General features: G+C 45.9%; 1 protein-coding gene and 1 pseudogene across 1 annotated transcript; both read right to left on the reverse strand.

The window, feature by feature from the left end:
• Positions 1 to 7614: 7614 nt before the first annotated feature.
• LOC139279753 (glutathione hydrolase 1 proenzyme-like) lies at positions 7615 to 57087 on the reverse strand. The gene is made up of 13 exons (XM_070898949.1): positions 56438 to 57087; positions 49750 to 49899; positions 45838 to 45968; positions 43648 to 43716; positions 42711 to 42903; positions 33550 to 33713; positions 29934 to 30080; positions 26091 to 26227; positions 23487 to 23668; positions 18376 to 18497; positions 15581 to 15693; positions 12206 to 12334; positions 7615 to 11043 (listed from the first exon to the last, which is right to left on the reverse strand). Exons 1-13 carry the CDS (start codon positions 56569 to 56571, stop codon positions 10879 to 10881), a joined length of 1836 nt encoding a protein of 611 aa, XP_070755050.1. The 5' UTR covers positions 56572 to 57087; the 3' UTR covers positions 7615 to 10878.
• LOC139280467 (U2 spliceosomal RNA) lies at positions 16822 to 17000 on the reverse strand (annotated as a pseudogene).
• Positions 57088 to 72089: the final 15002 nt, after the last annotated feature.

Below are 72089 nucleotides of genomic sequence, written 5' to 3' on the forward strand. Positions count from 1 at the left end.
TAGGGTGGACCACCCGTTTTCCCAGGCGGTCACTGCGGGGGGCACTGTGGGGTGTACGGGTCGGGCAGAAGTCAAAAAGCGCACCGGTCTCGCAACCAGGGGCATTGCACACCGGCACAGTTCTTCTGGGCGGTGCTGCTCTGTGCCGCTGCATAACTAGCCCCGAAACCCCTCGCGGGGCACTGGAGGCAGACCGCCTGCCCAGAAGATCTCACCGCCACATTGCCGCCGCTCCAGGGCAAAAAACGGAGCGCTAAAGACTGGAAAATCCGCCCCATAATTTGAAATTCTGTAACTATCCCCCACTCACTGCATTTTGCTAGAGAAATCACCTTCCTTTTATCAGGAGATGTTGCTGCAGTTCAGGTTAAGCATTCTGTTTGCTACAGTTCGTGGAGACATTTTAAAAATAGATTCTGTAGACTGTTTGCTGTAGTGCGCTGTATAAACAGACTCTGTTGGCTGGAACATAGACTGTTTGGTGTGAGTCCAGCTGCAAGTCCTGTCCCGCCTCCAACTCATTGGCTGACACAGTGGTGTCAATAGAGACCCTGAACTTAGAACAGGCCAGGAAACGCAGATGGCACTTCCTGCTCTAAATGGTTCAGCACATTTACTCAGTGGGCCATAGGAAGAGCCATTCTACATTTCTTTTTATTTCCTATCCTTGTGTCACTTTCTCCTTTCTTTAAGTCTCTCTTGCAAATGACTTAAAGAAAGGAGAAAGTGACACAAGGATAGGAAATAAAAATAAATGTGGAATGGCTCCTCCTATGGCAAATGGGTAGGCATTTGACCTTTTTGTAAAATAAATTGTTTGGTCATGGGTGTTGCTAGCAAGGCCAGTATTTGTTGCCCATCCCTAATTGCCCTTGAGAAGTTGGTGGTGAGCCGCCGCCTTGAACCGCTACAGTTCATGTGGTGTAGATACTGTTATGTATGTATGTAAACCTCACCAAAAATGTCAGATTTGCCACTAGGGGGCCTAAAGGTCACCTGTACACCCTGGGGCAAGCAGGTATAAAAGGTGATGCAGCTTCTCCACTTTGGAGTCTGAATAAAGGGATCAAGGTCACAACAGTTTGAGCTTGCAATGCAGTCCTGTGGATTTATTCTGAACTTAACGGGTACTCCCACAGTGCTGTTAGGGAGGGAGAGCCAGGATTATGACCCAGTGACGATGAAGGAACGGTGATATATTTCCAAGTCAGGATGGTGTGTGACTTGGAGGAGGACTTGGAGGGGAACTTGGAGCTGGTGGCGTTCCGATGCGCCCGGCAGTTATTGCTCTCCAATGGACAATGTTTAAGGATGGACCAGGATAATGCTCCTGTTGTTTTTTTCCTCTTTGCTCGTCGGGAAAGGCCTCGCAGCTGTTCAGCTCCTCAACAGCGATAACCTACCCGAGAACAGCACTTAGAAAAAACAAGTTGCATTTATACAGCGCCTCTCACAACCCAAGGACATTCCAAATGGCTTTACAGCCAATGAAGTAACTTCCTTTGAAGCCGATTTGCGCACAGCAAGCTCCCACAAACAGCAATGTGGGGAACCGCAAGGCAAGTAAATGTGTGCTACCCTGTGCTGACAGACCATTGAGTTACCAATACATCTGATAAATGAGTGCTCATTTTCTTTTGAATTTTGATTCCTCACTTGATATGTTAGTGTCTGCCATAAGAGCATATTTTATATTTTATTTTATATTTTATGCTCTTATAGTTTCCTTGATGAACTATCACTGCCGAATATATTAAAACTGCTTTAATAGAAAACAGCTTCTCATTTATTGAGGTGGCTATAATCACAATAAATATTAATATAAACTCCACTGTCCGTGGGATTTATCCCATTCGTTTTTCACGAATATAGCAATATAATTGAAACTATTAATTAATATTCTGCACATTTGGCCACTAGAGGGTGCAGTAACACATGGGTGTTTCAAACAGGAATGATCTCATTCGAAGCAGTTTCACACTACAATAGATGGTGTTTTACACTACAGTAGTCTGTGTACTCCTCAATGCAGAATTATAGCAGGCTTCACAATCATAACCTGAGCAATTTAGTTGGGCAATCACTTCAGTGTAATTTATAAAGCAGCTTTAAGCGCTTTCAGTAACAGCACATTTACTAACCCCAAAGCAATCTGTAGTAAAACAAGAAGGATAGCAAGATTTCTTTTTAAGTTTATTCCCAGAGTGCTATAAATTAAATGGCCCGTGCCAATGGAGTTGTACAGGGATTGGACTAACGTCTCTTGCTTAAGAGATTTAGCCCTGAATCCAGGTAGTGAAGTTAGGTTGACAACTTATTCACATTTATTTGTTTTTATACGACTTCTCGGGGAAATACAATTGGTCAATTTGAATCCACTTTCATTAGAATGTCAGCCATGGCTCAGTGGGCCGCACTTCTTGCCTCTGAGTCGGCAGTGTTGGAGGTTCAAGTCCCACCTCCAGGGACTTCAGCACAGACATCCAGGCTGACACTCCAATGTCATGCTGAGGGAGTGCCGCACTGTCAGAGGTGCCGTCTTTCCTGTTTGCGCTCTCAGGTGGACGTAAAAGATCCCATGGCACTATCTCGAAGCAGAGCTGTGGGGTTACCCCCAGTGTCCTGGCTAATATTTATCCCTCAATCAACATTACTAAAAAAAACTGATTATCTGGTCACTGTTACATTGCTGCTTGTGGGAGCCTGCTGTGTGCAAATTGGCTACCGTGTTTCCTACATCACAACAGTGACTACACTTCTAAAATGCTTTATTGTAAAGAACTTAGGGATGTCTTGAGGTTGTGAAAGGCGCTACATAAGTCCACAGCAAGCTACCTAAGGACTCATTTTAAGAGTGGAAGCAAGTCTTCCTCGATTCCGAGGGACTGCCTATGATGATGATGACTGCCCTCGAACTTGACTGTCAATCTATATTTTGGTTTATAATATTGAACTTCAAAAATTAGAGCTCATTTTTGTTTGCCAGAAAATATATTTGAAAATCTGCAGATTTCTAAGATTTAACTAGAAATGGTTTCTCAACTTGTTTATGGTTATGCAGTTTGAATGATAATGTGCTCATTGTAATGCCGTTCATATCACTGAGGACCACAAAATCACTTTTGTTTCTGAAGTAAGCACTTGAGGAGATAGCGCCATCAATCTTTGTTCATGGTTATTCGAAACCCTCCCAGGATTTTAACTGCAATCAAACTCTTTCCACAAGACTGCAATCTGTAAAGATGAATAATGTGGCAAAACTGAGGACATCTCTTCAATGTAAGGTGACAACAGAATCTGAGTGAGTTGTCTGAGCACTGAGTGTGAGCTGCACCAGATAGTGAAAGGGGACATTTCCAGCTATTGTTTTAAGGTGTTCTTTGTAATATAGCTCCACCTACTGGACTACGGTCCACCTAGTGGGCTACTGTGGTAATGCAACTGCTGCTGTAAATACTATAAAAGTCACATGATGTATTGGAGCACCTTTGTGTGTTTGTGATGTCATAGAGAAGATATCACACTCTTGAGGTATTTTTATCTAAACTGATATCAGTGCAATACAGAAGGAATACTGCACTGTCGAAGGTGCCAGATTTCATATGTCATATTAAAGTAAGACATCTGTCTGCCAATTCATGTGGTAGTAAAAAAGCTCATAGCCTTTTTCAAGAAAGGGAAGGTGTGTTCTTCAGTTGTCCTGATCTAACGCTCAACCAACACTAGCAGAACAGATTTAACTGGTTTGTTATTGCTGTTTGTAGGATTTTGCTGTGCACAAATTGGCTGCTGCGTTTGCCTATATAATAACAGTGGTTACACTTCAGTAGTAAATTGATATCTTTGGGACATCCAGGAGAAATGAAAGGTGCTATATAATTTATGTTTCTTCCTTTCTGTTGCAGGAGTGTAGTCAGTGGGAGATGTGAGGATCACCAACTCAATGGTATAAATGCTCCGAGGTTAAGGGAATCGACAGCATTGAGAGCCATGCTAAAGTTGGGTCTACCAATGTGTCATCAAGTTAAGGGATGCCGTTTCAATAAAGTGAATTTGGGTCAACTATATTTACTCTTTGTTTTCAAATCCATTAATGGCCATGCCCCTCCCTCTCTCTCTGTATCCTCCTCCAGTCCAAAACCCTCCGAGATCTCTGCGCTCCTCCAATTCTAACCACTTGCCCATCCTCGATTTTAATCGCTCCACCTTCGTTGGCCGTGCCTTCAGTTGCCTGGGCCCTAAGCTCTGGAATTTCCTCCATAAACCTCTCTACCTTGCTCTCCTCCTTTTAAGACGCTCCTTAAAACCTATCTCTTTGGCCAAGCTTTTGGTCACTAGTCCTAATATTCTCTTAGGTGGCTTGGTGTCAAAATATGTTTGGTTCCGCTTCTATGACGTGCCTTGGGATGTTTTACTACGTTAAGGTGCAAATTGTTGTTGATTTATTGTGTGAGATCCAGGCTAATGGAATCTGGAACCTTCTCAAATGCGGTTCTCATAAACCCAACTGCAGTGTGAAAGTAAAGTACCTGAGGTCGGTCAGTGCAGCTCGGAAAACCAAACACTGCGCATGCTGGAAATCTGAAATAAAAACAGACAATGCTGAAAACACTCAGTCAGTCAGGCAGCATCTGTCGATCACCCTTTGTCAGAACTGAAAGATGTTCAGAGATGGAACAGCTTTTAAGCAAGTACAGAGCCAGGGGAAAAGGGGCAGGAAAAGAACAAAATGGAGAACTCTGTGATAAGGTGAAGAGCAGGAATGATTAAATAGTGAGGAGGATAGTGACAGACTTCAAGAGGACATGGACAGGCTGGTGGAATGGGCGAACATGTGGCAGATGAAATTTAATGCAGAAAAGTGCGAAGTGATACATTTTGGTCGGAAGAATGAGGAGAGGCAGAATAAATGAAGGGTACAATCCTAAAGTGGGCGGAAGAGCAGAGAGATGTATATGTGCATAAATCATTGAAGTTGGCAGGGGAGGTTGAGAAAGCAGTTAATAAAGCTGACAGGATCCTAGGCTTCATGAATACAGGTATAGGGGTCACACCTACCGCTTTTGATGTGTTTTCCCCACCACTGTGGTGGCCTCTTGCGCGAAATTCCGCTCTTTGTCATTTTTCTTCGACAGAGTTGGTCATAAAGGGGGTGGTAGTGGGGCGGTGAACACTCCAGTGAGGTGGAAGTGGAGGCGGGACAGAGTCTCCGCCGCTGTCAGTCATCAGCATAGCGCTGATGATGTCATGACGCTTGTGTGTCACCACGTCTCTCCCCTTCGCTTAAAGGGGAGGGCTGCTGCGAACTCTGTGATTTCTTTTAGTTCGGTCCACTGAGCCACCAGGGGAGGGTTTCAGCCGGGCCAGCGGCCTGGCACCCAAGAGGGGACGCCAAGCTGCCTGTTGGCGGCCCCGGCCGAACCCGGGGGCATAATTGGCGGGCCGACCTGGCAGTCGGCCGTAAAAAAAAACTAAAATGGCGGCCGCGGCAGTGCGCCCTCCCCTTGAATGGCCGCCGTGCTGCCATTTTACATACAGTGCAAACACAGTGCATCGACTGAAAAAACTGTCGGGGGCGCACTGCTCGGCGGCCCGAAGATTTTTCCGCCTGAACTTAGGTTGAGGTGCGGGGGATCGGCGGTGTGCGCTTTGATGACGCACTTCAGAGGGGTCGGCAACAGTGGGGCGGAAGTGGAGGCCGCCGGAACAAGCACCGAGGAGAATTTCGCGAGTGGCGACTATTTGACTCCAAATCGTTGGCCATTCGACTCCGCTGCGTGGCCGCCATTTTCCGGCAGTAAGAGGCATTTTCGGGAGGCCGAATTTTGGCCCCTATAAGAGTACAAAAGTGTGGAAATGATGATGAGCCTGTATAAAATACTGGTTCGGCTCAGCTGGAGTATTGTATCCAATTGTGGGCACCGCACTTTAGAAAGGACGTGAAGGCCTTGGAGAGGGTGCAGATAAGATTTACAAGAATGGTTCCAGGGATGAGGGACTTCAGTTACCTGGATAGACTGGAGAAGCTGGGGTTGTTCTCTTTAGAGCAGAGAAGATTGAGAGGAGATTTGATAGAGGTGTTCAAAATCATGAGGGGTCTGGACAGAGCAGAGAGAGAGAAACTGTTCCCATTGGCAGAAGGGATAATGAGACAAACATAGAAATAAAAGATACTGACATAACACAGATCATTAACAACGATAACCTGCATTTAAAAAGCACGTTTAATGCAGTGAAACATCCCAAGGAGCTTGCTTCACAGAAACAAAATTTGACAGCAAACCCCATAAGGAGATATTAGGACCGATGATCAAAAGCTTGGTCAAAGAGAGCGATATTAAGGAGCATCTTAACAGAGGAGAGAAAGGTAGAGAGGTTTAGGGAGGGAATTCCAGAGCTTAGGGCTTCGGCAGCTGAAGGCCAGTGGTGGAGCGATGAAAATCGGGGATGCCCAAGAGGCCAGAAGTGGAGGAGAATATTTTGTATAATATTTTCTTCTCAGTGCTATTTAACTTTCAAATTCTTGAAGCGGAGGTCAATTCTGGAATCGCATGCTTTCAAACTCCTGCCTCTGATCTCCATCCAACAACATGGTTCCTCTAATATAGTTCGCAGGAACCTGGGAGAAAGGTGTGGGCCAATGGTATAAATGCACGAACTAAGCTGCGCCAGACATGAGCCAGTTTGACCCTGCACTCTGGAACTCCCCTTAAACCTATCCACCTTGCTACTTTTCTGCTCGCTTTCATAATCCTCTTCAACCAATCCTTTGGCCACCTCCCCTTACTCTTGTCTGCAAATTGGCTGCTGCATTTCCTGCACTTCACCCGTGACTACACTTCAATAGTACTTCATTGGCTGTAAAGTACTTTGGGACTTTCTGAAAGGCGCTTTATAAATGCAAGTATATGGGTACGGTACATAGTGGTTATGTTACTGGACTAGTAATCCAGAGGCCTGGACTAATGATCCTAAGACATGAGTTCAAATCCCATGTCAGCAGCTGGGGAATTTAAATTCAGTTAATTAAATAGATCTGGAATAAAAAGTTAGTATCAGTAATGGGGACCATGAAACTACCGGATTGTCGTAAAAACCCATCTGGTTCACTGTCCTTTAGGGAAAGAAATGTGCCGTCCTTACCCGGTCTGGCCTGAATGTGACTCCAGACCCACAGCAATGTGGATGATTCTTAACTGCCCTCTGAAATAGCCCAACAAGCTGCTCAATTGTATAAGGCAGCTCACCACCACCTTCTCGAGGCCAATTAGGGATGGGCATTAAATGCTGGCTTTGCCAGTGACATCCCGTAAATAAATAACAAAAACAATTATTTTTCTTTTTTTTTTCTTTGGCTACCTCAGCACTCTAACTGTGAAGCATCTTGAGATGTTTATTATGTTAAAGTTGCTAGACAAATGTAAGCAGTTGTACTGAAATTGAGTTCTCCTGAAAATGTTAGAATTACGAGGAAGAAATATTTGGGGGAATAACGAAAACCATGCACGCTGAAAATCTAAAATGAAAATAGAAAATACTGAAGGATCAAAACTTGATTGTGTTGTAAAGTCACACAAGAAACTGTAATCAGTAAATTGAACAATATGCTGTGCGTCTCCTGCATTTTGCGTTTTTATTTGAAGAAATTTCTTGAACAGATAGCTGTCTTTATAGAATCATAGACATTTACAGCACAGAAGGAAGCCAGTTCGGCCCATCGTGTCCGTGCCGGCCGACAAAGAGCTATCCAGCCTAATCCCACTTTCCAGCTCTTGGTCCATAGCCTTGTAGGTTACGGCACTTCAAGTTCCGACTTATGTGTTAAAAACTTTTCTCCCGAAAACAGTAACGGAATAGGAATAAGTAAACATATTCATTCCTAAATTGTTTTGAATATACAGTCAGTCGAATACGCCTAGCTTAGTGTGTGGTCAATGGACTGTAGTTCTGTTAGTCTATCAGACACTATCCACCTTCTTAAACTACATTTTGGCACAATTAGACAATGCACAACTGCATGTTTTAATGATGTGCTTTGCAATTAACCAAGGTCAAATCCAGTGATGCAAATATTTGAGAATGGAGTCATGGAACATTTGATTCAATCAAATTTTAACAGGCACAGTACTGATGGAAAACCACATGTTTTGTTTTGTGAGCAAGTAATCATACGCCAACTTGGTTACACATTGTTTAATGCGATCTATGTTATTCTGTCATGTATTTGGCAAATCTTTAGCTATTTGGTGAATGAGAAGAGAATTTGGTTATTATGGTACCAAAAGGGGCTGATTTTAACGGGGGGTGGGTGCGAGGGTGTTTGGGTGTGGGGGGGGGGGGAGGCTATGAGTCGTGCGGGCGGGGGCCTGAGGCAGATGGACAGCCCTCCGGACCTCCGCAGTGCAAGGCCGGGAGATTGTGTAACTCTTGGGCCTCACCTGCCCAGTCAGCAACTCCCCCTGTACCCAGGGAACCCAGGCAGCTGGCTTCTCAACGCGAAAAACTACCCCGTGCGCTGGATTTCCAATGTCCCACCGCAGCGCCAAACAAGATTGCGAGTCAGTCTCCCGACTGAAATATTGTGAACATCACCTGACTGGCTAAGCCACTCACAACTCAACAGCTCTACAACTATTTTTAGTTGAACATTAATACAAGTGCCCCCTTATTAAAGGGGCACTAAACCGACAAATAAACAAATTAAACTTTAGACATTAAGTAGTTCAAATTAAAATTTGGTTGCCGAGGGTGATGATGCACTCCAGTCCCTCTGGCGCCCACCTCTCGCAGAAGGCCGCGAACGTACCATTGGACACCGCGTGCTCCATCTCCAGGGACACCCTGGCTCAGATATAAGTGCAGAAAAGAGGCAGGCAGTCGGGCTGAACGACCCCCTGCTGCCCGGACCGGTTGATGGCCACCTTGGCCATGCCCAGGAGCAGTCCGACGAGGAGGCCTTCCGACCTGCCCGCTCCCATCTGCACAGGGTGCCCAAAGATCAGGAGCGTGGGACTGAAGTGCAACCAAAAATCGAGGAGCAGCCCCTTTAAATATTGAAAGAGGGGCTGCAATGTCACACATACAACATACACATGAAACACGGACTCTTCCAGACTGCAGAAAAAGCAGGCGGCCTGGGAGTCCGTGAACTGACTTAAAAACTTATTGCACGGGACTGCTCCATGCAACACCCTCCAGGCCGAATCCCCAATAAATAAAGGGAGGACTGCCATGTAGAGAGCAATCCAGTGGGGGACCCCCGTCTCCTCTGGACGGCAAGGCGTGAGTCTCCCGACTGAAGCTGGCGAGCATGGGCAGGGTGTCGGGCGGCAGGAGGCTGCAGATGGGATTCCCCAAAGGAATGGTCCCTGGGCCTCAGTTAGATGGTTGGGAGATCGGGGTGTGGGGGATGGTCAGGATGGTCTCGAGGGGGCCTTCCTGCTCCTCTTAGCCCACAGGCAAACTGAAAACAATAATCCACTTATCTTTCTGGGCCGCCTCTTGCCCCGGCGATTCTCGCCCACAGCTTGGCTTCCACACGCAGGCCTCCAGTTAAAATTGCGGTCGGACTGCCATGTTATCATTGGAGCCTGACCTGTATTTAAAGAAGGACCTCCTGGCAGGCGTCCCTCTCACCTGCTCGGAAGAGCAACGTGAGCGGGCAAGTGGCATGGGCTATTTAACTTCACGCCTGACCCGCTTTCTGCCGGACGGCAGGGTCAAAATCGGGCCTAAAGTTTCTGGTCTTCAATGAATTTAACGGAACTCTCGACAATGGTATGCCAGCACTTTTTATTTGACCGTTCTCTACTTTTTGTTTGCTAAAGTTAGCAGAAAAAGTCCAGGAATATCCAGCCATGTGCAATCTCAGAATGAATTTCAGTACATGTGTTTTTATTTGTTAATGCTTTATCGTAAAGACAGCTCCCCTTAATACACCACATTATCTACGTGAATATGTGTATATATCTATACACAGTATCACAGAAATGTGCCTTTGGGATCGAAGATAACAGCTTAATTAACCTGACTGATTAATTACAATTCTGCAATGGGTCATGAATAAAAGGCCGATGAAGTAATTCAGAGGAATCGAAGCAATAAAATGCCAGTGTCTCTTAAAGAGCTGTAACATTTACTCCTGATTTGTTTTTCAATTTTTCGTCCTACGGTGTGGAATTGGACCCAAAGGACAAAGGTCCTGAAATTCTGTGGGGTTCAGCCAGTCTCCTAATCTAACTCTGGCGGAGGACCCACAGAGACCTTGGGGACACCATGTAAATGGTCGTAGAAATCCAGGGCCAAATAGTCAGTGAATGCAGCTTGTTCAGTCACATCCACTCTATTTCACTCCTGTACCATCCTCATTGCTGGTGGACTTTAGCCTGAGCCTTGGCTATCCTAATCTAAACATTATGTGGTCACCTGTTCAGTGCTGGGCAGTGTATGTTATACAGGTACAGGTACTGTATTATGGTTATTATGGCTCGATGAAGACGTATTGTGCATAAGTTGCCAGGAGCATATTGGAAAGTTTTGACAAGCACCTTTTTATAACCATTGCAAAATGAATGTTTGGAAAATCATGTGCAGTGCGTGCCCAAGTCTTCAATGTGCTCACGATGGATGATGATCCTTGCTGAGATGAATTGCTCCCTCCATTTACTTCACAGACGCAAGATTTTGAGCCCTGATGAATGCATTACACCATGGGGCATGCTAGCTTTTAACAAAACGTCTTGGTTTGGTTCACAATGTTGAGGTATTTAGTGATTCATGTAGTGGTGATAATTCACAGACAAAACCTTACTCATGTTGGCTGAAGCATTGCACTCCATATTTCATGATACGAGGGGGTTGACTAGGTCTGTGAGCATTTCAGTATCCTGCAGGGCAACCACTTTTACGGATAGCATCTGAAACAGCGTGCCAAACCTTCCCTTCTCGTACAATAGCCTGCACCACCGAGGACATATTGCCAAAATCACTGACATGCATTTTCTTCTTTAGGCCATCTTCTATTTCCTTACGGAACTGGCGAAGCTGGGGGAATCAAAAGCAAAAATTAAAAATGGTTTCGAGCTAGAATAGTCAAATGATCAACCTGCATATTAATCTTTAGGAACGAGGGAATATATTTATTTTAACTACTCTTTGAGAAACGAGGGTGAAGGACCAAGGTTCTTAGTCCAGAATATCCAAGGTTGAAAAGAATAAAATAGAAAGAGGTAAATCAGCTAAGACGTTTTAAAAGCCCAAAGGTTGTAGGAAAATGGAAAACCTGAGGGGAGGTGAGATAAGCAGTTTTACAGTTTGAGACAGAGTAGGAAACTGTGCAATTAGACGTGATTACAACACAGAAAAGGGAGCCAACATAGCAAAGGTAAAGGGAAAAAAAAGAAAGACTTGCATTTGTATAGTGCCTTTCATGACCACCGGACATCCCAAAGTGCTTTACAGACAATGAAGTACTTTTGGAGTGTAGTCACTGTTGTAATGTAGGAAACGCGGCAGCCAATATGTGCACAGCAAACTCCCACATACAATAATGTGATAATGACCGGATAATCTGTTTTAGCGATGTTGATTGATGGATAAATATTGGCCAGGACGAAAGTAAGAAGAAGAATGTAGAATGGGATATGTGGCACTTAAAACTAAGGAGAGAGAAGGTTCAGGAAGGCTTTGGTCATTTTAATGTTGATTAAATAGAGAAAGACTAGCCGGACTACAACCGAGAAAGAATATCAGAAGAAAGATGACTAGTTTTTTCTCTGATCCTGTCCCAAGAGTGTGCGAGATGCTCTCGATATGCCTCTCCAGATATGGGAATAGAATCCAAGTGTTCGACAAATTTGGGCTTCATGTTGTTGATGATGGATTACACAGAACCTTCATGGTGATGGACAGCAACAACTTCCATTGCTTTAGGAAAGAACAAAGTATGGGCAGTAAGATAATAGTCTGAATATTAAGATGAGTCACCTTTCAAAGGGATAGCTCATTTAGATGCCACTGATCGGGAGCAGCTGACTGAGTTCCTACACTGTGCCGTGTGACCACCATGAATTATTTTATTCAGCCATAAAAATTTTGGTCGTCCAACAAAGGATTTATTGCAGAATTGTAATTTTAAAAAAACAATCATTTATGACAAACTTACTGCGCAATTTAATTGTTCAATGTGTTTCCCAACTTTACTAACCTTTTGTGCATTTGTTGCAAGTTCCTCGGCCTCAAACTGCACAAGATTTGGTGCTAATTGGTGATGAACCCTTGGTTTGTTCACAGCCACACAAGCATCGTCTCCAAACCAAAGAGCATTGATTATAACCTAAAGAAACAAGAGAACAACATGTTGTTCAACCCCCAACTTCATTATTTGCCGATCTTGTTAAATAATCTCGTAAAATTAGTTTTTAGTCATTTCCGTTTAGACATGTTCTGATCTGGAACGCACTGCCTGAAGGGGCGGTGGAATCAGATTCAATTGTAACTTTCAAAAGGGAATTAAATACATACTTGAAAAGAAAAACCATTGCAGGGCTATGGAGAAAGAGCAGGGGAAGGGATAGCTCTTTCAAAGTGATGGCACAGTTACAATGGGCCGAATGGCCTCCTTCTGTGCTGTAAGATTATATGATTCTTTGATGTCCTGTTCTGAATAATGTAAGGAGCATTAGGACCCCAAATTAATATTTTAAATGAAAGCTGGGAAAATTCCAGTTTTTCTCCCTATTGAAGGAGCCAAACATTTAATTGCTGGAATGTGAGGCTTTGAAATAGGCGATTTCTGAGAATGCAGTTTTGTTAGCGGTTGATTGTGGAGAAGAAATAGAGGTCCTGTTCCTCATTAAAAGAGGAATTTCACCCGACTCTGTGAAAACTGGAAATTGTTGAGCAAATGATTTTGGGGCCAAAAGCTTTTGAAACTTGAGACCATAATCCAGGTTGATGCTCCACTTCAGGTTTGAGGGAGTGCTGTGCTGTGAGAAACAGCTTCTTCCTTCAGAGAAGACGTTGAAACAAGGTCTTATCTGCTAGTCCACGAGGGTTTCACACTTACAATGAGATAATAGTAGAGTTGTTATTCTGGAAGGGTGAGATCTTAGAATCATAGACCCATACAGCACAGAAGGAGGCCATTTTGCCCATCGTGTCTGTGCCAGCTCTTTTCGAAAGAGCTCTCCAAATAGTCCCACTCCACCATGGCCCTGCATTATTTTCCCTTTTCAAATATATATCAAATTCCCTTTTGAATGTTACTGTTGAATCTGCTTCCACCGCCCTTTCAGGCAGTGCATTCCAGATCAGAACAGTTCGCTATGTAAAAAAAATCTCCTGATCGCTCTCCGACTCTCCACCCCCTGGTTCTTTTGCCAATTATTTTTTTAGATCAAATGGGTTGAAAGACTGTCTTCATCCAAAACTATCTGTGTGTGTGTGTCTGTGTGTGTGTATATGTGTGTGTGTGAAGATACAGGTAACTTGAGTTGGAAGAATTGTACATTACAACATTTGAGATACATCTGCAAACTGCCTGTTTTCACAATTTGTGTAATTGTTCAATATCGTAAAGTAATATTAATTTCAAAAGCAAACTTTGCTCTCAAAGATGGATAACAGACAATGCTACTATTTATAGAGAAATATTTTGGTTGCCTTAACAATGAGAAATTCTGAATAACACAGATAAATCTTGACTCAACTAGTTCAATTACATTCTGCCAGTACTGGCATATCATTTAAGAATTACTCATTATTTAACAAGCAGGAATATCATTTGCCATCTCAATGCAAATATTTCGCAAGCTCCGAGCAGAAACTGATACTCTAATTAGAGAACGATATAAAAGGGAATCAAAGACACCCTAGAGAGTGAAGATTTGCAACAGCTTACAAACGATATGCAGATATTGCAGCAAGGATCAGAAAAGGAATAACATTAGAGACGGAGGCACATTGTGCTAAGAAATTCCTTTGCTTTTAACCCTCATCAAAACACTTGATGATAGATCTATAACTAGACCAACATGTTAAAGAATATCAAGCGATAATTTGGATAGAGGGAACCTATTCTGGGAACCAGTGCTTCTTATGTTACTTATAACTAACATGGAGGAGAATGCTTTCTGTAATAATATAAGATTTGTTGATGTATCCAGGTGACCATAGAATGACGGATGTCACTCGGGACAAATTAAGGAATCCGTTGGTCAAAAAATGGAATAGAAAAAGATTTTTGAGTGTGATTATTAACCATCACCTTCAGATGTATATACGATGGTAGACATGTACAGAAAAAGTTAATATGGAACTTTTGTGGAGCTAGCAGGAGTAAATAACGTCCCTCCCCCCCCGATGTGTGACCATCTGCGGCCCTTTACCAGGTTTGCCCCCTTCCTTTAACGTACCTACAGCATCAGGGCTGGATTTCCCACCTTTTCCTGTTGACCAGCTGCTCCAAAACCACGAGCAGCACACCGATGGAACGCAGGTGAGTCCCGAGCATGATAACGCTTTGGGCCACCGACCGAGCCACCAGGTGGGTAATGGGGGGAAGGGGCTCACTCCGTTCACTCCCATTGGGTGGCTAATGGAGGGCTGGGCTCGCTCCACTCACTCCCATTGGGCGGGTGATGGGGGGGGTGGGCGCGGGCGAGCAGCTGGTGATAGGTGGTGGGTGATGAACAGCAGGTGACAGGCAGCGAGTGACGGGCGGTGGGTGACAGGCGGCAGACTCACTCTGCTCACTTCCACCGGTCAGGTGGCAGGTGCTGGCCAGCGGGCTCACTCCACCCACTTCCATCGGTTGGTGGGCAGAGGGTGCTGGGCAGTGGGCTCACTCCACCCACTTCCATCGGTTGGTGGGCAGAGGGTGCTGGGCAGTGGGCTCACTCCACCCACTTCCATCGGTTGCTGGGCAGAGGGTGCTGGGCAGTGGGCTCACTCCACCCACTTCCATCGGTTGCTGGGCAGAGGGTGCTGGGCAGTGGGCTCACTCCACCCACTTCCATCAGTTGGTGGGCAGAGGGTGCTGACCAGCGGGCTCACTCCACCCACTTCCATCGGTTGGTGGGCAGAGGGTGCTGGCCAGCGGGCTCACTCCACCCACTTGCCGCCCGATGGAAACGACCACCAGAAAAATTATCCCTTTGTCTTCCTACAATCTACAAACTTTCAAAATGCAAGTTTGATGTGAACTAACTGCTGCTCATATTCTCTCTTCTTGGCTCTTCAGCTAGGTTTAGTCATTTAAAAAAAAGGTTGTTATTAAAAATGTACACTTTGGTACACTTTAAGGGGAGAGAGAAATTGCTGATCTATTTGAAGTTTTACCTGTGGTTATTCATCTCCTGAACCCCCCACCCCTCAGTAGATTTATTGGGTGGGGGAGATGTTCCTCCCCCACAGGAGGAATGGGTTCGCTGAGCAGATTATCTTTTCCTTGATCAATAATTTTGCCTGTTAAGTGCAATTTTCTGCACTGACTTGAGATTTCTTCAATCCACGTGATCCCATTTCCGGCTCTACCATCAGAACCTACCAGAGCAGTTGCTGATCAATCATCAGAACCTACCAGAGCATTTGCTGTGATGATCCTTGAGCTACCCGAAGCTCCAACCACCATTTTCACATTTTTATCTTTGTCAAGGATAATCGCAGGAGACATAGCTGAGAAGGGTCTTCTGCCTATTGGACAATTGGAGATATCAATACAGTTACATTAGTTGAGACATTTAATTGCTAATTTTCTCCATTCAGAGTTATAAATAAATAATGGTTAAACTGTAGTTACATTGGGAAGGAAGGCGTCCCAAAGCGATTTACAGCCAATGAAGTACTTTTGGAGTGTAGTCATTGTTGTAATGTAGTCAATTTGCGCACAGCAAGCTCCCACAAACAGTAATGTGATAATGACCAGATAATGTTTTTTATTATGTTGATTGAGGGATAAATATTGGCCAGGACACTGGGGAGAACGCCCCTGCTCTTCTTCGAAATAGCACCATGGGATCTTTTACGTCCACCTGAGAGAGCAGACAGGACCTCGGTTTAACATCTCATCTGAAAGACGACACCTCGACAGTGCAGCACACCCTCAGCACTCCACTGGCGTGTCAGCCTAGATTTTTGTGCTCAAGACCCTAGAGTGGGACAACCTTCTGACTCCGAGGCGAGTATGCTACCCATTGAGCCACAGCTGACAGTTAATGGTTGTTGTTAGGGGACTATATGTTCAATGGGGTTATCCTCTGCCCTTTCACCTCTAGGTCTTGGGTATTAATTGTATCAAACATTCTGAACCATTCCTTAAAGGCCGACTTAATCCACGCCGCCTCCAGACACTGAGGCCACTCTGCCAGGAGAAATACAGATAAGTGCAGGGGAAGCAGATGCACAAAGTTGTTCCCCCTCAAAACCCAGCAGATCAAGTGATCCAACCCCATAAGTCCCCTACTTCATGCAGGAAGGCCCTTCTGTGCCATGTAACCCATCCAAACCTCGGGGACCACAGCCAAGTTGCCCCAAGCTCTAGACATTGCAAGGCTTCAGCGTCGGCATATCTGTGCCTGCAATCCCAATGTGTTCTCCCACCAGCACCGAGCAATGAAGCTGTGCTCAAGTCTGCCCATGCAGGCTACCGAGGCAGCGTGTGCATTATTGGTACCCTCGGCCCTCTCAGGATAGCTTCTGCAGCTCGACAGAAGAATCGCGATACTTTATTTTTTTTTATATCCCATTTCGTTCCAGATCAACTCTAACGCCAAAGATCACTTTGCGCCAATGTGTTTGATCTTAGGCCAAAAGGCCGAGAGGCGAAGTTGCACCGTTCCTGGAAATATTGCAATACCAGGTCGGTGCATGGAGTGGACGGGGCATGCCCCTGATCCAGCTCCCTGTCCAAAAATCAATTCAATATCATGTCCCCATAGGGGATATTAAACTGATAAGAACAGATACTACACTTGATCTTAGCCAAAAGGCCGAGAAGCGAAGCTTGACCTATTCATGCTCTTTGTGTTGAGACTCGCGATACTTTATTTTTTTTTTAATTCGTTGTCAATCTTTCCAATTCTTTGTCAAATCACAAACGCCAGAGGTCACCTTGCACACATCAAGGATCACTCTGCGCCAATGCTCTTAGCCAAAAGGCCTAGAGCCACTGCACCGTTCCTGGAAGTACTGCAATACCAGGTTCGTGTCATGGAGGTGGATGGATCAGGCCCCCCACACACCTCCGTGGAGGTGGATGGGTCAATCCACCCCACCCACCTCCTCGCGATACTTTATTTTATTTTTTTTTTTTTTGAAATTCGTAGCCAATCGTTCCAATTCTTTGTCAAATCACAAATGCCAGAGGTCACCTTGGGCCCATTCAAGGATCACTCTGCGCCAATGCTCTTAGCCAAAAGGCCTAGAGCCACTGCACCGTTCCTGGAAGTACTGCAATACCAGGTTCGTGCCATGGAGGTGGATGGGTCAAGCCACCCCACACACCTCCTATTTCCAAAAAAGCAAGCATATACCTTCCTGATCCAGGGAGAACCACCTTGGGGTTATGGTGGTTACTCCCCTGTCAGGTCAGTTACGCATGATCTTAGCCATACTTTATTTTTATTTTTTTTTTTATAAATTCGTAGCCAATCGTTTCCAATTCTTTGTCAAGTCACAAACGCCAGAGGTCACCCTGCACCAGTCAAGGATCACTCTGCGCCAATGCTCTTAGCCAAAAGGCCTAGAGCCACTGCACCGTTCCTGGAAGTACTGCAATACCAGGTTCGTGCCATGGAGGTGGATGGGTCAGGTCCCCCACACACCTCCGTGGAGGTGGATGGGTCAAGCCATCCCACCCACCTCCTGTTTACAAAAATGTAAGCATATACCTTCCTGACCAGGGAGAAACCACCCGGAAGTCATGGTGGCTGGTCAGGTTAGTTATGCAGATCTTAGCCAAAAAGCCATACTTTATTTTGTAACACCCGGGCACGGGCAAATTCTGGGCACGCCCATGCAGCGTTATTTTGTTGTTGTGCTTGGCACTGTGACATTCACCTCATGGTCTAAATGCAACAGATTCCACAGCAGCAGGAGCTCTCCAATGTTCCAGGACCACAGTCACTTGAAGCAGTTCCGCAGCATAAAGGGAGTATAAGTTGCCACGGAATGTGTTACTTCGTTAGCAAAAAAACAGGAAATTAAGTTTAACCGCATATGTATCAAATTACGTAATTAGAACGAGGGGTTCTGATTGGTTCAAAATGACCTCAGAATAAAATTATAATTTTTATTGCCCACTAATCATATTATGTGGCCCTGCCCCCTCCCTCCCTCAAAAATGATTGGATTTTAAAAATTAAACCTGAAACGCACCAGGTCGAACGTAGTTTTGAGAACATGGTGGCAGACTGTTCTTTTCATATCGTGAGGAGAAATCCGCCATCTGATTATTGAATAGTATCCCAGTCACGTTAGAACGGACAAATGATCCAAACCTGAAAAATACAAACCAAGAATCTAAATGAAGCAGGCACCGAGAGCGCAGGCAGTAGTTTTCACTTCTCTCTGGTAAACCGCTGATTTGGCAGGTTCTGTATTAGTACGGTTGATTATTATAATTTACAAATCAATTTTTTTTTCAGTTGGGACCACAATGACTGAATTTTCATCTCAGCCACATCCTGTTGCAAACGATTTTCTCCATCTTCGTTCTGTGGGCTCTGTGGAATGGAACTAGCCACAGAATCAATCGTTAAAGAAGTCACGTTTCCCAATAAAACAAATGTGTAGATGATCCCACTGAATTTAACCATGTGGGTAATGCGATAATAACAGAGGAGGCTGAGGGGAGACCTGATTGCGGTGTATAAAATTATGAGGGGCCTAGATAGAGTAGATAGGAAGGACCTATTTCCCTTAGCAGCGAGGTCAATAACTAGGGGGCATAGATTTAAAGTAATTGGTAGAAGGATTAGAGAGGAGTTGAGGAGAATGTTTTTGCCCAGGGGAATGTGGGGGTCTGGAACTCACTGCCTGAATGGGTGGTAAAGGCAGAAACCTCACTGCATTTAAAAAGTACTTGGCTATGCACTTGAAGTGCCGTAACTTACAGGGCTACAGACCAAGAGCTGGAAAGTGGGATTAGGCCGGGTAGCTCTTTTTCGGCCAGCAGACACAATGGGCCGAATGGCCTCCTTCTATGCCGTAAATTTCTATGATTCCTGTGTTGCAACCCTTTCCTCGCACTTTCCACAGAGCTCGAGCACTTGGACTGGTGAACAAACATTGCTTTATTCTTTCAGGGAGTACCTCAAACATACTTGCAGGCTGATTTTCTGAGTACTCGCTGATGATGGGGAGAATCGCCCGGGAGCCACGCAGAGCAGGAATTCACGGACAGCAGCCCTGTGACTTCCTGATGTGTGCGTCGCAGGTGGGTAAAGACAAGTGAAATTTTAAAAAATCGGGAGAGGTGTCAAACAGGCTGCCGACCCGTTTGACACTGTCGCAACAAGTCAAGTTCAACCCCGAAGAGTTGCACTTCTGTCTTGCTGGTAGAGCCACCTCTGGCCTCCTCTGCTTTACAATGGCATGGAGCCATGCTGATAATCTAGGCCCCTTGTTGGGGTTGGGTGTTACAGCTGCAACGTGCCTCTCCCAACAAGCCCACAAGGCACTCCGGTAATCTGGGATGGTGTCAGAGTTTGTAGCTGCAGGCGGCTGAGCGTCCTGCTCTTCCAGTGACGGAGCTGGTGCCCTGGAATATCGGCCCCCATGCCCCTTAAAGAGCAGTTTTCTTTTGAAGAAAATAAACTCCCTACAGACCAACTGTAAAAAAAAAATGGAAATGTGTGCTTTGCTGACGTTAGATAGGCAAGACAACATGGTAATGGTGTTCGGTGCAAAGGAGAGTATACATTTTGTAACCTTCAATTGAAACAAATGATCATTCCAGAGAGACCTGGAGGGGTTCCTGCAATCAATGTACATCTGGCCCCAAAGGAACAAACAGTTCTGTGTTGACTAATACACTCTGCGGCAGTCCTTCACGCACAGCAGAAACCTGAATGGAGAAAAATGGTCTGTCAACTTTGCAGACAGTGGTAACCTCTTCCTGGGATTCGATATAAATGGCTCATTTGCACTCATGCAGAACTTTTTTTTTCATCACATACATCTCATTCTATCCTCCATGTTCACTCTGCTCTTTAAGCAATCCTTCTCACTGCATCCAGAACATATAAATTCAACCCCAGGTTTAACCCCTTTCCTTGCCTTGTTTTTTGAATCACAAATCTCCATTATCACCATCCACCAGATCCATACGACATCACTAATTGCTTCATCTCACACCCAAAACTTCTGCCAATAACTGCTGAATAGATGTCCCCCCCCCCCCCATCTTTCACATTTCATATGATTTTGCTGTCCAAAATCTTTAGCTACTTCTAAGGCGCTTCTCACATATCTCAACAGTCTTCAATAGATTTTCATACATTTCCCATATTATTTTAATACCAAATTCTCTCAGGCTTTACAGTTGCCTTTCTCTGAACTCTAATGTTCCTTGCTTGTTGGTGCACCAGATCGCACTCTGCTTAATAACAAAGACAGCTATTTTTTAAAACTAAATTTCATCCACAATTCTGCAAATAGACTAAATAAGGAAAAGGGGATAAAAAACAGGGTTGTCTATCTACCTACATCCATCTACCTATATCTGTCTATATCTATCTATTTATCTCTATTTGTCTATATCTATCTACCTATATCTGTCTATATCTATCTATCTACCTATATCTATCTATTTACCTATATTTGTCGATATCTATCTACCTATATCTGTCTATATCTATTTGACCATATCTATCTATTTACCTATATCTGACTATATCTATCTATCTACCTATATCTGCCTATATCTATCTATTTACCTCTATTTGTCTATATCTATGTACCTATATCTGTCTATATCTATCTATCTACCTATATCTGCCTATATCTATCTATTTACCTATATCTGTCTATATCTATCTATCTACCTATATCTGCCTATATCTATCTATCTACCTATATCTGTCTATATCTATCTATTTACCTATATCTGTCTATATCTATCTATTTACCTATATCTGTCTATATCTATCTACCTATATCTGTCTATATCTATCTGACTATATCTATCTATTTACCTATATCTGTCTATATCTATCTGTCTATATCTATCTATCTACCTATATCTGCCTATATCTATCTATCTACCTATATCTGTCTATATCTATCTATTTACCTATATCTGTCTATATCTATCTACCTATATCTGTCTATATCTATCTGACTATATCTATCTATTTACCTATATCTGTCTATATCTATCTATCTACCTATATCCATCTACAGTGTCAGTCGTGGCTCAGTGGTAGCAGTCTTGCCTCTGACTCAGAAGGTTGTCAGTTCAAATTGCACTCCAGAGACATAATCTAGACTGATGCACAAGTATCAGTACTGGAGGAGTGCAGGACTGTTGGAGGTGTCATCTTTTGTATTTTGGATGAGACGTTAAACCGAGGCCCTGTCTGCCCTCTCAGGGGAGTGCAAAAGATCCCGCAGCACTATTTCGAAGAAGAGCAGGGGAGTGGGCCAATATTGATGCCTCAACCAACATCACTAAATAACAGATAATCTGGTCATTATCTCATTGCTGTTTGCGAGAGTTTGCTGTGTCCAAATTGGCTGCCGCGTTTCCTACATTGCAACAGTGACTACACTTCAAAAGTTTTTCATTGGCTGTAAAGCACTTTGGGACGTCCCGAATCATGAAAGGCGGCACATAAATCTTTTTAAAAAATGTATCTGTTTCTGTCTATATTCTGTCTATTTGACAAAAATATCGAGGAAGAACTTCAGCTGCTTAGCGCCTGGGGGTGTGCGTAAACAGGACACTCAGGCAGTAGCGCCGCGGCGGGCGAATCCCGCGCTGCACGTCACATTCGCCGGCCCAGTAACGCCGGCATCAACTGTTAGTGCCCCGGCACCTTTCGCCATGCAGGCCGTGATGTCAGTTGGCATGCAACACTCACTGGGCACCCGATCTGCAAACCTCAGTCGCTCCCTCCTCCCCCGTCATACCGCCTCCGTTCCCACGGTCAGTTATGAGTGGCAGAGAGCGCGGTATATATCTGCTGCCAGAGAAATGCTGCTTAGTCCCCAGAGTGTTGCGAGCCGTCAAAGGACTTTGCGTTTCATCCCACGGTATATCGCTGCTCTGCACACCCTGAATCATTGGGGGCTGGTGTGCAGACTCCAGTGACCCTGCCCTTCAATGGCTGGGAGGCACCTTCGACCAATGCTCACTCCTGATTACACAACATCTCTTATTTGTTATCGCTTGGGGCCTAACGCCACTCACCTTGGCCATTAGCGCCTGATTTGGCGCTCCCCTGCATTCTTTCCGCACAGATACTCAATTTCGCAGGCGTCGAGATTAATTAGCGCCTGATGCTAAACTTACAACTTTTCAAAAGCTAACACCCCCAACCGGGGCGATACCAAATTTCTAGCCCTTGTTTCGAGTATGTCACGTCTCCATTTCCAAAAGCTCGCTTTTCTGATTGGGTGAACATAGTGTTAAATCTTAATTTTCTGATCGGACAATGAGAACATTTTCTCCCAAATACAGTTTTCTAACTGCATGGGAAAGAAAAGATTCTTCTGCAGCAGACATAACAGCTCCCTACACATCTTCAGCACTTTGAAATAGACAAGTCTCTCATTTTATCACCGTCTAAAGGTTTAATTTTAAAATTCAGTTACTCTCTGGCCCTGTCAGCTCTGCTCCCCAGCCCCCAGCCATGCCTCGATACACTCAAGTTGAGGCCTCAGCTGGAGTATTACGGACAATTCTGGGCGCCACACTTCAGGAAAGATGTAAAGGCCTTGAACAAGGTACAGAGGAGGTTTACCAGGATATTACCAGGGATGAGGGACTGCAGTTATGGGGAGAGGTTGAAAAATTAGGACTGTTCTCCTTGGAAAAGAGAAAGTTAAGAGGTGACCCAATCGAGGTTTTCAAGGTTTTTAGGCATAACCAGAGGTCACAGATTTAAAATCATTGACAAAAGACAAAAGGGAAGATGAGGAGAAATGTTTCCCCTCGGAGTTGTCGCATCCTGAAAAGGTGGTGGAAGTGGATTCCATAAATAATTTTAAAAGGGTGTTGGACAGATACTTGAGGATGAGGAACCTATAGGGTTACAGACAAAAAGGCAGGATGTGGGCTGCCCTTTCAAAGAGCCAGCACAGGCACGATGGGCCGATTAGCCTCCTTCTGTGCTGTAAGTTTCTATGATTCAATGGTTCTAAGTTTCCCATCTTGGGTTGGGATCACTTCAGTTCTTTGACTACCAATAATAATGTCAAAATAATCTTTGAGGCTGAAGAGTGGCAGCTTTCTTCATTTATTAATAAAACTGGAAAACACTTACCGGCCATTGATGGTGCTTGTGACAGACACTGCACTGCCATCTTGTGCTACCACAGACAGATGGGATGTTCCACCCTGCCCAGGTAAAAAGCACTTTATCCCATAATAATCAATTCTTTCATTGGTGTTACTGTCATTGATCTTTTTTCTAATATCATTTGCTTTTGCGATTATCTCGATGACCTGTTTTTAAAATAAATAAATAATGAAAGCACATCATACATACATAAATCTCTTTATAAAATTATTTTGGGAGCATTCATCATACTTCAGATGCCACCTTTCAAATGTTAAAAAAAAAGGAAAGCCAGTCATTTCATGCTGTTTTTTCTTACCTGGAGCCAGAAATTTACACGAGCTTGCCAATCTGCAAGCTTCCCTCCCTAAACAGCAATTGAACTCTCAATGACCTAAGGCTATGTTTACTTACAGAATTGGGCCATTGTGGCCTTAAAGGAACAGGCCACCTTCAACACAGATCGACCATAACAGCAGATTAATATAATACGTTACTTGGTATAACTCCCTTGCTACAGTACAAAAACAACAACTTGCATTTCTATAGTACCTTTAGTGGAATAAAACATCCCAAGGCACTTCACAGGCCAACAAAATTTAACACCGAGCCACAGAAGCAAATATTAGGACAGGTCACCTTGGTTTTAAGGAGTGTTTTAAAGGAGGAGAGAGAGGTAGAGAGGTTTAGGGAGGGAATTCTAGAGCTTAGGGCCCAGGCAGCTGAAGGCACGGCCACCAATGCGGGAGCAAAGAAAATCGAAGAGGCCAGAATTGGAAGAGAGCAGAAAACTTGGAGATGCTGTAGGGCTGGAGGAGGTTGCAGAGATAGGGAGGGGCGCAGTCCTGGAGGGATTTGAAAAGCAGGTGAGAATTTTGAAATTGAGGTGTTGCCAATGTAGATCAGCTCTAACCAAAGTTTCAAATGACATTGGGCTAATGTTGACTTTTGGCAATGGTGTGTAATGGGTGGCCGATCGATAGCGCCCAATTTTACCCTACCCTGAGAATTCCCCCATCCTCTAACGGTGAATGTGGCTTGTTTTCCCTGTTTGAAAGAAAAATAAAGATTTGCATTTATATAGCGCCTTTCACTACCTCGGGATGTCTGGACATCCCAAAGCGCTTTATAGCCAATGACGTACTTTTTGAAGTGTAGTCATTTTTGCAATGTAGGAAACACGGCAGCCGATTTGCGCGCAGCAAGCTCCCACAAACACCAACATCATCATAAATCTCCTCTGTACCCGCTCTAGTGTAATCACATCTTTCCTGTAATATGGTGACCATAACTGTACGCAGCACTCTAGCTGTGGCCTAACTTGTGGTTTAGGGGTCAATTTACACGTACACGTGGACCATTTCCCATATCTCGGGAGCCTTTTATCAACAAAGGCAGACATTGATGCGGAGATTCAGCATCGCCTCCAGTGCGCCAGCGCAGCCTTCGGCCGCCTGCGGAACAGAGTGTTTGAAGACCAGGCCCTCAAATCTACCACCAAACTCATGGTCTACAGGGCTGTAGTAATACCCGCCCTCCTGTATGGGTCTGAGGCATGGACAATGTACAGAAGGCACCTCAAGTCGCTGGAGATGTATCACCAACGATGTCTCCGCAAGATCCTGCAAATCTCCTGGGAGGACAGGCGCACCAACATCAGTGTCCTCGACCAGGCTAACATCCCCAGCATTGAAGCACTGACCGCACTTGATCAGCTTCACTGGGTAGGTCACATAGTACGCATGCCAGATACGAGACTCCCTAAGCAAATGCTTTATGCGGAGCTCTTTCATGGTAAACGAATCAAAGGAGGACAGCGGAAACATTATAAGGACACCCTCATAGCCTCCCTGGTAAAGTGCGACATCACCACTGACACCTGGGAGACCCTGGCAGCAGACCGCCCGAGGTGGAGAAAGTACATCCGGGAGGGCGTTGAGCTCTTTGAGTCTCGACGCAAGGAGCATGAAGAGGCCAGGCGCAGGCAGCGGAAGGAGCACGCGGCAAACCAGCCCCACCGACCCCTTCCCTCGACGAATGTCTGTCCCACCTGTAACAGGGTCTGTGGCTCTCGTATTGGACTGTTCAGCCATCAAAGAACTCACTTTGGGAGTGGAAGCAAGTCCTCCTCGATTCCGAGGGACTGCCTATGATATGCTGACAACACCAGCTCTACCTCTTTACCACCTCTCTCTACCCCTTCTCTACCTCTGTTGTCAGATGACTTATCCAACATCCTTGCCATTATCACCTTCAGACTCTACTATGTCAATGCTCTCTTGTCCGGCCTCCCATCCTCCATCCTCTGTGAACTTCAGCTCGTCCAACATTCTGCTGCACACATACCCAATCCTGCATCAAGACTTGCTCGCCAATCACCTCTGTCCTCCCCGAGCTACATTGACTCCTGGTGCCCCAGCAACTCAAATTTAAAATTCATATCCCTTCAGGACCTCATCCTCCTTATCTCTGTAATCTACTCCAGTCCGACAACAGCACCCCATCTCCCTTTCCTCTGACTCTGGCCTCTTATGGGGCAACAGAAAGTGCCTACAGATGTAAGATTTTAATATATTAATATAGACTTACCTTTCTGTGGCTAGTGGATGTTGGATATTCCAACTTGCTTCTCTCTGCAAATGCAAATTTGAAGGCTTCGATAATTCTATGGTACGTTAAGCCTTTCTTTTCTCTAGTAGATACACTTTCTCTGGAAAAATTATACCCTAAAGTAGATCATAAAAGTAATTAAGAAAGGATGAAAAGATGGTAAGGTCACTTTTTTGCCAACTAGTGCCAAACTAGAAGCCCACAAGGTACTGGATGAAATTGTTCCATTTTACATAGGATCTTTACACTCATCAGAGACATAAGAGACTTTCATTCCATCAGTTTGATTCTGACAGCAGCTCCGAAAACCAGCAACCTCCACCACCTAGAAGGACCAGGGCAGCAGTGCATGGGAAAACCATCACCTCCAAGTCACACACCATTCTGACTCGGACATATATCGTCATTCTTTATTGTTGCTGGGTCAACATCCTGGAACTCCCCACCCAACAGCACTGTGGGAGTACCTTCACCAAATGGACTGCAGCGGTTGAAGAAGGCGGCTCACCACCACCTTCTCAGGGGCAATAAGGGATGGGCAATAAATGCTGGCCTTGCCAGCGACACCCATATCCCAAGTCTTGATTTGATTCAAATCCAGGTCCAAATGATGAATAGACAGTGAGCCGATCACCTGCACCATCCAATCCCCTCTTCATTTCATTTTCAATGTATTTTTTATATTATAGCTGTACAAGATTATGCAAAGATCAAATCTGAGCTTTCCATAGTACAATTAGAGTTATGTAGAATAGTAGACACTTCCCTCGTGAATTCACTTAAAACCTTAAATTACAGAGATCATTTTGACACTGTGAATGGATAACTAAAATATACTACTTGTGACTGATTTCATTTTAGAGGTGGGTCCACATAAAGCAATGATGGCAGGACAATAAGCCACCTTTGGCTGCAGGTCAATGAAGTTGGGCTGACCACTGTAATATATTTGCTTTATGGGTTCTTTGCTTAAGAATTCATAGCAACACATTTGGTTTATTAACAAAGATTTTACAATCACACTACACATTTGTAAAGTATGCACCTGTGAGTATGCTCACAGGTTTGTAGAGCTGTTGATCGAGAGGTGGACACCGGAGGGACTGGAGTGTATTATAACCCCCGGCAACCAAATTTTAATTTGATTTTATTTATTTTACAGTTTAATTTGTTTTAATTGCCGGTTTTAGTGTCCCCCTCCCCTTTTATAGGGGGGACTTGTAAATTATATGATTTTAATGCCCCAAAAAATCACAAAAAGGACAAAAAAACACAAAAAAACCCCCAAAAAAACAACAAAAAAAAAGAGGGCAGTTATAAGTGTCTGGAATGTCCCCCAGATCGGGGGGCACTCGATCTAATGTTTATGTTGTCTCTCAAAAGAGTTGTAGAGCTGTTGAGTTGGGCGTGGCTCAGCCAATTATGTGATGTCCACAAGACTCAATAAAACCCCAACCAGTTGGGTTCAGGGGATCCACTGTGAGGTAGGTAGCTGTGAGCCTGGTGGATGAACTGGTAATGTGCAGTGTGATTTTTAAACTTTTTGTTAATAAACCAACTAGTTCTAAATAGCAATGTGTTGCTATGAATTCTTAAGCAAAGAATCCATGAAGCAAATACATTACAATATTACCAGTTCATACACTAGGCTCACAACTACATACCTCATCGTGAATGAGCTAGACCCACTGGCTGGGGTTTTATTGAGTCTTGTGAACATCATGCGACTGACTAAGTTACTCACAATGCAACAGCTCTACAACTACTTTTAGTTGAAACCATAAAACAAGTTGCCCCTTTATAACAAATTAACTTTTTACTGCAAACTTAAATCAAGTTAAAATTTGGTTGCCGGGGGTGATGATGCACTCCAGTCCCTCCGGTGCCCACTTCTCGAGGAAGGCCGCGAGCGTACCGGTGGACACCGCGTGCTCCATCTCCAGGGACACCCTGGCTCGGATGTAACCGCAACAGCTCTACAACTCTTTTGAGAGCGAACAATAAATAAACATTAAATCAAGTGCCCCCTTATTAAAGGGGGGGACACTCCAAACAGTTTTCAAGTGCCCTTTTTTGGGTTTTTTGTGGGTTTTTTTTGTGGGGTTTTTTGGGCACTAAAACTACAAATTATACAAGTGCCCCCTGGCTAAAAGGGAGGGGACACTAAAACCCGGCACTAAAACAAATTAAACTTTAAAACATATCAAATCAAATTAAAATTTGGTTGCCGGGGGTGACAATGCACTCCAGTCCCTCCGGCGCCCATCTCTCGCGGAAGGCCGCGAGCGTACCGGTGGACACCGCGTGCTCCATCTCCAGGGACACCCTGGCTCGGATGCAACCGCAACAGCTCTACAATTCTTTTGGTTGAGAAACAATAAATAAACAATTAAATCGAGTGTCCCCCGGACACTCCAAACATTTTTCCAGGCCCGTTTTTGGTTTTTTGGGGTTTTTTTTGTATTTTTTGTAGTTTTTTGGGAGGTTTTTTTGGGCATTAAAACCATAATTTACAAGTGCCCCCTATAAAAGGGGAGGGGGACACTAAAACCGGCAATAAAACAAATTAAACTTTAAAACATATAAAATCAAATTAAAATTTAGTTGCCGGGGGTAATAATGCACTCCAGTCCCTCCGGCGCCCACCTCTCACGGAAGGCCGTGAGCGTACCGGTGGACACCGCGTGCTCCATCTCCAGGGACACCCTGGCTCTGATGTAACCGCAACAGCTCTCCAAACCTGCATACATTACAACCACCATTCTTAGCAGCAAGTCAGAATCTCAGGATAGCAACTTAATACTCAATTATTTATCATTCACTATGACAAAAGCGAATCTGCAATTTTATACGATTGTGCTAGTGTGCTGACCAACATTGCTCCCTCAAACAAAAAATAGATTAATCAGTCAGCCATCTGCTAGCTGTTTGTGGGATTTTGCTATGTGCAAATTGGCTGCCATGTTTGTCTACTTTCAGTCGCTGCATTTCAAAGTAATTCATTGTATGTGAAGTGTTTCAAGACATTTCTGAGAGGTGATATGGCACAATAAAATGCATGTCTCTCTTTTCTTTCTAAAGAACCTGGTTCCGTAAAATTCAACAGGAAATTAGAAATAAAAAAGTCATTTCACCTCCTCAGAGGTCACCTTGTTACGACTGACCTAAAAACAAAATGGGAACTTAGAAACCCATACAAAACTTGCAATTGGTGGTTATGCTTCCAACAGAGCCTCCACCTCCAACACAATGTGGTCATCTTATCAAAGGCTAGCAGAATCTGAACGGGATTGTCAACATTGCATCCCTTCCTGTTGATGACAACATTTCTTCCAAGAAGTGTTAATTCTCCAAAGGGAGTCCCTGGCTTGGAGTTAATAGATCACTCCTACTACCCTCAATATGTACCACGCAAATTTAGCAGAAATGCACTACGAATTAGCTGTTTCTGTAATGATTTGCTTGTTAATTTTCAGCTTCAGTGAATTTTCTCTGCCAACATTTACAGGGCTCCCGTTATCTAGTTGTGTTGTAACAATCCCCAATCAATGCAGTGTCACTGATAGGGCAAATGGTTCGATGTGCAATGACACCCTGTGACAACTCTTGTGAATTTCTACATTTACAGAGTGCAATGCACTGTGTTGCTGAAGATCACAGTGAAAACGACCATTGCTGAGTGGATCTGGTCGCTTTGCTGCAAATGGTCACTTTCTCCAACGGTTAATTTTATTAAAGTCGAAGGTATCTTGGCTGGAAAGTCTTTAAAGATTAAAAAAGGAAACCATTCAGAGCAGAGGGTGGATGGAGGCTCAAAGTTACCTTCGAGGATTTTCAGAATGAGTGCAAGCACTGGCCCACCAGATGGGGCACCGGGAACATACACTGTATATTCATCTAGAGTCACACTTATTGGTGCCTCAGTGTTCGCCTGGTACTGTTTCAGGTCATCTCGGGAAATTAGTCCACCTAAAGAGGAAAGAGACATGGACAGAATTGCACCAATCCATTCAACTCAAGCTTATGAACTGTTTCTCAGTGGAATAAAATAAACTCCTTTTACTGGAAAGTGGTCCAACCAAATAAAATCTTCAGGAAGACTGGCTTAATCCAGGCTAACTGAGGGAGTGCTGCATTGTCGGAGGTGCCGTCTTTCAGATGAAACATTAAACCGAGGCCCCGATTGCCCTCTCAGGTGGATGTAAAAGATCCCATGGCGCTATTTCGAAGAACAGCAGTGGAGTTCTCCCCGGTGTCCTGGCAAATATTTATCTCTCAAAACAACATCACTAAAACACATTATCTGGTCATATATTGTTGTTTGTGGGTCCTTGCTGTGTGCATATTGGCTTCTGTGTTTCCTACATTGCAATGACCATATTTCACAATTCATTGTACTTCATTGGCGATTAAGCGCTTTGAGACATCCTGAGGTTGTGAAAGGTGCTATATAAATGCAGGCTCTTTTTAAGCCTCGATCGATGTATATGTGTCCAACTATCTTCCTCAACCCTGCCCCCAGCCAGCCTGATCCTGTGTGCAAATCTCAATGTGCACTAGTACACCGACAGACTTGTGGTAGGAAAGTGTAATACTGGAGGGATAGCTAAATCCAACATGCAATGTTTTTCTTTTTTAAATACAGTGACCTCAGACTTGCTAGCTCTGATTCTCTGTATATACATGTGTGGGGTAGGCATTGTTCTGCAATGAGAAATTCCATATTTTAGTGAAATTCCATTGACTGAAGCCTATACCCGATTTGAAGAATATTCCAACATACCATTCCCATTCATGACTACAGTTGCATTAAGATTTAATTGTAAGTACAACAGATGCTAAATACTAGATGAGGATTTAGGGAAGCTTGAAGTAAGTGAACATCGATGATGAGGAGCAAGAAGGGGTGGATGAGTTTAGTTACATTGGAAGTTGTATATCTTCTGAAGGTGGATCAGAAGTCATGCATTGTGGTGGATGGAAGTTCTTTATTGGATGATGGAATAATTCTGGTGACAAAGGGGCCGAGATTGCCCCTCTCAAGGCCTGTTACCGCCGCAAATCAGCGGCCCCGCTGCGGAATGGAACCGCCGACTTTTCGTGGAATGGCTAGTCCAATTGCCCTTCCGAGGTTTCCCGGCGGTGCCCCGAACTCTCTTCCCCCCACTGGCTCCGCTGCTGCCAATCCATCTTAAGTGTGTCATCACCGTGTGCACCGCCGATCTACCCCTCCACCCCGTGCCCCCCCCACCCAACGGCGACATTCTCCTCTGGAAAATCTTCGGCCCACTCGATGGTGCCAAAACCTGGTGGTCCAATGAGGCTGTGGCCTTCTGCAACTGCAATGCGGCTTCCCTTAAAGGGGAGGACGCACTGCCGCTTCCGCTATGTTTTTTTTTTGTTGGCCGACTGCCATGTCGGCCCGACAATTATGCCCTCGGGTTCAGCTGGGCTGCCAACAGGCAGCGTAGCAACCCCCTCTTGTGTGCCAGGCCGCTGGCCCAGGCGAAACCCTCCCTGGTAGCCCAGTGGGACGAAGTTTTTAAATCGCGAAGGCGCTCCCCTTTAACGGAAGGAGAGAGCAGTGGTGACGTCATCGGCGGTCACTCCGCACCGCCCCTCAGATGTTGCCACCATCGCGTATCCGTCCCTCTCGTGTAGTCAGCGCCCCCATTAAGCACGACTTCCAGATCCGAATTTTTTAAAAAAACAACAAAGAGCGGAATTTCGCTCAAGAGGCGACCTCAACCACAGCTACGGTCAAAATCATTGAAATGGAGTACGTGCACCTTTATATAGCGCCTTTAATGTAGTAAAATGTCCCAAGGCGCTTCACAGGAGCATTATCAAATGAAATTTGACACTGAGCCACATAAGGAGATATTAGGACAGGTGACCAAAAGCTTGGTCAAAGAAATAGGTTTTAAGGAGCATCTTAAAGGAGGAGAGAGAGGTTTATGGAGGGAATTCCAAGGCTTAGGGCCTAGGCAGCTGAAGGCACGGCCGCCAATGGTGGAGTGAATGAAATCGGGATGTGCATGTAGCTAGAATTGGAGGAGTGCAGAGATCTGAGGGTTGTAGAGCTGGAGGAGGATACAGAGATAAGGAGGGAGGTGAGATCATGGTGGGATTTCAAAATAAGGGTGAGAATTTTAAAGTTGAAGCATTGCTGGGCCGGGAGCCAATGTAGGTCAGCGATTAGGTGAACGGGACTTGGTGTGAAAAGGAGAGTAAGACTAGTGGGCTGAGAGCTGGAATTTGCTGAATACAGAGGCTGGATATGTTTGGAATGGACTCTACAAAGATGATGTTGGAAAAGTATTCAATGCTGCATTATTACATTGCCTGAGTACAATAACAGAGTTTACATGTGAGAAGATTGTATTGGGCAGGTTATCTGCATCATGCGGATCCACCTAAGGGAACAGCATGTGAAAAGTGGTGGAACTATATACAGGAAGACCTGAATGTAAGAGTGATAATGGGTAGAGAGATGTTGGAATTGACAGATGTGGGAGTCAATTGACATTATCAAAAGGAAAATTTAAAAAACAACAGCTCAGCTCTTGACCTTTAATGGCACCAGCATCACGGAGACGCACACCAACAACACGCTGAGGGTCACCATTGACCAGAAGTTTAACTGGATCAGCCAAAGAAATATTGAGGCTATAAGAGCAATGTAGATGCTGTGACAAGGCTTGTCAAGAGTGAGATGGAATATTCACCATTCACCTGGAGGGTTTAGATGCAACAATTCTCCAGAATTTCAATGGCACCCAGGAGAGAGCTGTCAACTTGATTGTTGACCGATTGACTCAAATTCACCCCCTCCACCACAGATGCACAGTGCATACAGCAGTCACAATCTGCAGGATGCACTGCAGCAAGTTGCCGAGCTTACTTCAACAGCACCTCCCTCCTTTGTAACCTCTACCACTGAGAAGGAGAAGAGCAGTAAGATCATGGCAATGCCATTACCTAAAGTTCCCTTCCAAGTCGCACTCCATCCTGACTCGGATAGAGATTCGTCATCAAAATCGTGGAGATTAATAGCTAACACCACCACGGAAGCACCGTCACCACGAGGACTGCAATGGTTCACCTTATCCGGGCAACTAGAGATGGTCAATATGTGCGGCCTTGCCAACATCACCCACATCCCGAGAACAAATAATAAGAAAAAAGGAAGCTGGATGGAATTCTCTTGTGAAGTGCAATTGACGCTTCTGGAGATATTAATCGTAGTGCTAAACTTTTCCTAGAGGATTCCGATTGAAGTATCACATTTTATTAAAGACTAGTTCCAGAATGTATTCACTGCTAAGTGAGAAAAATAGAACCGACTGCACTGGAACTAGGTTGATACAGGAAATGAATGTGCATTCAAGTCTCATCACCCGAGCTGTATCCATAGTGGGGGGGTGAAAGTACATACCTGATTGACTGACACAATGAACAATATCCTCTGCAATGGGTCCATCATAAAATGCGTCTGGCCCTTTATCTGCTATCATTTGCAGTGTCTTCGCTAATTGTGGAAAATATATTCGGTCACTTTCGTTCAAAATTCTGTTGCTGTTTTTCTTACAGAACACATCACTGTGGAAAGAAAACAACTTTTAGTGACTGTCATAGAGTAATTCTCCTCATAGTTAAGGGTAAGTTCAACAATTTCCCGCTCCCAATGGGAACCCATGCTCGAAAGGAAGGATGGGTGATAGGAAAAGAAAAAGAAATGCTTGGATTTATATAGCGCCTTTCACGATCACTAGATGTCTCAAAGTGTTTTACGGCCAATGGAGTACTTTGTAGAGTCACTGTTGTAATGTGGGAAATGCAGCAGCCAATTTGCGCACAGCAAGCTCCCACAAACAGCAACGTGATAATGACCAGATAATTTTTTTTTGTTTTATTGATTGAGGGATAAATATTGGCCAGGTCACCGAGGATAATTCTTCTTCGAAATAGTGCCATAGGATCTTTAACATCCACTTGAGAGAACAGATGGGGCTTCAGTTTAACGTCTCATCCGAAAGACGGCACCTCTGACAATGCAGTTCTTCCTCAGCACTGCATTGGAATGTCAGCCTAGATTTTTTTTGTGCTCAAGTCCCTGGAGTGGGATTTGAACCTACAACCTTCTGACTCAGTGAGCCAGCCACTGAGCCACAGATTCTCCAACCTGTGATTCACTTGAACGTGGCTCTCTGCTGGGAGCATAGGATTGGTGAGTATATCCACGTATGTATGTTTTCTGTTTAATAGCATCCATAAAAATATATTTTGCTGTAAATATTTAACACTACATTAGAAACAGCACCAGCAAAATCTGTACAGAATATTTCTTCATTATATTTTCTAAATAAACAAATCACATTAAGAATTTAAAAAGTATTACCCAAATATTCTCAGAACTAGTATCATGGAGGTTTTTCCTTCAGATAATTATTCAGTTGGTTTCTGTGCCGACAATCACAGATAACATGATGGATAATTGGCAGTGATGACAAAGTCAAGTGCTTTAAATAACAGTGTGAACTGCAGAGTCAGGTTACAGCCTTGCTATCTCTCCTGAGATTGGAGTGAATCCAATCCAGACTGCTGAGAAGTATTTAACATTCTCTGCAGGTTGTTTGAGTTTGAAAGAGACTTGATCCAGTTTTAAGAAGGCACAAGTCCACAGCAGAAAACTTAGACAGGGAAAATGACTTCTTGCGGCAAATGGCATGTGATCACTCAGGCATTTTACAGAAGGTATTAAGGGATATGGGGCAAAGGCGGGTTTATGGAGTTAGATCGCAGATCAGCCATGATTCCGTTGAATGGCGTAACAGGTTCGAGGGGCTAAAAGGCCTCATCCTATTCCTATGTTCATTGTCCCCAAAACCTAACCCCACTGGGCAGGAAAAGGTGGGTTCGGTTCGGCCGCCCGTTTTACACCCGCCCAATTTTGACTTCAATGGCGAGTAGAATCGGCTGGATGTAAGATGGGCAGCCGACCCGATCCCTTCGATTTCCCTCCAGGCAGAGTTAGGTTCAAATCGCCCCGAGTCTGCGATATGTGGTAAGTACAGATGCTCACGGGATATTTTGTGAGATGTGGTATCACTAGCCTCACCCATAGTTCGACACAAGTTAGCACTCTAAATTAGCACCTCATTCAGAGAAAGCTGATGTAGGAAATGGAAGCATTATATTGATACAATTGAGCTACGGGTTTCCTACGTTGATTCTCGACCAATTTGGGTCCGCCATAGAAAACCGTTGGGTACAATCGTGTGAGTCGATCCCGTAAGTGATCCGAGTGTCTTACTTTTTATAAAAAAAGAAAGGCGTGGATTTATATAGCGTCTTTCATGACCACTGGACTTCTCAAAGCGTTTTACAGCCAATTAAGTACTTTTGAAATGTAGTCACTGTTGTAATGTGGGAAACGCGGCAGCCAATTTGTGCACAATCAAGCTCCCACAAACAGCAATGTGATAATGACCAGATAATCTGTTTTTGTTATATTGATTGAGGGATAAATATTGGCCAGGACACTCTTCAAAAATAGTGCCATGGGATCTTTTACATCCACTTGAGAGAGCAAATAGGACCTCGGTTTAACATCTCATCTGAAAGATGACACCTCCAACTGTGCAGCACTCCCTCAGCACTGCCTCAGCATGTGTCAGCCTTGATTTTTTTTTTGTGCTCAAGTTCCTGGAGTGGGACTTGAACCCACAACCTTCTGACGCAGAGGTGAGAGTGCTACCCACTGAGCCACAGCTGACTCATGGGAGTTAATCACACTGCTCTATATCTGCTTATACGATAGTCAGTCCCAGGGATGTAGTAATCATGCGCCCTTGTGACCTGAACCAGATATTTGCGTCTTTCGCATTTATACATCTTTAATCTCTCCAATGGTACACCATCTCTTGGTAAGATAAGGTCAAATACAAATTGTTCAGCTGCTTTATTTCAGGGTAAGGTGAACATACAAAACAGCCATTATGACCGGACTCCCCTAATTCACTCTGTAAAACCTAATTTCTTGTAATAATACAAAATAAAGATTCCATGCTGCACCACATCAGTAGATTGTATTACGTAACTGAAACAAGATGACTTCTAACTTTTTTACCAGCATTTCTAACTTCTTCACCTCAGCAAAGGTCATCACAGCTCTGACTATCCTTACAGTCTTCCTGTTTTAAAAAAAGTACATCCCCTGTGTGCCTGACTCTTTTTATCTCTATTTGATCACAGACAGAGAGAGATAGAAACATAGAAACATAGAAGATAGGAGCAGGAGCAGGCCATCGGCCCTTCGAGTCTGCACCACCATTTAATATGATCATGGCCAATCCTCTATCTCAACACCATATTCCTGCGTTTTCCCCATACCCCTTGATGCCTTTTGTGTCTAGAAATCTATCTATCTCCCGCTTAAATATATTCAGTGACTTGGCCTCCACAGCCTTCTGTGGTCGAGAATTCCACAGGTTCACCACCCACTGAGTGAAAAAATTTCTCCTCATTTTGGTCCTAAATTTCCTACCCCGTATCCTGAGACTGTGACCCCTTGTTCTAGACTTCCCTGCCAGGGGAAACATCCTCCCCGCATCCAGTCTGTCCAACCCTGTCAGAATTTTATACGTTTCCCCTCTCATTCTTCTAAACTCTAGTGAATACAGGCCTAGTCGACCCAATCTCTCCTCATATGACAGTCCTGCCATCCCAGGAATCAGTCTGGTGAACCTTTGCTGCACTCCCTTTCTTAAGTAATGAGACCAAAACTGCACACGATACTCCTGGTGCGGTCTCACCAAGGCCCTGTATAACTGTATAGTAAGACATCCTTGCTCCTGTACTCAAATCCTCTTGCAATGAAGGCCAACATACCATTTGTCTTCCTAACTGTTTGCTGCACCTGCACGTTTGCTTTCAATGACTGGTGTACAAGGACACCCAGGTCCCTCTGTACATCAACACTTCCCAAGCCATCACCATTTAAATAATACTTTGTCCTTATGTTTTTCCTACCAAAGTGGATAACTTCACATTTATCCATGTTATACTGCATCTGCCATGTGTTTGCCCACTCACTCAACCTATCTGAATCACCTTGCAGTGTCTTTGCATCCTCCTCACAACTCACAATCCCATCTAGTTTTGTGTCGTCAGCAAACTTGGAAATACCTGCGTATTACATTTGGTTCCCTCATCCAAATCATTTATATATATTGTGAATAGCTGGGGCCCAAGCACTGACCCCTGTGGTACCCCACTAGTCACTGCCCAACTAGATAGGGCTTTCCAACCGACTGGGTGTGAGCTATTTACCAGTTACCCAGATCAGTAAGGAATCATTTACTGTTGAGTCTCAGGGAAACAACTTCCTTTTAGCAAATGAGTTGCTATTTATCTTTCAAACATGTGAGAATATACTTTGCTTAAAAAAACAACATTGAAAATAACTCTTTTTTTCAAAATCCTTTTTGGAGAAAAATAGTCATAACACTTCAAAATGTGATGATGCAATGGTCCATTGTTGCCAATACGTGCAGATGCTTCAATGTCACTGGCTTGCAAAATGTTTTGCTTTTATTTTCCTAAGTGAGATCGGTAGAAACTGGATTAAGCAATGATCCTGTGTGCCAGAATTAGTAAGCAAAATGTGAGCCAAGTTGACGCAGTAATCCAGTGTATAGTTAAAAGTCGATAACTTGAGTTCAATTATATGACCTTTGGTATGGACTATGATTCCAATGACTTCTCTTCCCTCTCCCACACCATCACCTCCAGAATCCTCAGCCCCCTTCTGTCCTTCATCTACCCGATACCCCGTGGCGCAACTGTCCACAGACTTGGGAGCAACTTCCACATGTATGCCGAAGACACTCAGCTCTACGTCCACCACCTCTCTTGATCCCTCCACTAAACCAGTGTTGTCAGATGGCTTGTCCAATATCCAGACTCAGAAGAGTCACAATTTCCTCCAGTTAAACATTGTTAAGAACAAAGCGATTTCTCCCCCAACCCCAATTGCAAACTTTATTCCCCAGCCATTGATTCAATCCTCCTCCCTGGCCAATGTCTCAGGCTGAACCAGACTACTCACAATCCTAACACCCTATTCAATCGCAAACTGTGATTCAAACCCCATATCCGGTACATTACAATGACCACCTACTTCCACCTATGTAACATCGCCCGTCACTTCAAGCTATGATGGTCCTGCCACCATGAGTGTGGGGCAGACATGATGGATCAGCTGATCTTTTCCTGCCCATCAATTTTATATGTTCGCACTTAGCAGTTGCCAGTTTGCTTTCCAAGTAAATTATTTGCTAAAAATGCAATGCCTCGGTCAATATTGCAGAGTAAAATTTCCCCGCTCCATGTTGGGGATTTGATGTCCCAGTTCCAGTGTTGTGTTTGGCTCATGCCACTGTGTAAACCTTCCCATGCATATTGCAAGGCAGATTCCAAGGCAGCGGCAGCGATCGAGAAGTAACTACACGAGGGCACTGCTTTAAAGGTCATAACTGGGATTTTAATATTCTGGCCATAGACTTTGCTCACGGTTGGAGAAAGCAATCTGGGCAGAGATATTTGCCATCAGTGGCACTGTGCCTCGACAGTGTAAGGAAAGCCCACTGCTTGAGGGGGCATTCTGTGCCAACACTGGCCCCAGACCTGCCTCGTGCTTATTATAGAGCTGCTGTTGACGGCAACTCTGTACTGTAAACACAGCATTAAATTGGCTCGACAGTGAAGTGCTTTGATGTTTGGCTGTGTAATCACTCTGGCACCACTAAATTGGATTTCACTATCCAGAATGCAGTGTGCTAATCAGATATTCCTGGAGATCAGAAAAAACAATTTGGGACTAAAACTCAAATTAAGTTGTTCACCTTGAGTGACTGGAGTTTTTCTTTTGCTTTACCTGTGTTTGTAGGTTTACTATTTTCTTTCAAATATACTACTCCTAGTAAAAGTGATCGTACGTGAGTTTGGAAAATCTTTTCGCAATAAAAGTATTTATATTTGTCTTCCTTTCTTTAGCGAACAATGTCCCACTACTTTTCACGAGCTAGGCTTTGAAGTGCTCATTGCTATGAATCGAGTTGCTTCGCCATGGCTTTTGTTTATTTCAGCAAGGAGCAGGTCGAACCTGCAGCAACTGCAAAAACAGGATAAAGGCTCCTTGGGTCTCATTCCCAAGTCTCATAGAAACATAGAAAATAGGTGCAGGAGTAGGCCATTCGGCCCTTCTAGCCTGCACCGCCATTCAATGAGTTCATGGCTGAACATGCAACTTCAGTACCCCATTCCTGCTTTCTTGCCATACCCCTTGATCCCCTTAGTAGTAAGGACTACATCTAACTCCTTTTTGAATATATTTAGTGAATTGGCCTCAACAACTTTCTGTGGTAGAGAATTCCACAGGTTCACCACTCTCTGGGTGAAGAAGTTTCTCCTCATCTCGGTCCTAAATGGCTTACCCCTTATCCTTAGACTGTGACCCCTGGTTCTGGACTTCCCCAACATTGGGAACATTCTTCCTGCATCTAACCTGTCTAAACCCATCAGAATTTTAAACGTTTCCATAAGGTCCCCTCTCATTCTTCTGAACTCCAGTGAATACAAGCCCAGTTGATTTAGTCTTTCTTGATAGGTCAGTCCCGCCATCCCGGGAACCAGTCTGGTGATATGGTGATCAGTCAAGGGGTATGGTGAGAAAGCAGGAAGGGGGTACTGAAGTGCATGTTCAGCCATGAACTCATTGAATGGCGGTGCAGGCTAGAAGGGCTGAATGGCCTACTCCTGCACCTATTTTCTATGTTTCTATGTTTCTATGAACCTTCGCTGCACTTCCTCAATAACAAGAATGTCCTTCCTCAGGTTAGGAGACCAAAACTGTACACAATACTCCAGGTGTGGCCTCACCAAGGCCCTGTACAACTGTAGCAACACCTCCTTGCCCCTATACTCAAATCCCCTCGCTATGAAGGCCAACATGCCATTTGCTTTCTTAACCGCCTGCTGTACCTGCATGCAAACCTTCAATGACTGATGTACCATGACACCCAGGTCTCGTTGCACCTCCCCTTTTCCTAATCTGTCACTATTCAGATAATAGTCTGTCTCTCTGTTTTTACCACCAAAGTGGACAACCTCACATTTATCCACATTATACTTCATCTGCCATGCATTTGCCCACTCACCTAACCTATCCAAGTCGCTCTGCAGCATCATAGCATCTTCCTCGCAGCTCACACTGCCACCTAACTTAGTGTCATCCGCAAATTTGGAGATACTACATTTAATCCCCTCGTCTAAATCATTAATATACAGTGTAAACAGCTGGGGCCCCAGCACAGAACCTTGCGGTACCCCACTAGTCACCGTTTGCCATTCTGAAAAGTACCCATTTACTCCTACTCTTTGCTTCCTGTCTAACAACCATTTCTCAATCCATGTCAGCACACTACCCCCAATCCCATGTGCTTTAACTTTGCACATTAATCTCTTGTGTGGAACCTTGTCGAAAGCCTTCTGAAAGTCCAAATATACCACATCAAATGGTTCTCCCTTGTCCACTCTACTGGAAACATCCTCAAAAAATTCCAGAAGATTTGTCAAGCATGATTTCCCTTTCACAAATCCATGCTGACTTGGACCTATCATGTCACCTCTTTCCAAATGCACTGCTATGACATCCTTAATAATTGATTCCATCATCTTACCCACTACCGATGTCAGGCTGACCGGTCTATAATTCCCTGTTTTCTCTCTCCCTCCTTTTTTAAAAAGTGGGGTTACATTGGCTACCCTCCACTCGATAGGAACTGATCCAGAGTCAATGGAATGTTGGAAAATGACTGTCAATCCATCCGCTATTTCCAAGGCCACCTCCTTAAGAACTCTGGGATGCAGTCCATCAGGCCCTGGAGATTTATCGGCCTTCAATCCCATCAATTTCCCCAACACAATTTCCTGACTAATAAGGATTTCCCTCAGTTCCTCCTCCTTACTAGACCCTCTGACCCTTCTTATATCCGGAATGTTGTTTGTGTCCTCCTTAGTGAATACCGAACCAAAGTACTTGTTCAATTGGTCCGCCATTTCTTTGTTCCCCGTTATGACTTCCCCTGATTCTGACTACAGGGGACCTACATTTGTCTTTACTAACCTTTTTCTCTTTACATATCTATAGAAACTTTTGCAATCCGTCTTAATATTCCCTGCAATCTTCTTCTCGTACTCCATTTTCCCTGCCCTAATCAAACCCTTTGTCCTCCTCTGCTGAGTTCTAAATCTCTCCCAGTCTCCGGGTTCGTTGCGATTTCTGGCCAATTTGTATGCCACTTCCTTGGCTTTAATACTATCCCTGATTTCCCTTGATAGCCACGGTTGAGCCACCTTCGCTATTTTATTTTTATGCTAGACAGGAATGTACAATTGTTGTAGTTCATCCATGCGGTCTCTAAATGTCTGCCATTGCCCATCCACAGTCAACCCCTCAAGTATCATTCGCCAATCAATCCTAGCCTATTCACGCCTCATACCTTCAAAGTTACCCTTCTTTAAGTTCTGGACCATGGTCTCTGAATTAACTGTTTCATTCTCCATCCTAATGCAGAATTCCACCATATTATCGTCATGCAAGTATTGCAGCCTGACTTTGAACATCTTCAATGGCTATGTTCACTCACTGCACCGTTTTTTTTCCTATTGCAATATTTTAGTTAGCACACCAGTTCCTTAGTTTCCAGTTTCTCTTTTTGCCGTTCAATCTCTGGCTGAAGACAAGTCACCATGGAACTTCGAGCTGTCCCACCACACTAATCTTGCTCAAACACCTTTGGTCACTGTTGGATAAGACGCAATCTCTGGAGCTGGTGTAGAGAAGAGTCGTGACACTGATGCCCAGTGTCAGAGGTGTGAGATATGAAAGAGGACCGGCAAAACATGGATATTTGAAAGGAGATGGTTAAGAGAGGACCTCACCAAGGTATCTAAGAAAGTAAATATTTAGCCAAGCTAACTCAGAAAAACTATTCAAGTTAACCCATGACATTAAACCAAAGGAACACAGGTTCAAGTCAGCAAAACATCCTTTCAGAACTGATGTCAGGAATTTCTTTACACAGAATAATCACAATGTAGAATGGACTTCCACATTGGGTGGCAGGGCAAAGACCTGGGAATTATTTAAGAAACATCTGCATACTCTGATGATGGGGTGGGGTCTTGGGGCCATTTCTTGCAGGATGAGCAAAGATAGGCCAAATGACCTTTCTCAACCCCATATATCTTGTGAGTACCATTCTGAGTGACAACTCCTGCAACACATGTGCTGATAGTCACAAATAAGCCAAGATTCAAACAGGGCGCCAAAAATGTCCAAATTGATCATTCAACTGTTGTTTCATATTTGGGAGCATTTTGTGCCAATGGGGAACTATCTCCACCTTTATTTTCGAATCATAGCGTAATTGCGGATATCACACATGCACATCAAAATTGCACTCTGAATTCTAGTTTTGGTCAGTTGAAATATTAGAAAACAGCAGTCAATTATTTTTAACTCATCCTTACCATAATGAAGCACTTGCTTCTATTTGCACTTTATTTGTTTCAAGGGCTCCGGCAAGACTCTTACCGACCGGAAAACCCTTCCTTGCAAGGTCAATGGATGGCTCAAACAATTGTTTCCATGGCAACCGGCCATGCCGTTGGTGTGCGAGTGCATATCCTCTGATCTCACCCGGAACTGCAATCGATGACCCTCCTGCAACATGGGGAAACGTCAAAAGAAATGGGGAAAGATTTAGGGACAAAACTGCAGCATTCAATACTCTGACAAAATAAGTCAGTGAATAATGCAACCAAGAAGAAATCTGGCTAATGATCTCTGCTGCTTTAGGCACATGCCATGTGGAGTGGTCGCATTGACTGGTGGACATTAACTCACATGAACTTTCCAGTCAGACTGGATTGGGAGCAATGCCATTCCCACCCTGGCCCTCGTGCATACACTCTTCCGTGTGAGGGAGAGGAGGGACACCTGCAAATATTGTCGCATTCCTGGCCCCACCTCTGCAGGTTTTGACACATTCCTGCACCCGCCCCCCCCACCCCCCCACCCCATAAGTTAACACACTCCTGCAACCCCGCCACCCCCTCCCCGCGCGCAAATATTGACACAATCCCGGGCACCCCCCTGCAAATATTGACACAGTCACAGCCAGCCTCTGCATCCATCATATTCAGCTGTGAACAGAACCTGTAGAACAGTTATACCTGTAGGAATACTTGAGCTCCAGTACGTGCTGGCTGGAATTCAGGCTTGTGAATATATTTTGTCTAGTATTTTACATAGCAATGTGGGAGCAAGCCAGCACTTGATCTTTTTGAGAACTTCATGATTCAAAATGTTATTCAGTTCTGCTGCATTCCAAAGACCTGCTCATTTTGCTTATTACCAAAACAATTATGGTCTGACAGTGCCTCAGTCTTGAATCGTCTTGCTTACCTGTTTCCAAGTTCCTGGCCATTTCTTGCTCTGGAGCCACTTCTCTTGAATTAATAATTTCCACCTTTCCTGAAGAGAAACATGACGTTATTAAAAGTTGGGTTGGATCCCTTTGTGAGTTTTATCCTTTCTATACATTTCCATGGTATTGCCCCATTTACGTTCCTGTCTTTTGCTTCGTGCCACCTATCTTACTCCATCAGCTGGGAGAGACAGACTGTCTGGGCAATTGTCATTTACACGGCTGCTTCCAGCAATGCTCCATATACAATGAAGGTTCACCAGACTGATTCCTGCAATGAGGGGATTGTCCTATTAGGATTGAGGAGAGTAGGCCTATATTCCCTACAGATTAGAAGAATGAGAGGGGCTCTCATTGAAACATATGGGGAGCCTAGACCTAGGGGTCATAGTCTCAGGATAGGGAGTCGGTCATTTAAAGGCTTGTGAATCTTTGGAATTCTCTGCCCCAGAGGGCTGTGGATGCTCAGTCGTTGAGTTTATTCAAGACAGAGATCGATGGATTTTTGGATATTAAGGGAATCAAGGGATATAGGGATAGTGCGGGAAGGTGGAGTTGAGGTTGAAGATCAGCCATGATCTTATTGAATGGCGGAGCAAGCTCGAAGGGATGAATGGCCTATTCCTGCTCCTATTTCTTACGTTCTTATGCGTTCCATCAAAAAAACTTGCATTGTCAGCTTGGCTCAGTTGGCAGCTTGAGTCAGCAGGTTGTGGGTTCAAGCCCCACTCCAGGATTTGAGCATTTAAATTAAGCTAACTCTCCAGTGGAGCAGTGAGTGACTCCTGCATTATTGGAGGTGCCAACCAGATGAGATGTTCAAACCGTTTGTTGAGGTAGTTGTTAAAGATCACGTAGCAGTGTGTCCTGGCTATTATTTCACCCTCAACCAACACCAGCAAGAATGGATAAACTGCTCATTCATCTCACAAACTTGCATTTATATAGTGCCTTTAATGTGATGGTTGTGGGATCTTTCTATTTTCCTACATATTAACAGTCACTGCACATCATCCAACATAAATCTTTGTGAGATGTGACAAGGTGCTAAACAAATGTATTTTTATAAACTGGGCCACCTGAACTGTACAATCAGTTATCGAAGTGGAGATAAGCTCAAGGGCCAGAGGCAAGGCGTGACTCCAACAACAACAACAACTTGTATTTATATAGTGCCTTTAACGTAGTAAAATGTCCCAACGTGCTACACAGGAACATTATCAAACAAAATGTTATACCTAGCCACATAAGGAAGTATTAGGGCATGGAAGAGGTAGGTTTTAAAAAACATCTTAAAAGGAAGAGGCAGCGAGGTTGAGAGAGGGAATTTCAGAGCTGAGGATCTTGGAAGCTGAAGCTACAGCCACCAATGGTTGAGCGATTAAAATCAGGGATGCTCACGAGGGCAAAATTGGAGGAGTGCAGAGATCACGGAGGTGTGGGGCTGGAGGAGCTTACAGAGATAGGGAGGGACGAGGCCATGGAGGGATTTGAAAACAAGGATGAGAATTTTAAAATCGTGGTTTTCCTTAACTGGGAGCCAATGTAGGTCAGCGTGCACAGAGGTGATGAGTGAGTGGGACTTGGCACAAGTTAGGGCCGCAGAGTGTTGGATGACCTCAAGTTTACAGAGGGTAGAACGTGGGAGGCCAGCCAGGAGTGCATTGGAATAGTTAAGTGTAGAGGTAACAAAGGCATGGATGAGGGTTTCAGCAGCAGATGGGCTGAGGCAGTAACCTCCAATACCAAAGCTCTCTTTGGAGGTAGCGATGTCTCTCTCACTCTCACACAGACAGATATAGAATGCACATAAGTCAAAAATTTAAATGATATCCTTCCAGGTACATTTCTTGCCAGGACTATTTTAATATCATATATGGAGATGCAACCACAACACTAGTTTAAATGACATGAGAGGCAAAATCTGCTGAGTTACCCCATCCCAGTGCATGAAAAACATTAAACCCCTTCTGTTGTGCCATGGAAAGAAAGATAGAAAGAAAGATGGAAAGAAAGATAGAAAGAAAGAAGTTCTTATGTTCCAAGTTAAACGCAAAGCAGCTTCTCCGTTTCTAATTTTATTCCTTGTAAATGTATTCAGATTGGCTAAAAAATTAGCATGAAAGAATCAAAAAACAAAGAAATGTTGAAATGAGGACAAGGCTAACCTGTTGATGCATTATAGATGGTGAGAATCAGGCCTCCTCCAATGCCCATACTGTGAGCGTTCACCAGCCCAACACAGAGCAGCGCTGCGATTGCTGCATCTACCACAGATCCATTCCACTTCATCATGTCCCTGGAACAAAGCAAAGCCCCGCAATACAGAAATGATCAACATCTAAGAGCAGAACACCTGGCACATGGGTTCATACAGCAAAGAAAGGGGCCATTTGGCCCATTGCGTCTAAGATTGATAGATTTTTATTAACCAAAGGTATTAAGGGATATGGGGCAAAGGCGGGTCTTCATCATCATAGGCAGTCCCTCGAATCATAGAAACATAGAAAATAGGTGCAGGAGTAGGCCATTCGGCCCTTCTAGCCTGCACCGCCATTCAATGAGTTCATGGCTGAACATGCAACTTCAGTACCCCATTCCTGCTTTCTCACCATACCCCTTGATTCCCCTAGTAGTAAGGACTTCATCTAACTCCTTTTTGAATATATTCAGTGAACTGGCCTCAACAACTTTCTGTGGTAGAGAATTCCACAGGTTCACCATTCTCTGGGTGAAGAAATTCCTCCTCATCTCGGTCCTAAATGGCTTACCCCTTATCCTTAGACTGTGACCCCTGGTTCTGGACTTCCCCAACATTGGGAACATTCTTCCTGCATCTAACCTGTCTAACCCCATCAGAATTTTAAACGTTTCTATGAGGTCCCCTCTCATTCTTCTGAACTCCAGTGAATACAAGCCCAGTTGATCCAGTCTTTCTTGATAGGTCAGTCCAGCCATCCCGGGAATCAGTCTGGTGAACCTTCGCTGCACTCCCTCAATAGCAAGAATGTCCTTCCTCAGGTTAGGAGACCAAAACTGTACACAATACTCCAGGTGTGGCCTCACCAAGGCCCTGTACAACTGTAGCAACACCTCCCTGCCCCTGTACTCAAATCCCCTCGCTATAAAGGCCAACATGCCATTTGCTTTCTTAACCGCCTGCTGTACCTGCATGCCAACCTTCAATGACTGATGTACCATGACACCCAGGTCTCTTTGCACCTCCCCTTTTCCTAATCTGTCACCATTCAGATAATAGTCTGTTTCTCTGTTTTTACCACCAAAGTGGATAACCTCACATTTATCCACATTATACTTCATCTGCCATGCATTTGCCCACTCACCTAACCTATCCAAGTCACTCTGCAGCCTCATAGCATCCTCCTCGCAGCTCACACTGCCACCCAACTTAGTGTCATCCGCAAATTTGGAGATACTACATTTAATCCCCTCGTCTAAATCATTAATGTACAGTGTAAACAGCTGGGGCCCCAGCACAGAACCTTGCGGTACCCCACTAGTCACTGCCTGCCATTCTGAAAAGTCCCCATTTACTCCTACTCTTTGCTTCCTGTCTGACAACCAGTTCTCAATCCATGTCAGCACACTACCCCCAATTCCATGTGCTTTAACTTTGCACATTAATCTCTTGTGTGGGACCTTGTCGAAAGCCTTTTGAAAGTCCAAATATACCACATCAACTGGTTCTCCCTTGTCCACTCTACTGGAAACATCCTCAAAAAATTCCAGAAGATTTGTCAAGCATGATTTCCCTTTCACAAATCCATGCTGACTTGGACCTATCATGTCACCTCTTTCCAAATGCACTGCTATGACATCCTTAATAATTGATTCCATCATTTTACCCACTACCGATGTCAGGCTGACTGGTCTATAATTCCCTGTTTTCTCTCTCCCTCCTTTTTTAAAAAGTGGGGTTACATTGGCTACCCTCCACTCCATAGGAACTGATCCAGAGTCAATGGAATGTTGGAAAATGACTGTCAATGCATCCACTATTTCCAAGGCCACTTCCTTAAGTACTCTGGGATGCAGTCCACCAGGCCCTGGGGATTTATCGGCCTTCAATCCCATCAGTTTCCCCAACACAATTTCCCGACTAATAAGGATTTCCCACAGTTCCTCCTCCTTACTAGACCCTCCGACCCCTTTTATAACCGGAAGGTTGTTTGTGTCCTCCTCAGTGAATACCGAACTAAAGTACTTGTTCAATTGGTCCGCCATTTCTTTGTTCCCCGTTATGACTTCCCCTGATTCTGACTGCAGGGGACCTACGTTTGTCTTTACTAACCTTTTTCTCTTTACATATCTATAGAAACTTTTGCAATCCGTCTTAATGTTCCCTGCAAGCTTCTTCTCGTACTCCATTTTCCCTGCCCTAATCAAACCCTTTGTCCTCCTCTGCTGAGTTCTAAATTTCTCCCAGTCCCCGGGTTCGCTGCTATTTCTGGCCAATTTGTATGCCACTTCCTTGGCTTTAATACTATCCCTGATTTCCCTTGATAGCCACGGTTGAGCCACCTTCCCTTTTTTATTTTTACGCCAGACAGGAATGTACAATTGTTGTAGTTAATCCATGCGGTCTCTAAATGTCTGCCATTGCCCATCCACAGTCAACCCCTTCAGTATCATTCGCCAATCTATCCTAGCCAATTCACGCCTCATACCTTCAAAGTTACTCTTCTTTAAGTTCTGGACCATGGTCTCTGAATTAACTGTTTCATTCTCCATCCTAATGCAGAATTCCACCATATTATGGTCACTCTTCCCCAAGGGGCCTCGCACAACGAGATTGCTAATTAATCCTCTCTCATTACACAACACCCAGTCTAAGATGGCCTCCCCCCTAGTTGGTTCCTCGACAAATTGGTCTAAAAAACCATCCCTTATGCACTCCAGGAAATCCTCCTCCACCGTATGGCTTCCAGTTTGGTTAACCCAATCGATGTGCATATTAAAGTCACCCATTATAACTGCTGCACCTTTATTGCACGCACCCCTAATTTCATGTTTGATGCCCTCGAGGATGACTTGCTTCCATGTCAAAAAAGGATGATTTCACAGGTGTTTCAATGAAGGACCTAATATTCCAGATCCTGAACTACATCCTGAAGGGTGGAAGATGCCTGTGCGTGGATTTTTTTAACGTGTGGTGGCCGTTGCACACCAGCCACCACACGGGCTTGACAGAGCCAGGTCTTGATCCAGTGGCAAGGGTTAACCAAGACGACTGGAGACCTGCTCTGCTGCACAGACATATCGCAATGTGGGCTGGCCCGTGCTGCCTCTGGGCCCCCGCCTCTTCTGACCCTGAACTCGCGCCTCTCCTGGGCCCCGGTCACATCCCTCTACAGTCTCTCGGCGCTCCTTCGCCCCAACCTCGCCGCTCCTGCTGTACCTGCCCACGCTCCAATCACCGACCTGGACCTTGATGACATCCCTCTCCGCTGCCATCGCTCTCCTGCACCAGCTCACGATGTACCTTGCCATGGTACACCGCCATGCTGTCCATGGCTGCCGCTCACCGCTCCTTCCAAGACCCAAAATATTAGCATTAGAGGACAGACCGCTGCTAAGCGTGACATAAGGCTGGTGTTAAGTCACAGGTCAGCAATGACCTCATCGAATGACGGAACAGGAACGAGGAGCTAAATGGCCTATTGTTCCTATGTTTCCCCAGGCTGCCGTCTCTGTCAGGATGTAGCACTAGTTGATTCACAGAGCACGAGGGAGCTTCAGGGGCAGGGAATGGGCACGGATGTGTCAGCTTCTCAGCAGAGGGCGTGGACACAGCTGCTTTTGGCCAAGGAATTATGCAACTCTGATCGCATGGGTGCTCCCCTGAAAACTAAGATAAGTTGAGCATAATGGCACCTACATACAGGCACATCCGTGACCCAACTAATAGAGGTGGCACAGGAGTGCACACCCCCGCTACGTATTTTATTAAAAAGCTGCTGTGGTACTTCTGCAGGTGTGACAGCGTTAGCAACTCTAGGATTTTAATATATTTTAGATAAACATGTTTCCAAGATTGATAAAGTAGCACTGATGCTTACCTGCCAATCTCAGAACAAAGTTCTGCATCTGAAGCTACAGCTGTGTGCTGATAAACCGTACAGGGATTACATCTCCATCTCAGACTCACAATTACTCCCACACCAATAATAACAATCAGAAGAATCCCAATGACGCAGCATATCTTCTTCCTGGAATAAGAACTCAGGTGTCATGGATTAGCTTCCAATAATCAGACCTTTCAAATCAAAGTGTTGTCACAATGACAATTGTGTAGTGAGCTAATGGATGTAGTATAACCAACACACTTGTAAATTTGCAGCAGGGATGATATGCTGGAAGTTAATATTGATATTATTAGACGAAGGTATAAGGCAAGATATTCCTCAGCCTGTGAATATTATTATTTGAAATGGGCTAACGTCTCCACTAAAATAGTGGACAGAGAAATGTCAAATGAACATGCTAAATATTAGTCCACTAAAATCACCAAGAGTCATTTCTATTGTGGGGACCTGGAAAAGGTTTCTCAATCAAAAGGGGAATATTTTATTGTTCATTGTTTTAGCAAAATCGTAAATTTGTTTCTTATAAACACCGAGCATTGTAAACCTACCTCCAGCTGCTAAGTAAATTGTAATCATTAAATGATGACAGACGTAATGATCTTGCTCCGTTAGTGGATTGGAAAACAATGGGGATCATTTTCACTTTGTGCACGGAGGCAAAACTGGCATTTGTTTATCGCCTGCATGTTGCCCTTTGAGAACAGAGAAATCGGCCCAGGTGTGTAACTGGTGTCGACCTGCAAACCCCAGTTTCCCGTCCGCGCCCAATAGTGAAAATGACCTGCCGTGACTTTTTTCATTATTGTCACTATTCCCGAGCAAATAACATAGGATTACATAGGATATACGGCACAGAAACGGACCATTCCCACCAGTCCATGACGCGTTTATACTCCACTCGAGCCTCCTCCCGTCTTTCCTCATCTAAATCTATCAGCATATCCCTCAATTCCCTTCTCCCTCATATGCTTATCTAGCCTCCCCTTAAATGCATCTATGCTGTTCGCTTCAACCACCCCCTGTGATAGTGAGTTCCACAGTCTCACCACTCTCTGGGTAAAGAACTTTTTTCTGAATTCCCTATTGGATTTCTTGGTGACTATCTCTAGTTTTGCTCTTCCCCACAAGTGGAAACACTCTCTCTGTATCCACTCTATCAAAACCTTTCAAAATTTTAAAGATCTCTATGAGGTCAGCCTCAGCCTTCTTTTTTCAAGAGAAAAGAGACCCAACCTGTTCATCCTTCCCTGATATGTATACCCTCGCATTTCTGGTATCATTCTTGTAAATCTTCTCTGAAACTTCTCCAGTGCCTCTATATCCTTTTATTAATATGGCGACCAGAACTGTACGCAGTGTGGTCTAACCAAGGTTCGATACACGTTTAGCATAAATTCTCGACTATTCAATAGAAATAACCCCTAGTGCTTGGTTTGCTTTTTTATGGCCTTGTTAACCTGTGGCGCAACTTTTAGTGATTTGTGTATTTGTATTCTGAGGTCCCTTCGTTCCTCTACCCCACCCAGACTCGCACCCAGCATCCTCAGGACTTGGTCTGTGCCAAATAAGGGATTTTGCCAGATGAGGGGAGGTCAGCGACCTGAGATTGGGAAGGGGGATGGGGGGAGGAGGTCAGCGGCCCGGGCAGGCCCAAAGTGATGGCACAGCCCCAGCGGGCTGAGTGTCGGTGGGCCCCAGCGGGCCGATGTCGGATGCCCCAGCGGGCCGATGTCGGAGGGCCCCAGCGGGCCGAGTGTCGGAGGGCCCCAGCGGGCCGATGTCGGATGCCCCAGCGGGCCGATGTCGGAGGGCCCCAGCGGGCCGATGTCGGATGCCCCAGCGGGCCGATGTCGGATGCCCCAGCGGGCCGATGTCGGAGGGCCCCAGCGGGCCGAGTGTCGGAGGGCCCAGCGGGCCGATGTCGGATGCCCCAGCGGGCCGATGTCGGAGGGCCCCAGCGGACCGAGTGTCGGTTGGCCCCAGAGGGCCGAGTGTCGGAGGGCCCCAGCGGGCCGTGTGTCGGTGGGCCCCAGCGGGCCGAGTGTCGGAGGGCCCCTGCGGACCGTGTGTCGGTGGGCCCCAGCGGGCCGAGTGTCGGAGGGCCCCTGCGGACCGTGTGTCGGTGGGCCCCTGCGGACCGAGTGTCGGAGGGCCCCAGCGGGCCGAGTGTCGGAGGGCCCCTGCGGACCGTGTGTCGGAGGGCCCCAGCGGGCCGAGTGTCGGAGGGCCCCTGCGGACCGAGTGTCGTAGGGCCCCAGCGGGCCGAGTGTCGGAGGGCCCCAGCGGGCCGAGTGTCGGAGGGCCCCTGCGGACCGAGTGTCGTAGGGCCCCAGCGGGCCGAGTGTCGTAGGGCCCCAGCGGACCGAGTGTCGTAGGGCCCCAGCGGGCCGAGTGTCGGAGGGCCCCAGCGGACCGAGTGTCGTAGGGCCCCAGCGGGCCGAGTGTCGTAGGGCCCCAGCGGACCGAGTGTCGTAGGGCCCCAGCGGGCCGAGTGTCGGAGGGCCCCAGCGGGCCGTGTGTCGGAGGGCCCCAGCGGGCCGAGTGTCGGAGGGCCCCGGCGGGCCGAGTGTCGGATGCCCCAGCGGGCCGAGTGTCGGAGGGCCCCAGCGGGCCGAGTGTCGGAGGGCCCCGGCGGGCCGAGTGTCGGAGGGCCCAGCGGGCCGATGTCGGATGCCCCAGCGGGCCGATGTCGGAGGGCCCCAGCGGGCCGAGTGTCGGAGGGCCCCAGCGGACCGAGTGTCGGTTGGCCCCAGAGGGCCGAGTGTCGGAGGGCCCCTGCGGACCGTGTGTCGGTGGGCCCCAGCGGGCCGAGTGTCGGAGGGCCCCTGCGGACCGTGTGTCGGTGGGCCCCTGCGGACCGAGTGTCGGAGGGCCCCAGCGGGCCGAGTGTCGGAGGGCCCCCAGCGGGCCGAGTGTCGGAGGGCCCCTGCGGACCGAGTGTCGGAGGGCCCCAGCGGACCGAGTGTCGTAGGGCCCCAGCGGACCGAGTGTCGGAGGGCCCCAGCGGGCCGAGTGTCGGAGGGCCCCTGCGGACCGTGTGTCGGTGGGCCCCAGCGGACCGTGTGTCGGAGGGCCCCAGCGGGCCGAGTGTCGTAGGACCCCAGCGGACCGAGTGTCGGTGGGCCCCAGCGGGCCGAGTGTCGGAGGGCCCCTGCGGACCGTGTGTCGGAGGGCCCCTGCGGACCGTGTGTCGGAGGGCCCCAGCGGGCCGAGTGTCAGAGGGCCCCAGCGGGCCGAGTGTCGTAGGGCCCCAGCGGGCCGAGTGTCGTAGGGCCCCAGCGGACCGAGTGTCGGTGGGCCCCAGCGGGCCGAGTGTCGTAGGGCCCCAGCGGGCCGAGTGTCGGAGGGCCCCAGCGGACCGAGTGTCGGAGGGCCCCAGCGGACCGAGTGTCGTAGGGCCCCAGCGGACCGAGTGTCGGAGGGCCCCAGCGGGCCGAGTGTCGGTGGGCCCCAAAGTCAGGGTGGAGGTTGGCCGCATTTTGCGCATGCACCCGTGGCCGCTGGTATCATGCCGGACCAGGGGTGGTACCAGATAAGGGAGTCTGGATAAAGGAGATCCAACCTGTACCTCACATTTATCTGTGTTGAATTTAATTTTCCAATTATTTGCCCATTCTGCAAGTTTATTAATGTCCTCCTGTAATTTGTTGCAGTCCTCCTCAGAATTGATTATTCCCCCAATTTGTGTCATCCGCAAACTTAGAAATTGTGTTTTTCATAACGTCCCATCATTCTTCAACCTTTTCCTCACTTTGTGCTGAATGTTGTGGATTAGCCTCTCACACTTACATTTGAGCCTCTCTGATAAATCTCCAGAACCCCTCGTCCCTGCTGCTCACCTCTCACCACTTTAACGGTCTTCTTTCCTGGAGTCCCTGATTCCACGTTTTTGGATTGTTTTAAATACCTTTGGCAGAGATACACATTCCCGTGCAGAGCATCATCTAGAAAGGCAATGGGTCATGTAGCACTAAATCATACAACACCAGATGATCCAAGATTGGATACTCGATTTGTGCTAAGTGAGCTGATCTCTGCCATGCCAGTGGTTGAGATGCTACAATTAGCCTCAGTGCCCTGAGCTGGGGAAGTGGGGGGGGGGGAGGGGGCAAGAACTGTGCAGGGTTTCTGCCCCCGATCGCTACCTAGTGACCTGTGCCAGAAAGTGCGCATGTGGATTTTGAGTGAGGCCACCCTTGGCCTCGGCTGTGTCCATGGTCAAATAGTCAACATCTGGACTCACATTCAGAGAGGCTGCTTGGCCAAGGTATCAGAGTGGTGCAGGAGCCCATGAAACCGTATCTTGCAAGAGCCAACTCCTTCAGTAAAGGGGGGAGGGGGGGGGGGTGCAGGAATCAAGCAGATGGTCGCTCATGCAGGAAGAGCTATCTCATCCACATTGTCTGGAGCCCAATTGCTCCCAGCTGAGATATTCAATTTTCAAAGTCAAAGCCTGCCCCTGCTGCTGTAAGCAAAGAGGATAGGCACAGCAGGAGGGGCGAAGGAGCGGCAAGAGTCCGTCGAGGGAAGTGACCGGGGCCCAGGAGAGGCGTAAATCTGGGGCCCAGAAGAGCCGAGGGCCCAGGGGCAGCACGGGCCCAGCCCACACTGCAATATGTGTGTACGTGCTCGGTCTGTGCAGCAGAGCTGGTCTCCAGTCGTCTTGGGTAGTCCTTGCCACTGGACCAAGACCTAGCTCTGCCAAGCCCGTGTGGTGGCTGGTGTGCAACGGCCCCCACATGTTAAAAAAATCCACGCACAGGCATCTTCCACCCTTCACGATGTAGTTCCGGATCTGGAATATTAGGTCCCTCTTTGAAACACCTGTGAACTCATCCCTTTTCGGCGTGGAAGCAAGTCATCCTCACTTCGAGGGACCACCTATGATGATGATGAAGCAAAGAGGAGCCCACTGCGTTTCGTTGTCCGGCTATCGCTATGATGTGATCGAATAAATGGTTTGTGTCCATTTCAACCAACTTTTTCATCTCACCTTAGTCATGAGAAGGGGCTCCAGCGATGTCTGAAGACAGTCAAGGGACCGAGCCCTCTGACCCTCACGAGAATGAGCAGCCTCTTCAGTGCCAGTACTCTCTGGTTTTGTGTCATTCATCTGACCCAATGCATGCTTGACCTTTCCCAGTTTGCTTTGACCTTTACCCTGGTGCACTTACCCTTACTGCTCCATACTTTTTATCTACAATTCATAATTATAAATTATTGCACTGTTCAGCACGGGCATGGTGTCATTTGGTACAACAGCTAAAGATCACTTGGGCTTGAATTTCCCCAGCAGCCATCTGAGAAAGTTTGCTAACTAAAGAAAAAAATAGCCTCGATGAAAGAAAATATTTTATTAAGCTTTTTCTTTACATGTCTTGAAACTACAGATCCTCGTCTGAACTTCAGCCTGTGTCCCCTGGTTCTGGCGTTTGTAGCAGATCAGGATTCAATCTATCTTTTTTTTATTCGTTCGTGGGATGTGGGCGTCGCTGGCAAGGCCAGCATTTATTGCCCTCCCTAATTCCCCTCGAGAAGGTGGTGGTGAGCCACCTTCTTGAACCGCTGCAGTCCGTGTGGTGACGGTACTCCCACAGTGCTGTTAGTGAGGGAGTTCTAGGATTTTGACCCAGCGACGATGAAGGAACGGCAGTATAATTTCAAGTCAGGATGGTATGTGACTTGGAGGGGAATTTGGAGGTGGTGGTTCCTATGCACCTGTTGCCCTTGTCCTTCTAGGTGGTAGAGGTCGTGGGTTTGGGAGGTGCTGTCGCAGAAGCCTTGGCGAGTTGCTGCAGTGCATCTTGTAGATGGTGCACACTGCAGCCACGGTGCACCGGTGGTGGAGGGAGTGAATGTTTAAGGTGGTGGATCTAAAGAGCAGGGCGATCTCCCCACTGTCCTGGTCAATATTTATCCTACAACCAACACCACTTAAAAAAAACCCAGATAATGTGGTCATTATCACATTGCTGTCTGTGGGAGCTTGCTTGTGCGCAAATTGGCTGCCCTGTTTCCGACATTACAACAGCGACGACCCTTCCAAAGGACTTCATTGGCTGTAAAGTGCTTTGGGACAACCTGAGGTCATGAAAGCTGCTATATAAATGCAATTTCGATCTTTAAAGTTATCTTAAATTAAATGATGAACACAAACATTTATTGCAGAAAATAAAATATAAACTGGGGAGCTTCTGCCAATGGCCTTGGTGGGTAACTGCACCGACTACCACTACTGAGACTTAACAGGCCTGGAACGTTCCGGAGCCATTCCTGGTCTCTGCCGATTCGAATGATCTCAGCTGAGTCAGAAGCAGAGCATCCAATGCTCCTGTCTCACTCTCAGTCTTCAGCCTTCCTGGTGAAGGACTATCACTTGTGTGTACTCCAACATCCATCAGTGCCTTTGGGACAAGAGAGAATCATAGAATAGAATGGTACAGCACAGAAGGAGACCATTCGGCCTATCGTGCCTGTGACGGCTCTTTAAAAGATCTCTCCAATTAGTCCCACTCCCCCTGCCCTTTCCCCATGGCCCTGAAAAATGTTCCCCTTCAAGTATTTATCCAATTCCCTTTTGAACGTTACTACTGAATCTGCTTCCCCTGCCCTTTCAGGCCGTGCATTCTCGATCACAACAAGAGGAGTAAAGTAGATTTACCTGTTTTTGAATTTTCCAGAGTCAACTGTTGTAGGATTGTCACTATCGTCCCGCTTAAACCCAGATTGTAGTGGGATTGTGTTCAAACCATCCTCAATAAGTACACCGATTTCAGTTGGAGTTTCCTCAACCATTTTTACGTTTGTTTAACAAGTTCTGTGCAGCATAGATTTCCTCTGACCAAGGCCGTCACTTCACATGAACAGTTGCTCCATTCTCTCGATTGACAACAATCGTTTGCGATTCTTCCCTCGAATCACCATGGCGATCGCTTTGCAAGAGTTGCTTTTAAACTTAAAGTTGATGTTTCAGTGGGATTGAAATGAAAAGATTTCAGGTTCTGATATTGGTGTCAACAGCCTACCTAGCTGCAACATTGGCTATTATTGGATTAACATTTAGCCAATTAGAAACAGCATTGTGAACACTGTACAGATAATTGTGGGGGAGGGTAAGTGGTAATACCTTAACAGAATCATAATCATGCTTCAGAGAGGGACTGAGCCTGGGTCATCTGGACAGTTACAGTATTCTGTGAAAGCAGAAATAGAAAGAGAATTGAGCAGGAACTGCTAGAAAGCTGAAACGGAATCACGAAATGCTGCAAACACACAGCAGGTCCATCAGCAACCGTAACAAGAAAAAAAAAGGTTCAAGTTTTGAATGTAGTTTAGACAAGAAACGTTAACCTGTCTTTTCTCTTCTCAGATGCTGGCTGGTCTGCTAGCTCTGTTAAGCCCGTGTGGTGGCTGGTATGCAACGGTCACCACACATTAAAAAAATCCACGCACAGGCATCTTCCACCCCCTCAATTGGAGTTCAGGGCTGGAACATCGGGTCCTTCATTGAAACACCTGTGAACTCTTGTGGAAGCAAGTCATCCTCATTCGATGATGATGATGATAGTCTGCACTGCATTACAACAGTGACTACACTTCAAAAGTACTTTATTGGCTGCAAAGCTCTTTGGGGCGTCCTGAGGTTGTGAAAGGCGCTATATAAATACAAGTTAATTTTCTTTCACTCTATTTCCAGCATTTTCTATTTTAGCCCAAATAATAATTACGCTGTGAAGTGGGACATTGCGTCCTTCAGGAATTAAGGGGTTAACAATGGAACCTGCACACTAGCTGAGACAGCACATATGCATAGATCGCAGACACGTTTTAGCTAAAATAAATTTGAAGCGCGAGCACTGGATGTGGCCAAGAAGCAGTAACGGCTTTGAATGTACAAACCAAAAGCGAACTTTGAACAGATGTACTGCCGACCGAAATGTCGAGTAACTGTGTAGAGGTAATGATGAAATGTTGTTCGGAGAGAGTGGGGTTAAACAGTGTTGGGAACTCATACATAGCCACCTCTCCCTTGCAAGTAAAAATAAATAACTCTTTATTACTCTGAAACAGACTTGTGTCGAGGGTTGAATAAATGCTCCACATCACGTTGCTGCATTAATAAATTCTCCCTAATTTTTGTTGTATTATTTAATGTTTTCGTGCCCCAAAAAACTCCTTTGTTGAATTCCAGTTCACCAATTATTTTAGAAACCTTTGCCTTTATGAAATCTGTGAATTAAGGCCTTGAGCTTGGCCTCCTTAGGGCCTTCTGTTAGCGCCTCCGGGCGGCGAGAACAGGGCGCTATGCACTTACTGACCGGGCACGGCGAGAAGATCGACTCCCGCTATATTCGGCGAGGGCCGGGGGTGGGGGGGGGGTGTTATGGTAACAGTACGGCGTTGCGCCCCGATCTCCTTCACCCGGAGATCGCAATGTCATCGCGGAGCGAATCGCCCCGGTAACGCACCGCACCCCAACTTCGGTTCCGGCCCCTGCAGCATCGCTGGGCGAAAATACCGGCAGCTGCAGGAGGCCGGGCGCTTTGGGGGGGGGGGGGATTGGGGGGAAGCCATGCTTAAAGGCGAGGTGGCCGATGTAAGTAAATCTTTAAAAAAAATCTCAAATTCTCTCTTCGAATTTTTTTCCGCTGCTTTCCCCCCGCGATTGATCAGCCCAACACTCTGCTGCATGCATTGGGCCGGATCACAGCTGCCGTCGGGGACCAGGTAAGTTCCTCTTTTGCAGAGCCTGTAGAGATGGCCCTTCCCTTTAAGGGAGAAAAGGAGCCTTCCCATTGGGCAGTGCTGCACACTTGATTTAGCGCTCCACTTCCTTCCTGGAGCGCAAATGCCGAATTTCTTTAACTTTCTTTTTTCAACTTTTAAAAGTTAGCGTCCCAAACCCAAACAGGCTGCTCCCGGATTTCTCCCCCTGAGTTTCTGTAAATTTATACATACGTCCCATGAATAGTGTAGGTATGTAAATATTTGTGACAGGTCATGATGGAAGCTTTCCTCCAGTTACTGGGTGTTAGGAAGAAAGAACGTGCATTTATACAATGTCTTTCACGACCTCAGGTCGCCCTAAAGCGCTTTGCAGCCTATTAATTTTTTTTTTTGAAGTGCTGTCACTGCAGTAGTGTTGGAAAACATCAGGGAGAATATGAACATAGTGTGAAGATTCTATGTTTGTGATTTGTAACAATCAGATCAAATCTTCCTGCTACGCTTGTCATGTTGTTCAAGTATCGTAACAGGCTAAATCTTCCCTCATCTCCAGGGTCTGTCGTGAATTCCAACAGATAAAACAGATAACTTCTCGGTGCCTCTACCAGTTCGTCAGATTCTAGATTAACCCCAGGAAAAGGCGACAGGAACCAAAGAGGTTTGAAGTTAATTCACGGTTAGTCCTTGGGCTAAGCAATGCAACTCGTTCATTCCCTTGGAGACGCGACTCCCCAAACGAATGTGGGATTTGTTGATATTAGAAATAAATGTCACTGAAGCCAAAGCAACTAATGACGGGAAAGCTAACTGAAAACATATTTGCAGAAAGGCGTGATCGGGTCAGCAATCAGGAGGGTTGGCAAGGGGGTGAGGCTGGAGATTGAGGTTTGGGGGAGGGGAAGGGGGAGGCCAAAGGCTTCCTTGAGGGGCCTGAGGAGTGGTGGGGGGGGAACATGGCTGCTCCTCCTGGCCCACAAAAATTGGCAAAAGAGCCAAGTACCTCGGGGGAGCCGTCAGTTTCCGCCTCCGTTCAGCCGCCGCGAATCCCACAGCTCGGATCTCCCCCTCACTTTATGTTAAATGTAACACCAACGATGTCACCAGGACACGATTTGGTATGTTAATTTGCACCCCCCACCCCACCTACCTCCCCTCCCCGCCTTTTGCAGGAGCCTCATCCATGGCCTGATTTCTGCACTTTAATATTTAAAGGGGAGGGAATGCGAATGTGTTGGGGTCGGGTTTTAACCCAACCATCTCCCGACCATCGTAGGGGGGTTAAAACTGAGGTCATAGTGTCAATATGGTCACCCTTTCAATGTGTGTTCAGATTCTGCAGTTTCTACTTATTCCTGAAATTTAGCTCCCCAATAAGGTTAAAATGCTTAATTTAAAGAGTGAGATTGGTACAGGGTGCAGCTTTGTACATATTAAAATAAATAGAAAGAAAGAACAACCTGCATTTATATAGTGCCTTTCACAACCACCGGACAATTCAAAGCACTTTACAGCCAATGAAGTACTTTTGGAGTGTAGTAACTGTTGTAATGTGGGAAACGCAGCAGCCAATTTGCACACAGCAAGCTCCCACAAACAACAATGTAATAATGACCAGATAATCTGTTCTTGTTATGTTGATTGAGGGGTACATATTGGCCAGGACACCGGGGATAACTCCCTTGCTCTTCTTCGGAATAGTGCCATGGGATCTTTTACGTCCACTTGAGAGGGCAGACAGGGTCTCGGTTTTACGTCTCATCTGAAAGACGGTACCTCTGACAGTGCAGCACTCCCTCAGTACTGCGCTGGGAGTGTCAGCCTAGATTTTTGTGCTCAAAGTCCCTGGAGTGGGACTTGAACCCACAACCTTCTGACTCAGAGGCAAGTGTGTTACCCACTGAGCCACGGCTGACACTTCGGAGTGCGCACAGCGGGTCAGTCCACACCTGAGACAGAACTATCGATTAACATTTCTGGAACGCCTTCATCAGATTTGAGTTTGGCCGTGCCTTTCCGGCACCTTCTGCTTGATTTCGGATTTCCAACATTCGCAGTTTCCCTTTTGATTTCAGCTTTGTAAATATTCTTTGATTGATTGGCCGTGAAGAGTCTGCCATATAAAAAGTCGGCAAGAGAACGGGCAGAACTCCCGTAGTATTTAAAATCTGTGAACTCCGAAGACAAGATCTGAGGGTTGGTTTTGCACAGCTCTGTGCTGGCACAATGCCTCGGTCTTTGGGAGTGAGGCTTGCAAAATCTACCCCATAGTGCTAAATGGCATATCTGTTACCAATCAAGCGAACCGCTGGTGCATTGTACATGTACAATGTTGTTTAAGCTTTATGACCTTGTCACAGTTCCTTAGTTATGTTGTAGCTCTGCACAGGCCACAATTGTTATTGTCTCGATATTTTGTAATTTCATGAGTCCTGGCACGGCCTCAACAAATGCCTGAAAGAAAACAACCGATTCAGCAGCATCAAAACAAACTTTTCAATGTAAAGGGCTCAATAGCAGTAGCCTTAGCATAGAGCTGAACAGCCACACATCCCTCCCAGAGGTGTTAACAGCATTAACTAAATGTGTATAGCACCGTTAATGCAGTGCAGTCTCTCCAGCTTCCTCACACAGTTGGAGTACAAGAGCAAGGAAGTCTTGCTGCAATTAGATAGGCCTTTGGTGAGACCACGCCTGGAGTACTGTGTGCAGTTTTGGTCTCCTTACCAAAGGAAGGTTCCCTAGATTGATTTCTGGGATGAGGGGTTTGAGGTGAGATTGAGTAGAATATTATCATAGAATCATAGAGGATTACGACACGGAAGGAGGCCATTCGGCCCATCGTGTCCATGCCGATCAAAAAAAGATTACTCAGCCTAATCCCACCTTCCAGCACTAGGTCCATAGCCCTGTAGGTTACACACTCTTTAAGTGCACATCCAAGTACCTTTTAAATGTGATGAGGGTTTCTGCCTCTATTATCCTTTCAGGCAGTGAGTTCCAGACTCCCACTAACTCCTGGGTGAAGAAATTCTTCCTCATCTCCTCTCTAATCCTTCTACCAACTACTTTAAACCCATGCCCCCTAGTTATTGACTCCTCTGCTAAGGGAAATAGGTCCTTCCTGTCCACTCTTTCTAGGCCCCTCATAATCTTATGCACCTCAATTAAATCTCCCCTCAGTCTCCTCTGTTCCAAGGAAACCAACCCCAGCCCATTCAATCTTTCCTCAGAGCTAAAGTTTTCCAGTCCTGGCAACATCCTCGTGAATCTCCTCTGCACTCTTTCTAGTGCAATCATATCCTTTCTGTAACATGGTGACGAGAACTGTACGCAGCACTCAAGCTGTGACTTAACTAGAGCTGTGTACAATTCTAGCATAACTTCCCTGCTTTTGTAATCTATGCCTCGGCCAATAAAGGAAAGCATTCCGTATGCCTTTTTAACTACTTTATCGACCTATCCGGCTACCTTTAAGGATCTGTGAACATACACTCCAAGGTCTCTTTGTCCCTCCACACCTCCCATTTATTGGGCGAGAAAGTTCATTTTTGGTCAGCTCGGTACCGCTATGACTCCGCTATGATTTCGAGACCTAACATTCAGGATAAAATACGCCCAGCGGTAAAAAATCGGCGATGCACGAGGCTTCGTGGCACAAACCGAAAATTTTCTGGAACTTTTCTCCGAGGCCGATACTGCTGCGAGTTGGGCCGAGGGAGGGAGGGAGGAAAACACCCCCAAAAATTCCAAAAAAACAAAAAAATAAAAAAATCACAAAACATTCACAAGACCCTTTTCTATCAAATTGCAACAAAAGAATGAAAGAATAAAAACTTTAACTTACCTTTTTTGCAGCTCTTCGTATTAATCGCTGTTCCAAGAGCTGCAACGTAGCTTTTTCCCGGGCGTTTTTTTCGCCCTATCTACAGGTGCGCTGCGAGCCAAATATCTGGCGAAAGCGCTAATTCGAGTCTTGCACGTCGGCAGTCCGCTCCCCAGTGGCACTTAAAAAACACTTTTACGGATTGAATTCCATTTGCCACTTTTCTGCTCAACTGACCAGTTCATCGATATCTTCCTGTAGTCTAAAGCTTTCCTCCTCACTGTCAACCACATGGCCAATTTTTGTATCATCTGCAAATTTCTTTATCCCCTCCATCTTTGCCCCCTACATTTAAGTCTAAATCATTAATATGTCCTCCAAAAAGTAAGGGACTGAGTACTGAGCTTTGTGGAACCCCACTGGAAAGGGCCTTCAAGTCGCAAAAACTCTCTTCAAACATTACCCTTTGCTTCCTGCCACTGAGCCAATTTTGGATCCAATTTGCCACTCTCCCTTGGATCCCATGGGCTTTTACTTTTTTGATCAGCCTGCCATGTGGGACCTTGTCAAAAGCCTTGCTAAAATCCATGTAGACAACATCAAACGCACTGCCCTCATCAGACCTCCTTGTTATCTCCTCAAAAAACTCAATCAAGTTAGTCAGACATGAACTTTCCTTGACAAATCCATGCTGACTGTCCTTGATTAATCTGTGTCTTCTAAATGAAGATTTATACTGTCCCTCAGAATTCATTCCAGTAATTTTCCCACCACCGAGGTTAAACTAACTGGCCTGTAATTGCTCAGTTTATCCCTTCCTCCCTTTTTAAACAATGGTACAACATTAGCAGTTCCCCAATCCTCTGGCACCACTCCTGTAGCCAGGGAGGATTGTAAAATGATGGTCAGAGTCTCCGCAATTTCCTCCCTTGCTTCTTTTAATAGCCTCGGATACAGTTCATCTGGTCCTGGTGATTTATCTACTTTCAAGGATGCTAAACCCCTAATAACTTCTTCTCTTCCTATGTTTATCCCGTCCAATATTTCACTATCTTCCTCCTGAACTTCAATGTTGGCATCGTCCTCCTCTTTTGTGAAGACAGCCACAAAGTATTCATCAAGTACCTTTCCCACATCCTCCACCTCCACTCGTAGATCACCATTTTGGTCCCTAATAGGCCCTAAGTTGTCCCCTTGCTCTTTATGTAATTGGAAAACATCTTTGGGTTTTCTTTGATTCTACTTGCCAGTATTTTATCATGCTCTATTTTTACCTTCCTAATTTCCTTCTTAATTTCACCCCTGCACTTTCTATTGTCTTTTAGGCTTTCTGCAGTATTGAGCTCACAATATCTGATATAGATTTCCTTTTTTGCCTTATCTTATCCTGTATGCACCTTGTCTAAATTTGGCAGTTCTACCCTTTTTCTTTGTGGGAACATGTTTACCCTGAACTCCATTTACCTCCCTACATACCTACATACCTTTATCTTGTGTTTAGAAGAATGAGAGGTAGTCTCATTGAAATATATAACATTCTTAGAGGGCTTGACAGGGTAGTTGCTGTTTCCCCTGGCTGATGAATCTAGAACTGGGGGTCATAATCTCAGGATAATGGGTCAGATATTTAGGACTGAGATGAGAAGAAGGTTGTGAATATTTGGAATTCTCTGCCCCAGAGGGCTGTGGAGGCTCAGTTGTTGAGTATATTCAAGACAGAGATCGATAGATTAAGGGAATCAAGGGAAATATGGGGATAGGGCAGTAAAGTGGAGTTGAGATAGAAAATCTGCCATGAAGTTATTGAATGACAAAGCAGGCTTGAGGGGCCGAATGGCCTACTCCTCGAGGTTGCAGGTTAGAGATAGGGTAGAGTGAGGTCAGGAAGGGATTTAAACACAAGGGTGAGATATTTAAATTAGAGATATTGGTGGACTTGGGGCCAGTGTAGATCAGCAAGGAGAGCAGAGATGAGTGACGCAACTTGGTGCGGGATAGGACCCTGGCAGCAGAGATTTGGATGAGCTCTATAGAGAGTGGAGGATGTCAGGTCGGCTAGTAGAGAATTGGAATAGTTGCGTCTGTAGTTGCCAATAGAATGGATGCAGGTTTCAGCAGCGGATGGACTGAGAGAGCGGACGAGGTCAATGTTACGGAGCTGGAAGTATGCGGTCCTTGCGATGGAAATTCCGTCACGCCCCGTTTGGGCGATAACTTTTGAAATCTCGGAAAAGTAGCGCCAAGCGAAAACGCTTCTCCGCTCCTGGGAAATTCAGCTTTAGTGCTCCAAGAACGAAATCAAATGCTAACTACTTCTCTTAGGGCGCTAACGTGCGTGAGCGTTGAACAACGCGCAGTGCAATGCTACCGGCATCGGAGGCTGCGTCCCTCCCTTAAAAGGAAGGGACAATATTGCTGCAAAACATACTTCTCGGTATTCCTGCGTTGAAAGGGGACCTGCGCGACTGCCATTACAGCCCCAAACACTCTTAGACAGCGGAGGGCTGGGACATCGCACAGCAGTGAAACATTGAAAACTTTCAGCAGGCACCAGACTGATGCAAAGTTTGGCCTACCTGAAAACCATTCCCTTCAATTAGCGCTCCCCAAGCGGCCAGCCGAGGTGACAATGCCTCCTCTTGCTGCTATTGTTGACGTCCGGCGATACAACAGGGGGGGGGCAATTTCACATCCGGGGCGGTAACGGGGCGTTGCGCACTTTATGACGCCACGATCTGCGAGGCGCTAGAGGCCCAAGCGGTAACCGGCACGGAAGTTCGTGGGTGTCACCGAATTTGCCGCGCCCAGTCGCTAACCCCTTAGCACCCCGTTACCGCACCCCCCCAGGCGCTAACGGGAGGCACAAAGCAGTCGAATTTCACCCCCATGGGATCAAACAGCTCAGCTTGGAGTCAAATAGGACGCAGAGAGGTTGCGAGCAGCCTGGTTCAACGTGACGCAATGGAATCGGAGGCAGTTTGCGTGGCAGTGAAGGGGGGGTAATGCCTTTGCCTTCCTTTGGGTAAAGGGTGGCCCACCTGTGGCAGAAATGTGGCGAGTAAGACTCAGAAACCTATTGCACGTTAATAGTGTGGAAGTAATGTTCAGTACTCAAAGTGTTAAAAGTAAACCCTTCCTTGCTCAAGATCTGTTTGACAACTTAATTTTCAAGCAGGAAAACATAACGCTCTCTCCCAAATATCACACCCTTCTGATAGTTACATGCCACTTTTCCAATTATGTACAGCACGACTGTCCTGATAATTACAGCACAAAGCTACTGATGTGCCCTGAACTAATTATGCTGGTAGTATTGTCATGCTAAACTTCAAAGTCTGCCATTTCCTATTGATTCTCAGGGAAACTGAACCACTTCAAAGACTGTTTGCTGCTGCTGATCCTCCTGTGCGAACACAAGGCAAACACAAAATGAAATAAAATCCGAAAATGCTGGAAATGCTCAGCAGGTCAGGCAGCATCTGTGGCGAGAGAAACAGAGTCAACGCTTTCACCAGCACTGGTATTTTTGGATATTAAGGGAATCAAGGGATATGGGGATCGGGCAGGAAAGTGGAGTTGAGGGCGAAGATCAGCCAAGATCGTACTGAATGGCGGAGCAGGCTCGAGGGGCCGAATGGCCTACTCCTGCTCCTATTTCTTATGTTCTTATGTCCTTAGAAATATAACCAATTTTAAGCAAGTATCAAGGCAGGGAAAGGGGGGAGCTGGAGGAAAGAACAAAAGGGAAGGTGTGTGATAGGGTGGAAGGCAGGAGAGATTGAATGACAAAAGAAAGAAAGACTTGTATTTATATAGCGCCTTTCATGACCACCGGATGTCCCAAAGCGCTTTACAGCCAATGAAGTACTTTTTGAAATGTAGTCACTGTTGTAATGTGGGAAACGCGGCAGCCAATTTGCGCTCAGCAAGCTCCCGCAAACAGCAATGTGATAATGACCAGATAAATTGATTTACTAATGTTGATTGAGGGATAAATATTGGCCAGGGCACAAGGGATAATTCCCTCTGCTCATCTTCAAAATGGTGCCATGGGATCTTTTATGTCCACCTGAGAGCAGATGGGGCCTCGGTTTAACGTCTCATCCGAAAGATGGAGGGAAAGCCAGTGAGTGGGTATACTGCAGAGGAAGGTCTGTGATAGTGTGGAAGGCAGGAGAGATTAGAAAGACAAAAGGGATAATGGGTTCGAATACGAGAAGGGGAACAGAAAGCAATGAAGGTGAACGAGGGGAAAGAGACAAATGGACATGCCGTGGGCAAGAAGAGCAGAACTTCTTCAAGGTGGGCATTCCTGGAAGAGAAGTAGCCATGAATTAAACACTAAAGCAAAAGCAAAATACAAAATGGAACTTTGTAAGAGCTCTGTTTCCAATGAGTAAAGTAACCCCGCTAGTAAGGTCAGTTATTATCAGAGCCCCTCACTAATTTTGATCGAGACGATCTTGGAATTATCAGAGAGCCATTCCATTAGTCAGCTGTAACTCTTCATTCAAAAGATAATAGCACTGTGGAATAAGTTATCGGGAAGAGCATTGAAGCTAGATTTTTTAAATAGGTTCATGAGGCAATCAGATGGGTACAGTAGCATAGGTTATGTTGCTGGACTAGTAATCCAGAGATGTGAGTTCAAATCCACCATGGCAGCTGGGGAATCTAAATTCAGTTAATAAAATAAATCTGGAAAAAAAAGCTAGTATTAGTAATGGTGAGCATGAAACTACTGGATTGTCGTAAAAACCCAACTGGTTCACTAATGTCCTTTAGGGAAGAAAATCTGCTGTCCTTACCTGGTCTGGCCTATGTGGTTGACTCTTAACTGCCCTCTGAAATGGCCCAGCAAGATCCCCAGTTGTACCAAACCGCTACAACAAAGTCAGCTGTGTGGGAACACCTTCACTACACGGACTGCAGCGGTTCAAGAAAGCAGCTCACCACCACCTTCTCGAGGGCAATTAGGGATGGGCAATAAATGCCGGCCTTGTCAGCGAAACCCACATCCCATGAATGAATAAATCATAAATTAAAAAAATTCTGGAGAGGGAAAGGATCAAGGGATATGTGAGAGGGTTGGTAGGCAGGGGTAGATCTATGAAAGAAGGAAAGGCCTTTTCCTGTTCCTAAGAAATTCAGTTTAGGTACAAGCTTTTTACATGCCTAAACATAGAGCACTGAGGAACGCAAGCCCTGATTTTAACCTGGGTCGTAAGTAGGCCGATGTGGGTGACAATCCGTCCAGCCTAGGGTTGCCAAGTCTGGTTCGACCTAATCCAGGAGGTTTGATCGCGTGACTTACCACTTCCAACCGCCCCGCCCCTGCACTCCTACCATTGGTCAGCCAGCATGTCCATCCACGGGACACCGCCTTCCTGAGCCAATGGTGAAGCAAACAGACAACTTCACCACCCGACTGGATGATTGTGGACTCTCATTCAAAACAGTCTTCTTTTCCCCATCCCCTATATTTTGATAACTAATAAAGAAAGTGTTCAAAGAAAATTCAAAAGAAAACACACACGTTTTTATAATGCCTCCAAGATTTTTCTCCCGGGTGTGGCTCACAGGCTTGTCCTGGAGATTAATTCTGGGAGAATTCAGGACAATCCGAGAGGGTTGGCAACCCTAGTTACCCCTCCCCCCCCACCCCCACCTTAGCCTGAGGCCTGGGCCATTTTAACTCTCGGGCCTGATCTTTATTTCCCCAAGCTGAATCCCACCCGAAACAGGTGGGGGAGGCCGGTTAAAGAAATATGGCTGCAGGTCGCGACCAAGGACCCAAAGGCACGGTTCCTGGCAAGGCTGGGGGGGTGGGGAAGCTCAAGGTGGAGAAGGCCCAAATTTCCTCTGTGGGGCCAGGAGGGGCACTCCCGATCCACCTGGCCCCACGAGGGAACGTTAAAACAACTCTCTTGCCGCTGCCTTTTACTGGTGGCTCCGGGACTTTGCGTGATTCACGCATCTCCGTGTTAAAATGCCGTTGGAGTCTGAGTTAAATATTTACGAGGTCCCTCCGCAGGCCTGTGTCTCGTTCCTGAACACCCTGGAGTTAAAATGGCCGTGGGATGCATATGCTGCGGGAACACGGCGGCAGGCGCGCGGCGGCCATTTTAAACACCCCCGCGCGCACACACGCCATTCCCGCTTTGCCAGCAGGGCTAAAATGGCGGCTGCACTACTAAACACACTAAGCATTCAGTTTTGAACATTGCCGATCAGAATATACACCCCCAATGTCTGCAATAACCAAAGGCTTGTTGCCTGGAGGCAAATCTGCTATCAATGAGGAAATGTCAGGCGTGCGATTTGTGATCAAAAAGAGAGCGGATCCATTTAGAAAGCTGGGGTCAATCTTCAGCGTGAGAAATGTCAGCACTGTTGATGATTTTCAAACCAAAAGAACAAGTTAGTTTCACTTCAAATGAGTGAGAGTTAACAAGTCGTTTACCTCAAAGGCCTTCCTTCAACATTGTAATATTTGCTCCTTAATTCAAAAATAACATTAAAATTAAACCCATTTATTGCCTTTATTACATTATTAAGAATAGTTTAGTAATTGGAAGAAAAAATATGTGCAATTCAGGGTTGGTACTAGACTCCCTGATATCGAACCTTTGACCTATGACATCACAGGCAGGCCTCCAGAATCTGCTGGCTTTGCGAGTTTGGTTGAACAATGGAAGATGAAAATGATTTTGTGTCAGATTCTCAAAGGGTAAGTACAGGCCTTTCACATCTCGTTCACTGCCAATGACTGCCGCTCATTCTGGTGTAAAAATGTATGGCATTTTGATGTATGACACTCAGAAAAATAAACACAGCTCCACATGTTTGAATGGGCTCACAATCTGGTGTCAGTTTGCTGATCATAAATCTCACTGCTAATATTTCCCTGCTGTTGACAGCCCTGAAAGCTGCTCGTATGCACAAGGAATATAAAAAGAACAAAATACTGGGAAGGACGGTACAAAACAGCACATGGTTTGCATTTAACCAGAAGGATCCACTTGGGTGAGCTTATAACATTTCACAAAATGAAAAGGATTGCCAAAATTCATGATCACTTATAAGTGCCTTAATTTTTGGAGGATTTTCTTGTTTTTCAAGCATTCAGCCTTGGCTCAGTGGATAGCACTCTCACCTCCGAGTCAGAAGGTTGTTGGTTCAATTCCCACTCTAGACCATTGAGCACAAAATTCTAGACTGACACTCCAGTCTTTCAGAAGTGCCATCTTTCAGATGAGGCGTTAAACTGACACCTTATCTACTCTCTCAGGTGGATATAAATGATCCCATGGTACTATTTCGAAGAAGAGCAGGGAGGTTATCCCAGGTATCCTTGTCAATATTTATCCTTCAGTCAACATGACAAAACCAAATTATCTGGTCATTATCACATTGCTGTTAGTGGGAGCTTGCTGCTGCGTTTCCTACATTACAACAGTGACTACACTCCAAAAATGCTTAATTGACTTTGGGACATCCTGAGGTTGTCATGGGGGGGGGGGGACAATCGTTTAAGAATGTTGATAAAGCCTCATCCTTGTTTTCAAATCCCTCGCCCCTCCCTAGTATATGTAACCTCCTCCAGCCCTTCAACCACACGAGACCTCTGCGCTCCTCCAATCTGGTCTCTTCCGCATTCCCCCGATTTTAGTCGCTCCGCCATTGGCGGCTGTGCCTTCATCTGCCTGCACCCTAAGCTCTGGAATTCCCTCCCTAAACCTCTGCGCCTCTCCACCGCGCTCTCCTCCATTAAGGCACTCCTTGAAACCTACCTAATTGACCAAGCTTTTGGTCATCTGCCCTAATAGCTCATGCGACTCGTTGTCAAGTTTTGTTTACTCCTGTGAAGCACCTCGGGACGTTTTACTACGTCAGAGGCGCTATATAAATGCAAGTCATTGTTGTTGCGGAATTGTCTTTTACGCAATATTTATACAAAACTAAGTACCCGACGGGAATCCCACAACCTTACTTGTGAGGAACATTCGAGAAGCAATAGAAAATCATTTAAATTAGATAGGTAAGGAGAGGGCAGAGAAAAGAGGATCCCAACTGAGACAGATCGTAGAATAGAATGCAGTGAACACATGGGTTATGGGGACAGACACCCTGGGAAACATACAGAACCAGGGTCCAGCAATACTGGGGAACGTGCTTATTGGTAGACTTTATTGCACCTTCTCCAGCGGCTCTATATCCATAGCAGCGTGCAGCGGCCCGGCCCGGAAATCGGCACAGGACCAGCCTGCAAGACCATCAGCAGGCCGGGACCATTGGAGGGAGCAGCGTGCGGCGACATACCACTGCAGGGAACAGCGCGTGCTGCTGCAGGAGGGCGACGGCTGCTTGCAGTGCGGGCAGGTAGAGCAGGTGCGACGAGGTTTGGGGCGAAGGAGCGGCAAGAGTTGGAAGAGGGACGTGTTCGGGTCCCAGGAGAGGCGAGAGTTCGGGGCCCAGAAGAGGCGAGGGCCAAGGGTCAGCACGAGCCAGCCCACTTGCGATGTGTCTGCGCACTCGGTCCGTGCAGCAGAGCTTGGTCTCCAGTCGTCCTGGTTAATCCTTGCCGCTGGACCAAGACCGAGCTCTGTCAAGCCCGTGTGGTGGCTGGTGTGCAACGGCCACCCCACATTTAAAAAATCCACGCACAGGCATCTTCCACCCTTCAACATGTAGTTCGGGACCTGGAATGTTAGGTCCTTCATTGAAACATCTGTGAACTCATCCCTTTTCGGTGTGGAAGCAAGTCTTCCTCGATACAAGAGACCTATGATAATGATATATCCACTTATAATAATGGAGACCAGAAATGTTCACAGTGCTCCAAGTGTGGTCTAACCAAGGTTCTATACAAGTTTAACAGAACAGGGGGAATTTTAATGCCCCCGTCTGAGGACAGGTGGGGCGAGGGGCGGGGGGTGAGGGGGTGGGGGTGGGGAGGTGGGGGGGTGAGTTAAAAATTAGAATCCGGACCCCCAACCCACCACGAACGTGCTTATTTCTGGTTTAACCGGGGCGTGTTGTGGGGTCGGGAGGGGCAGGTCAGTAATTATAATATACTAACGAAGCTGCATGTCTCAGATTATAGCAGATTTAACGGCTGCGGGTTGGGTTTCCCAAGGCTCGGGAAACCCAGCAGCTAAAAGGGCTTTTAGGGCTTTTCCAGCACTGCTTGTGGACAAGGAGGAGGAGAAGAGCTTCCCCCCGACCCATCCAAGCTAGCCTGCCATGATCTGCGTCACTCCGCACAATTGGCTGACTCCCCCCGCAATCTCCGAACCCCTTCCAATCTACAGAACCCCTTCCCACGATCGGTCGATCCACCCCTCTAATCTCCAACCCCCATCCTTGCTATCGGCAGACCTTCTCCTGGATTCTCTCTCCCCCCCCCCCACCAATCTCGTCCTCTTTCCCTGCTCTGCGGCCCCCAACTGCGGCCTTGCACATCAGGCTTTCCTGTCCGGCAGCCAGCCAAATTGAGATTGAAACTGAGTTCAAAAATCCAAACGGGATCCTCCCATTAAACTCGGCAGGACCTCTGCCTTTTCCTTATTTCCAGGTTTCCCAGCCGCTGACAGTCGCCCCCGGTCCCTCCTCGCTAATATCAGGGGCCAACGTCTCTGCTTTTCAGTTCTACTACTCGAGCAATGAACCCCAGTGCTTTGTTGGCTTTTACAAAATGTCCTTATTAAGCAGTTTAGGAGCCTAGGTCGACGCAACGCTCAATATGTTTACCCAACGCAGA

Source organism: Pristiophorus japonicus, chromosome 14 (assembly GCF_044704955.1).
Source record: "Pristiophorus japonicus isolate sPriJap1 chromosome 14, sPriJap1.hap1, whole genome shotgun sequence".
Lineage (NCBI taxonomy): Eukaryota > Metazoa > Chordata > Chondrichthyes > Pristiophoridae > Pristiophorus > Pristiophorus japonicus.

Coding starts and splice junctions, on each gene's coding strand:
- LOC139279753 (XM_070898949.1), bottom strand. CDS start 56,571: ATGGTTGAGGAAACTCCAACTGAAATCGGTGTACTTATTGAGGATGGT. Junction 23,669..26,090: donor CATCCACTAGCCACAGAAAG/GTAAGTCTATAT, acceptor TTTTAAAAACAG/GTCATCGAGATAATCGCAAA. Junction 11,044..12,205: donor TTGCAACAAATGCACAAAAG/GTTAGTAAAGTT, acceptor TGATTCCCCCAG/CTTCGCCAGTTCCGTAAGGA.